This window comes from Hordeum vulgare, chromosome 1H (assembly GCF_904849725.1).
Source record: "Hordeum vulgare subsp. vulgare chromosome 1H, MorexV3_pseudomolecules_assembly, whole genome shotgun sequence".
NCBI lineage: Eukaryota > Viridiplantae > Streptophyta > Magnoliopsida > Poales > Poaceae > Hordeum > Hordeum vulgare.
Window position 1 is genome coordinate 6,665,327 of NC_058518.1, and position 72,089 is coordinate 6,737,415.

A 72,089-nucleotide genomic window follows, 5' to 3' on the forward strand; every position below is an offset into this window, starting at 1 on the left:
TTCAACACTTTTTTTTTGAAACGAACAAAAAAGCTTTTGCCTTATATTGATATAGGAGAAGCAAACCGAGGAATGGCAAGAGCCATAAAAAAAAGAGAAGAGGAAGGGGGCGAACACCGCCCCCGACAAAGGGGTAAATAGGATCAACCTAAAAGTTCCGCCAGATTTTTAGCACCGGCGAGGATCGACTCCTTCCCCACTTCCCTAATCTTATGCATGACAACCGATGACAGGGAGGACTTATTGTTGAAAACTCATTCATTCCTCTCTTCCCCGATCTCCCAAGTGATGAGCGTGATAGCTGTAAGCCTTTTGGGGAGGAGGTGGTGGACTTCGAAACGGTCAACCAATATTCCACGAGTTTAGGCCTACCCTCCCCGAGGCTGCTGATGAGGTCTAGACAAGACAGCCAAGAGGCCGCGGCCGTCCAGATACATCTAGAGAAGCCGCACTCGAGAAGAATGTGTCGTGCCGTCTCAGGGTAGGTTGGTGTGACCATCCGCGTTTCGCCAAGCGATCAGCGGTCCATAAGCGGTTGTGGACAACGAGCCAGCCGAAGAAACGACACTTTGGAGGGGCCCAGGTCTTCCACACGATGTTCCCAAACTGGCAGGGCAAAGAGGCATGGAACTGGAACTTGTAGGCGGATCTGGCCGGGTAGCTCCCATTAGGGGTCAAGGACCAGGTAATGGAGTCCACAGTGTCAGGATGAAGTTGGATATCCGACAGGAGCTCCTAGAGGCAGACGTATTGTTCCATGTTTTCGACCGTGAACGCATCCACCGCAATGTCCGAGATCCAGTTGTTATCAGCGAGAGCATCCTGGACCGTCCGATTCTTCCTCCTGGAAGCCTTGAAAATAAGGGGATCCAGGTCTTTTGGCGGGGCGCCGTGGAGCCATGAAGACGACCAGAAGGAGGCCTTGGCGCCGTTTCCGATGGTGACACGAATAGCCGCATTGAAGAGGGCAAGGTTGGAGGCATCGTTGGGGGTTTCAGAGCCCATCCATGGCTTCTCAGGAGCCTTCCACTCATACCATAACTAGCGAAGGCTCAGGGCCCGGGAGAACTTCTCCATGTCCAAAACCCCCAAACCACCGAGCTCCTTGGGACGGCAGACCTTTTGCTAGTTGACTTTTCATTTGCCTCCACTAACCTCCTCCTTACAGGCCCAGAGCAAGCCGCGACTGATCTTCGCAAAGGCCTTGAGGATGCCTTTGTCAGCCTTTAAATCCATCAGCAAGAAGATTTGCATGGAGGATAGCATGGACTTAACCAGAGCAGTGCACCCGACACGATTCAAGAACTTTTCTTTGCACGGGCTAAGACGAGCCACCGCCTTGTCGATGTAGGGTTGAAGGTCCACACGCCTACGTCTTTCGAGGGACAGAGGTAACCCCAGGTACTTAATGGGGAAGGGGTCGTAGTCGCTGGGAAGTTCGCCAGAATCTCCACCAAGTTGATGTTCGCGCATCGGATGGGGGCGATGGAGCTCCTGCTCATATTTTTCATGAGGCCAGAGACTACCCCAAAACTCTGAAGTATGCTAGCAAGGTCTTCCACATCATGTGTCGTGGGGGATAGAAAAATGGCAGCGTTGTCCGCATAGAGGGAGAACCTAGGGCCCTGAATACCTCCAGGCATAGTAGACAGCAGGCCGGATTCCATAGCCTTTTCAAGAAGTCTCTAAAGTGGGTCGATGGCGATGTCGAACAATAGGGGCGAGAGGGGATCGCCCTGACAAAGTCCGCGTCCATGCAGGATGTCCTTCCCAGGGATTTCGTTCAGGAAACCCTAGAGGAGGCTGTGGTGAAGAGAGTAGTCAGGAGGGCCCGCCATCTTTGAGGAAATCCTAGGCGTTGCAAAAGATCCAGCATGTAATCCCAGTGAACAGTGTCGAAGGCCTTGGCGATGTCCAATTTGATGAGAAGGGACGGAGTTTGGCTGCGGTGCAACCAGCGGGCGGTGTTCCTGACGTACAAGAAAATGTCGTGGATAGTTCTAGACTTGATGAAAGCGCTCTGACTGCGGGAAACAATGTCGTTCATCTTCGGGCTGAGACGTCGTGCCATAGCTTAGGCAATGATCTTCGGGACCTTATGGGTCAGACTCATGGGCCTGAAATCCGATATGGACTCCGCACCGTCCTTTTTAGGGAGAAGCACGACATTGGTTGTGTTGATGATGTGGAAATTGGATGCCGACAGCTCGGAGAAGGCATTAATGGTGGTCATAAGGTCATCCTTGATTATATCCCAGCAAGAGCGAAAGAAGGCAACAGTAAAACCGTCAGGTCCCGAAGCCTTGTCTGCGGGCATGTGATCAATAGTCTCCTTTATATCACCCTCAAAGAAAGGGAGGCAGGTCCTCCAGGGGATGGGTGGTGGGGTTCAGGGCATCCCAGTTGAAGTCCAGCATACGAGGAGGAGGCAGACCTAGAGCGCGGGAGAAGTGGTCGAAGATCAGTCCGGCTTTATCATCGTGAGTCACAGCCCAGCCACTGTTATGCTTGTGTCTCAGGATGTGATTTTTGCGCCTCCTCGCATTAACTCGTAGATGCAAAAAATTGGTGTTGGCGCCGCCCTCGCGGAGGTAGCGAATTCTGGAGGTTTGACGTGTGTGGAATCTTTTCAGAGCAGGGAGACCCTTAACCTGATGTTTCAGGTTAGTACGGAGCCATCTTTCTTCCTCGGAGAGTGCGTGGGACTCTTGAGCAACATCCAGCTGTAAATGATATCCACGGCCATGAGGAGTTGTAGTTTGCTGTCAGAGAAGAGGCCTTTGCTCCCAGATCTGAGCCCATGTGTTGTGGCCTTGAACTTGTGATTGATGACATGGACCGGCTGAGAGTATGAGGAGGGCGCAGACCAAGCTTGTTGGACCACCTCCTTGAACCCCAACATTTTGGTCGAGAAGGACTCGAAGCGAAAGAAAGGCGGTTTTCGTGGGCCAGTCTCACTACAGGAATCGGGCATTTTGCCGTCAGCACGCTACAGACGGCAAAGAAAGAATTACAGACGGCAAAAATTTTACCATCAACTCATGACGACAAAAAATGTCGTCAGACTATGTGCCCGCAAAGGGTATTTTTGCCGTCAGCATTTGTTCGGAAAGACGGCAAAATTGTTGCCGTTAGTACAAATACTTTGCCGTCATCTATTATAAGACAGACGGCAAAAAAATCACTCTGACACAACCTCCCACCAACGGACGGCGTCAATTGTTTGCTGTGAGCCGAACCAAAATGCCAGACGGCAAAGATGTTCTATTTTTTTAAAAATAACATGAGTGTTCTTGTTTATGTGCATGTTCGTTCGGTGGGTTTGCCATTATAATTCGATGAGCGCCACTAATACGCAACAAGGACCTCGTCGGAGAAGCATCACCGGTCCCGCTCGGCCAAGGCCATGGAAGGAGAGGTGGGTTTGTGAGTTGTGACGCGTCCCTCCTCGATCTGGTCGCTGCTCCTGGATCTGGATATGGGGTAGGGCACGAATGCCACCGAGCCAGCCATGGACGAGCAGAGACGGCCGAAGTTCGAGCCGGGGTGCGACGAACGACGAGGGATGTGCCGGGGTCGCCGGGGTGCGACGGGCGACGAGGCCGATGGCGCCGGGGCGAGGAGGACCGACGCGCGAGGTGGCCGTTGGCGCCGCGGCGAGGAGGCCTGCAGGGACGTGGGGATGTGCCGGGGTGCGACGGGCGACGAGGCCGGGCTCAGTGGTCGGCGGGGGCGACGGGGGAGGAGTCTAGGCCGGCGGCCAGCGGGGCCGACGGGGGAGGAGGCCTGGGAGTCTCGCTGGCGGCGTGGTCCGGCAAGAGGCGGAGAGGAGGATGTTGCGGATGCGCCTGGCACTCCTGTCCACGACATAGATCAGAGAAAGAGAATAATGCATGGCTGGTTGCCTGGTTCGTGCGATGCGTGGTGGGGGTGATGGTCCGTGCCACGTCATCGATCCAGGGGAGTTGCTTTCAACCAATAGCAATTCAATATCCTTTTTGTGTTTGTTGACCCTTGTAATTTTGAGAAAATAGACATGTTAAAAATTTGTAAATTTTCTCAAACTTTTTCTGCATCTTCTAGGACTTATGAACTAACATGAGACCAAATTTCATATTTTTCGGACTTTGTTTACATTTTCAAAAAAATTGAAAACTGGATAATATAATTTTGCCTACAGTTGTTTTGAAACTGACGGCAAAGACAAGAAAATTATCTTTGCCGACTGCATTTTTATTAAAGACGGCAAAATATAAGTTTGCCGTTTCATTTTTTTATAGACGGTAAAATATGTCTTTGCTATCTGCGTTTTTTATTACACACGGAAAAATAAAGCTTTGCCGTCATCCGTTTTGTTAAAGACGGTAAAATAGAAGTATGTGTGTCATCCCACGTTTGTCATCCGACGGGCGGGATCATGCCACGTCATCGATCCGCGTGATCGATCCGCGTGGTGTGTTTCTTTTTTGCCGACTACATTTTTTTATAGACGGCAAAAAATGTCTTTGCCGTCATCCGTTTTCTTTTACAGGCGGCAAATTTTTTTTGCCGTCATCAGTTTTTTTACAAACGGCAAAAAATGGCTTTGCCGTCATCTGTTTTCTTTTACAGACGGCAAAATATTTTTGCCGTCATCAGTTTTTTTTACAGACGGCAAACTTTGTCTACGCCGTCAGTCATTCTTTGCCGTCAGAAACTAACGGCAACTAACGGCAAAAGTGCTCTTTGCCGTCATCCATGAAGAAAAGCTAACGGCAAAGATCTTAACAGACGGTAAATTACCTGATTCCCGTAGTGGATCTGGTTGGAAAGGAGTAGGGGGAAGTGGTCCGAGAGGGACGAGGACAGGGCATGTAGCACATGATTCTCGTACATGAGGTCCCAAGCACTGTTGCAGAAAGCCCGGTCCATACGCACAAGAGTAGGGGTCTCCCTTTCGTTTCTCCAAGTAAACCTCCGGTTCTGCAGCTCTAGCTCCTGAACCTGACAGTTGGTGAGGGCTATTCCGAAGAGACCCATCAGGCAGAAGTCCAGGTTGTTGTTGTTCTTGTCGTCCGCTTTGTTGATAAGGCTGAAATCCCTAATGATGAGCCATTTTGAGTCTTGAGAAGGCTTGGCGGCAACAGCTTCTGTGAGAAAGGCTTCTTTCTTGGTGTGGCCTGTAGGGTCGTAGACGGTAGTGAGCTTGAAGGAGGTACCACATGCGCGAATGGAGACGCTAGCCGAGATCAAGTGAGTGCCGAGGTGCACGTTGGAGACCTCTACATGATCCTCATTCCAGAGTAAGAGGATGCCGCCCCAGGTGCCGATGGCCGGACGGTGAGCGAAGGAGCAAAGTCTAAGAACAAAAATGGCGCGCGGTAACCACTTGCCTGACAATGGTGTCATCACCGCAAGGCGCGCGGTAACCAAAAACTTAAAATCCCGGAAAATCCGGATCTGACACGGTGATCCGTCACATCCCTAGATCCTATTAGTCACTCGGATCTACAAGTTCACAGATACGTCCCAAACGTATCTATAATTTATGTTTGTTCCATGCTCTTTTGGGTGACATTGTTATATGTTTTGCTACAATTTTATAACTTTTTACACATATTTGGACTAACCTACTAACTTAGTGCACCCAGTACCAGTTTCTGTCTGCTGATGTCTTTTAATTGCAGGGACTTTACCCCAATTTCCAGAGCCCCCAAAATCCCGAGAAAATATATAAAAATCAGTGTGACGGAAGCTTCAGGATGCCCGACAGAGGGCCAAAGTAGGGTCACCAGGCCTCCAAGCGACCTGGTGGTGCGGCCTGCCCCCTGGCCGCACGACGAGGCCGCCTGGGTGGGGCCCACCCCCTCTGGTGCCCTACCTTGGCTCCATTTTACCCCCATGGAGGAAACCCTGATTCTGAAACCCTTTTCTCCAGAAGATATTCCGATCGCCGCCGCCATCGCCAACAAGTTTCGAGGGATCAGAATTCCTGTGCCGGCACCCTGCCGGGATGCGGAACTGCCCCGGATTCATCTCCATCGACGTTGCTTCCTCCCTCCATGAAGCGGGAGTAGTTCCTCCTCGTGGTTGAGGGCTTCTTGTTGGAAATATAATAATAACTATTTCCTATTTCAAGATAATCGTTTATTATCCATGCTATAATTGTATTGAATGAAAACATAAATGCATGTGTGGATATATAGACAAAACAATGTCCCTAGTAAGCCTCTAGTTGAATAGCAAGTTGATCAAGGATGGTTAAGGTTTTCTGACCATACGCAAGTGTTGTCACTTGATGACTGGATCACATCATTGGAAGAATGATGTGATGTACATGACCCAAACTATAAACGTAGCATGTGATCGTGTCATTTTGTTGCTATTGTTTGTTGTGTGTCAAGTATTCATTTCTATGAGCATGACATCATGTAACTCACTGACATCGGAGGAATACCTTGTGTGTATCAAACGTTGCAGCGTTACTCGGTGGCTGTAAAAGTGCTCTGCAGGTATCTCCGAAGGTGTCCGTTGAGTTGGCATGGATAAAGACTGAGATTTGTCACTCCGTGTGACGGAGAGGTATCTCGGGGCCCACTCGGTAATACAACATCACATATAAGCCTTGCAAACAATGTGACTAAAGTGTTAGTCACGGGATCTTGTATTACGGAACGAGTAAACAGACTTGTCGTGGCTCCACCCGGGACTAAAGCCCCTCCTCGCCTGCATGATAAGTTTAGTCCCACCTCGCCCAGCGAGGGGGACTAACACTTGTTTATAAGCCCAGTCGCAGCTACTCCATCGAGCTCCTCTCTAAAGCAGGCTTACGGGCCTAAACTGACTTAAAAAATTGAAACTATATTTGAAATTGTGGAGAAACTTAAACCTGAATTCAAAGTGAGCTCACTTTGAATTTAGGTTTAAGTTTCTTTACAAATTCTCATATAGTTTCAATTTTTTTCTATTTTCAATTAAAAACTATGTTTTATTAAAATTATTTTTGCATATTTGAGAATTTGACAAAACTATGATAATGAAAAGTGTTTGAAATTGAATAAATAATTCAAAACTATTTTCTATTTTCAAAAGTAATTATTTTGACTATCCAAACTATTAACTATTTTGTTATTTTCAATCAAAAACTATGTTTATTAAAATTCTTTTTGCATATTTGAGAATTTGAAAAAACTATGATAATGAAAACTGTTTGAAATTGAATAAATAATGCAAAACTTTTTTCTATTTTCAAAAGTAATTATTTTGACTATCCAAACTATTAACTTTTTTTTTGAGCTAGTTGACCCTGAAATTGAAAAGCACTACAAATGAACTCTGAAAATGTTGAAAGTTGGCATGCTATCATCATTTCACCCACATAGCATGTGTTAAAAAGTTGAGAGGGCTACGACAAAAACTGGATGCACTTCGTGTACAAAACGGACAATCTCCCTCAAAGTATCAGGGTTTCGAACGAGAACTCATCTCTTACGAAGGGATTTCATTTTTTGAACTTATTTGAACTCCATACTTTTTGTGTGTTCAAGATGCACCATTCAAAGGCACATCACAAAACTTCAACAATTTCTGACTTCATATGGTATTCTTCGTGCATTTACTTATTTTTTTTTTGAGCTAGTTGACTCTGAAATTGAAAAGCACTACAAATGAACTCTGAAAATGTTGAAAGTTGGAATGCTATCATCATTTCACCCACATATCATGTGTTAAAAAGTTGAGAGGGCTACGACAAAAACTGGATGCACTTCGTGTACAAAACGGACAATATCTCTCGAAGTATCAGGGTTTCGAACGAGAACTCATCTCTTACAAAGGGATTTCTTTTTTTGAACTTATTTGAACTCCATACTTTTTGTGTGTTCAAAATGCACCATTCAAAGGCACATCACAAAAATTCAACAATTTCTGACTTCATTTGGTATTCTTCGTGCATTTACTTTTTTTTTGAGCTAGTTGACTCTGAAATTGAAAAGCACTACAAATGAACTCTGAAAATGTTGAAAGTTGGCATGCTATCATCATTTCACCCACATAGCATGTGTTAAAAAGTTGAGAGGGCTATGACAAAAATTGGATGCACTTCGTGTACAAAACGGATAAGCTCTCTCGAAGTATCAGGGTTTAGAACGAGAACCCGTCTCTTACAAAGGGATTTCATTTTTTGAACTTATTTGAACTCCATACTTTTTGTGTGTTCAAAATGCACCATTCAAAGGCACATCACAAAATTTCAACAATTTCTGACTTCATTTGGTATTCTTCGTGCATTTACTTATTTATTTTTTGAGCTAGTTGACCCTGAAATAGAAAAGCACTACAAATGAACTCTGAAAATGTTGAAAGTTGGCATGCTATCATCATTTCACCCACATAGCATGTGCTAAAAAGTTGAGAGGGCTACGACAAAAACTGGATGCACTTCGTGTAGAAAACGGACAATCTCTCTCGAAGTATCAGGGTTTCAAACGAGAACTCATCTCTTACAAAGGGATTTCATTTTTTTGAACTTATTTGAACTCCATATTTTTTGTGTGTTCAAAATGCACCATTCAAAGGCACATCACAAAATTTCAACAATTTCTGACTTCATGTGGTATTCTTCGTGCATTTACTTATTATTTTTTGAGCTAGTTGACCCTGAAATTGAAAAGCACTACAAATGAACTCTGAAAATGTTGAAAGTTGGCATGCTATCATCATTTCACCCACATACCATGTGTTAAAAAGTTGAGAGGGCTACGACAAAAACTGAATGCACTTCGTGTACAAAACGGACAATATCTCTCGAAGTATCAGGGTTTCGAACGAGAACTCATCTCTTACAAAGGGATTTCATTTTTTTGAACTTATTTGAACTCCATACTTTTTGTGTGTTCAAAATGCACCATTCAAAGGCACATCACAAAATTTCAACAATTTCTGACTTCATTTGGTATTCTTCGTGCATTTACTTATTATTATTTTTTTGAGCTAGTTGACCCTGAAATTGAAAAGCACTATAAATGAACTCTGAAAATGTTGAAAGTTGGCATGCTATCATCATTTCACCCACATAGCATGTGTTAAAAAGTTGAGAGGGCTACGACAAAAACTGGATGCACTTCGTGTACAAAACGGACAATCTCTCTCGAAGTATCAGGGTTTCGAACGAGAATTCATCTCTTACAAAGGGATTTCATTTTTTTGAACTTATTTGAACTCCATACTTTTTGTGTGTTCAAAATGCAACATTCAAAGGCACATCACAAAATTTCAAAAATTTCTGACTTCATTTGGTATTCTTCGTGCATTTACTTTTTTTTTGAGCTAGTTGACCCTAAAATTGAAAAGCACTACAAATGAACTCTGAAAATGTTGAAAGTTGGCATGCTATCATCATTTCACCCACATAGCATGTGTTAAAAAGTTGAGAGGGCTATGACAAAAACTGGATGCACTTCGTGTACAAAACGGACAATCTCTCTCGAAGTATCAGGGTTTCGAACGAGAACTCATCTCTTACAAAGGTTTATTAAAATTCTTTTTGCGTATTTGAGAATTTGACAAAACTATGAAAATGAAAAGTGTTTGAAATTTAGTACATTCCATACATGCATTACATATAAGGTTTAATACATTATTACATTATTGCACCAATATTCCTATCTATTATTTATGTTTTCTTCTGGGTCGTAGCCATGGAGAATCTTCATCATTCAATAGGATGCTTGGGTCAGTTTTCACTTTGAAGGGCGGAATTTCATGAAACTTATTATAATCTGCTGACATGTCTGTCTTGTCATCTACTCCCACGATGTTTCTTTTCCTTGAAAAAACTATGTGGCGTTTTGGCTCATCGGACGATATCTTCTTTTGCTGATTTCTTTTTCTCGTTTTTGTAGACATGTCCTTCACATAGAAAACCTGAGCGTCATCATTGGCTAGGACAAATGGTTCGTCCATGTACGCAAGATTGTTGAGATCCACTGTTGTCATGTCGTACTTTTGGTCTACAACTACCCCGCCTCCTGTCAGCTTCACCCATTTGCACCGAAACAAAGGGATCTTAAAAGTAGGTCCATAGTCAAGTTCCCATATCTCCTCTATGTACCCGTAATATGTTTCCAAACAGTGTCCATTCTCCTTTGTTGCATCAAAGCGGACACCACTATTTTGGTTGGTGCTCTTTTTATCTTGGGCAACCGTGTAAAATGTATTCCCATTTATCTCATACCCTTGGAAAGTACATATAGTCGAAGATGGTGGCCTGGCCAAACAGTACAACTGATCTCCAACGGTGTCGTCATTCATGAGATGTGTCTGCAACCAACTGCCGAAAGTCTTCTCATGTTCCACTTTAATCCAAGAGTCAGCCTTCCCCGGGTTTTCGGAGCGTAGAATATTCTTGTGTCTCACGATATACGGAGCCACCACGGTGGAATTGTGTAGAACTGTGTAGTGTGCTTGAGAGAAAGAATGCCCGTCCATACATACTTTTTCTTTCCTTCCGAGTGTGCCTTTTCCTGTCAGCCTACCCTCATACCGAGATTCAGGAACACCAATTGGCTTAAGGTCAGGAAGAAAGTCCAGACAAAACTCAATGACCTCCTCTGTTCCATAGCCCTTGGAGATGCTTCCTTCTGGCCTAGCATGGTTACGAACATATTTCTTTAAGACTCCCATGAACCTCTCGAAGGGGAACATATTGTGTAGAAACACAGGATCGAGAATTCTAATCTCTTCGACTAGGTGAACTAGGAGGTGTGTCATTATATTGAAGAAGGATGGCGGGAACAACAACTCAAAGCTGACCAGACATTGGACCACATCAATCTGTAACCCTGATAGACTTTCTCGATCGATTACCTTCTCAGAAATTGCATTGAGGAATGCACATACCTTCACAATTGCCAGGCGAACATTTTCCGGTAGAATTCCCCTCAATGCAACCGGAAGCAATTGCGTCATAAGCACGTGGCAGTCATGAGACTTTAGGTTTTGGAATTTTTTGTCTTTCATATTTACGATTCCCTTTGTATTCGACGAGAAGCCAGTCGGGACCTTGATACTGAAAAGGACTTCAAAGAAGATTTCCTTCTCTTCCTTAGTAAGAGCGTAGCTGGCACGCCCTTGAAACTGCCCTGGATGCATGCCATCTCTTCCTTTATGACGTTCCTGGTCCTCCCGTGCTTCCGGTGTATCTTTTGACTTCCCATACAAGCCCAGGAAGCCTAGAATATTCACGCAGAGATTCTTCGTCAGGTGCATCACGTCGATTGCCGAGCGGACCTCATGGACTTCCCAGTAGGGTAGCTCCCAAAATATAGATTTCTTCTTCCACATGGGTACGCGCTTATCAGGCCGTTAGGAACAGGTTGGCTGCCAGGACCCTTTCCAAAGATTACTTTTAAATCTTTGACCATATCAAATACTTCAGCACCAGTACGGATGACAGGCTTCCCCCGGGGTTCTGCCTTGCCATTGAAATGCTTGCCTTTTTTATTTAAGGGATGCTTGGGCGGAAGAAAACGACGATTGTACGGGTACACATTCTTCCTACATTTGTCCAGATATATACTTTCTGTCTGATCCAAACAGTGCGTGCATGCATTGTATCCCTTTTTTGACTGTCCTGAAATGTTACTAAGAGCAGGCCAATCATTGATGGTTACGAAAAGCAACGCTCGAAGGTCAAATTCCTCTTGTTTGTGCTCGTCCCACACACGTACACCTGGTTCGGCCCACAGCTATAAAATTTTATCAACTAATGGCCTTAGGTACACATCAATATCGTTGCCGGGTTGCTTTGGACCTTGGATAAGCACTGGCATCATAATGAACTTCCGCTTCATGCACAACCAAGGAGGAAGGTTGTAGATACATAGAGTAACGGGCCAGGTGTTGTGACTGCAACTCTGCTCCCCAAAAGGATTCATGCCATCTGTACTTAGACCTAACCATAAGTTCCTTGCGTCAGCTGCAAATCTCGGGAACTCTCTCTCGATTTTTCTCCACTGCCGACCATCAGCGGTGTGCCTCAACTTATCGTCTTTCATACGATCTTCCATGTGCCATCGCAACAACTTCGCATGATCTTTATTTCTGAACAGACGTTTCAACCGTGGTATTATAGGAGCATACCACATCACCTTGGCAGGAACCCTCTTCCTGGATGGCTCGCCCTCAATATCACCAGGGTCATCTTTTCTGATCTTATACCGCAATGCAGTGCATACCGGGCATTTATCCATATTCTCGTACTTCTCACCACGGTAGAGGATGCAGTCATTAGGGCATGCATGTATCTTCTGCACGTCTAATCCTAGAGGGCAGACAAGCTTCTTTGCTTCGTACGTGCTGGCGGGCAATTCGTTCTTTCTTGGAAGCATCTTCTTCATCAGTACCAACAACTTTTCGAATGACGAGTCAGTCACACCGGTCTATGCCTTCCACTTCAGGAATTCCAGTGTGCTACCCAGCTTCTTCTGGCCATCTTCACAAGTTGGGTACAACAATTTGTTGTGGTCCTGTAACATCTGCTCGAACTGCAACCTCTCCTTTTCTATGTCGCAACCTCACCGTGCATCAGAAATGACCCGGCCAAGATCATCAGCGGGCTCATCTGGTTCCCGTTCTTCATCCTGATCTTCTTCTTCATTATCTTCCATTGCGGTATCAGCATACTCAGGGAACATAGATCGGTAGTTGTCATCATCGTTCTCTTCTTCTTCATCGTCGTCTTCCATCATAACCCATCTTTCTCCGTGCTTGGTCCAAACATTATAGCCCGACATAAAACCGGACCGAAGCAGGTGGCTCTGAATGACTCTTGAGGAAGTGTAATCCTTCTCATTCCGACATTCAACACATGGACAAAACATAAAGCCACCACCATGCTTGTTTGCATCGGCTGCATCTCGAAAAGAATGCACGCCTTCTCTGTAAGCGGTTGTGCGTCGATCACCGTACATCCATGGATGGCTCATCTGTGTTATACGACAATATATCAAATACAATCACGATCCTAAAAATTAGTATCGCACGGTCTAAACGAGGAAATATAGTTGCTAACCTTTTAGAATAAGTAGAAATAAAGAGGAAGAGGTTTAAGCGTGGCTCATGCATCTCATATCGTAGTTGTGTTCGGTGAACTGAAGCGGCATCGCTCTAACACATTTTTCAACAAACACCTCTAGTGCATCAAAAAAAGTGGAGAGCTAGCACACACCCACAATCCTCCATCCAAGAAAAATGCAAGGAAGAGGGGAGAGGGGGGATGTGCTATATATAGGCAGAGGACTTTAGTCCCGGTTTGAGCGCACATGCGGGCTGCCCACCGCGTAGCCCTTTAGTCCCGGTTTGGGACACGAACCGGGACTAAAGGCTCCTTACGGACCGGGACTAAAGCCTCGAGGGAGGCATTGAGAATTGGGGCGACGTGGCCGGGCCTTTAGTCCCGGCCCAGAGGCAGGCCGGGACTAAAGGGTCCCGGCCAAAGGCCCGTTTTCCACTAGTGTTATTACCTCACCTCGTCCTCAACGGTGCCGTGGCCAAGAGGAGCTTCCCATATGCACCCTGTATGGATAGGCTAAACAACGTTAGAACTGACACCCTCCACAGGCAAACACCACACTGTATTTACCTAATCAAAAGACTGGCGTGGGTGATGTTAAAACGATCACTGCATAGGGGATGGTCGTGCATTGTATTTCACCGACCAATTTTGTATACCGTGTGTTGGCAGCCAATTGTATAATCAATAGATGATTTTCGTCCTCTGCATTAAAATCTCGTTTTTCTCAAATTTGCCGCTGGGTGTAACCCACTGCATTCTATTCATCATCTGCAACACACACACAGATAGAGAGAGAGGCTAATGGCACCACCAGAAAGAGGCCAGGACCTATCCGCATCGCCAAATTTTGTATAACATGTGGAGGCAGCAAATTTCACGATGTTCATCACCTGCATGCAGATCTCGCTTTTCTGATATTTGCCCTGGATCTAACTTGTTATCATTTCAACACACGCAAATAGAGAGAGAGGGTGGCTAATAGCACCAGGACGAAGAGGCCAAGGCCTATCCGCAACGAACTGGTGGAATTAGATTTAGTCTAGAGATGTGATTTGCTGCCGGATCTAACACGTCGTAGATGAAACGAAAGGCATGAGAAAGACAATTTACGGAGCTAGGTTAGGCGATGAGACCACGACCAGGACCATGTCGAGCCAGCGCCAGGAGGTGACATTGCATGGAAGGGGCTATGGAGACCTCAACCAAGAGCTCTCGATCAGGGTTTAGGCTGAGACCTTTCCTTAAGCAGACGATCGTGGAGGCTAGGGCAAATAGATCCCGATTCTGATTTAGTTTTGAAAGAGATCGTGGAGAATATTTATTTGTTTTGGTCGAAGGACGTGAAGCCTTTTTAGTACAGTTGAGATTGGATTTTTTACTCTCTTTTTTGTGGAAGGACGTGCAACTTTTAGGTACAATTCGGATTGCGTTTTTTTCTTTACTTTTACCAACCTGAGAAAGGACGTGCTACTTTTAGGTACAACTGAGATTGGATTTTTTTCTTTAGTTTTTACAACTGAGAAAATTGTTTTTTTCTGGATGAGAATTTTATTAGATCTAAATCGTTATAACTCGGTCCCACCAAATGAACGGCTCGTAAAATCTAATTAACGGTGTAATTTTGTGGGAGTCTCTAATTAATAACTCGGTCCCACCAAATGAACGGCTCGTAAAATCTAATTAACGTGGTAATTTTGTGGGAGTCTTTAATTAGTATAGACTAGTCGTCAACCCGTGCATTCGCACGGGCTAGTTTATTGACAATGTTACTTTGTACAAATTTAGTCAAATAATACAATTAAGTTGTTGTTAGTTGGCGATGACTTTGCGGTTACTTAATCGTTTTATTGTGTGGTAAACATAAATATTCATGTAAAGCATGGCATGTTATTTCATGTCCGCGTTCATGTCAATATACATAGCAATGAATTTGGAGCCATTCTTAAAGTATACTTTCTAATGTAGAAAATTGGTGTCTTGATATATTTGACATAGAGAAAATTGTATAAAACAATTCTCTTTAGTGCATTATTTAAATGTGAAGAACATGTTTTCGGTGGAAATGGGCAGAGCTATACATGTATGCAGGGTACTAACTTTGTGGAGATTGCTAGTTTTTTTAAAATGTTTTTTCATATATTAGTTTTCTCTCGGCCAAAGGAAATTAGTGATTTGAAATATGTATTTAATAAGCAGTATTGTGTTTGTGTACTTTCCATTAGGTTGATTTCATATATTTGTATTCTGGTTTTGTGCTTTTAGGATTATAAATTGCACAGCCTCAACACATAATAGATGCTTGATTTCTCGCAACACTAAGTGTAGTTGTATGCTCCGTAAATAACATGGTGTAAACACATAATGGTTCTTTGTTTTTTTATATGATAAGTGCAGTTTCATTATCTTCCTGACGTGCAGTTTCCCTTAACCATAAGTAGATGTTTTACTTGCGGAATTATTTGTCTACCTAACTCAGCCAAAATTGTTGTGCTTCTCCGCAAAAGCCAGCTCAACCATCACGTCACACTATTTTTGTGGCCCGCCCACGACCTTCATTAGCTATGCAAAAAGAAAAACTAGCAAGATGGATCCATGCTCGCTCTCCTCTGCTCATCTCAAGTAGCGCCACAACGTTAGTCCAGACGTCCCAACCAGAATTGATTAGGCGAAATGGCAGGCATAGCTAATAAAAAAAAAATCAAAAACAGTAGTGTGCAAGAAAACAAACCTAATCCACACATGTGGAAAACAATTTTGATGTAATAAGATCCTTGAGCACGCTGAATATATGTCACCCCACATTAACTGCTTACTTCAGCCTGAGAGCAACGATGGATTTGTTTTCCATGCCGCGGGATTGTTTCGGGAGAGGAAGACAATGGAGCATAGTACATGATTATAATGATCGATTATAATAAGTGTATGTTCCGCCTATTCTCCAATAAAGTCCAGTATATTATATGATTCATTCGTTCACTACAGTTGGAGAGGACGACATTTCCAAACTAATCTTATGTTTCATGGGTAACAATGACATACATGTGTGTGGGAGGTAGTATGTCAGTTATGCATTCAGCTGAGTTCTAGATACTACACGCTAAGAAAATGTTAAACGTACGAACGGCAAAAACATCTTACATTAGTGTACAGATGGACTGTTAAATGAGTGAAATAGTATAATTAACGGAATTAGTACCCTTGGATTTCACAGATAGAAAAGTTTGTAACCTATATGCACAGGCAGTTGATACTTGAATTCTATTAATATGTGGTTATTCAGAAAAGAATGAAAACAATTTTGGTCTTGGTCATTCATCTACACATATAGAAAATCAGTATGGATGTGGGATTCCCTAATAGAAGCTCTTGGCTTGTTGTGTCAGTATGAAAATAGTCCAACCACCAAAACTCACGGCATGAACGGATCAGTGCTCATAATTTTACTAACCACGTATACCATGATTCTATTAAAATGGAGCCTAGTGAAAGTGTACAAAAGCGCCATTGAAATTCAATGGTGTTCAGGTGCTTATTATATGAACTTCTCCTGATGACTCCAACACATGGAAATTAGCTCGAGTAGTGTCTTATTCGTTAATATTGAGAGAACCGTAATAATTGTTTATGCAAATACCACAGCACAGATATATATATATACACATAGTGGCATATTACTTTTATAATATTGTTCAAATAAGTCATTTTTAGGATACAGTCCTACAAATAACATTAACATGCATGTCTACTAAATCTTTGGTTGATATTTATTAGGAACTTATATAATGTGAGGTATTTTATATTCTCGTGCACATGCATTAGACATTCACACACCTCAAGTCAGAGGTCATCACCAGCTAGCCGGATTACAGAGTGAATCAGTTAACTGCTTAGTATGCTATATACAGTAAGTATACGCCATCATGGTATGAAAAATCAATCACCGATAATTAAGGCTAGGGTATCAATGCAAGAGGCATCAGGTGAGACAATTAATAAATGAATAGTGTGGTCGCTTAACTGAAAGAGGAAAGCTTAGAATTTTCCCTACCGCTGTCAAACAGTGCAACTGATTCCCTGGGTGGTGCAAAGGTTTTGATGTCGAAGAGGCGTATGACATGCATCTTGCATATGCATCCACAGATTCACGGGCATGCACTTCAGGGAGTACGCATGGCTGTCAGATCGCTCTCCACCACAGAAGATCAAGACAACAATGTGAATTTTGAGGACATAATCAAGCAAAGATAAATTTGAATCCCTGCCGTAAAGCTCACATATGCCATGTCGATTCAATAATCAAAAAACCAATTCTAAGAGAACTGTTCAGCACAACACTAACTGAGATACTTGAGTAGCTAGCCAATGCATCTCCATCGCGTGGAAAGCCTAGACGGGCAAGAAATACGATGATGAACGGCAGGTCCGATGGATGACGACGGCGGCTTGTTGGAGTTCATGCGGATGGTTGAATCAATCGATATATATAATTATGGACAGCTTCGACGTCCAGCCAGTAGTAATTCCATCGAGAAGAAAAGTAAGAGAGAGGAGGGAGGGACGTGGAGGGAGGGACATGGAGATAAAAATCGAAGTTTATTTGCTTGTTTGATGGCCTTCGTAGTTGCAATCCTTTGTCCTGAAGTTACCATAGCTGCATTCAAGGCTGCTCACGAACAGTAATCCACACGTACGTCAACCAATTGCATGTGGTTAGCATCGAGAGGACAATTGGTTAGAGATTGCATCAGGTTGTTTTTTCTAGTGATAAGAGAAAGAGCCCGTGGATCTATAGATATATATTGAGACGGAATTTTAGAACCAAGAAAAGAGATCGTGGACTTATAAAATTGATTTTTTTCCCAGGGATTTAAAAAAAGAAAAAGATAGGATTTTTTTTCTCGAGGATTTTATGGATTGATCTACACCGTAATAATTCGATCCCACCAAATGAACGGTTGATAATTTCTAATTAATGTGAGAATTTTCTGGGAGTCACAAATTAGTATAAGTATAGATATAGATATAGATATAGATATAGACTAGCAAAAGAGCTCGTTCGTTGCAACGGAAGCAAACCATACAACACATCTTAACCTAATAATCATGACTTCATATCTTTATTTAAACTTACTGCATAAATAGAATTTAAAAAATGTTAGATAAGTAAAATAACATCATATTTAGATTATACACATCACTATAGATTCAAATTACATTATAAATAGAAATCTAAAAATTAAATAGGTAACATACATTAGATTTCGATTCAACATATTTTTTGAATGAAAGTTCATATGTAATAATTTAAAATTAGAGTTACAGTTTTAAAAGATATAATTGTTTACAGTATTTGTTAATTATAATTGAACCGCGGATTAATTAACAACATGGATCGGCCTCGTTATGAAAAATGGATTGTACGCTATTGATTAAAATTATAGCATAAATATTATTTAAAAATTATTAAATAAATAAAATAATATTATATTTAGATTATGCGCATCACTATTGATTTAAATTACATTATAAGCGGAATTTTAAAAAATTAAATAGATAAACTAACATTATATTCAGATTTTACATATTTTTCTAATAAAATTTCATATATAATAATGTAAAATTGGAGTTACTGTTTAAAAGATATAATTTTTAAAAATATTTTGCACTTATAATTGAACTACAGATTAATTAATTAAAAACTGTAGGAGTGTTTTCGAAAACATACGGAAAATGATTGTTTTTTTACTCAAGTATGTACTGCGGGTTTATTTTATAAAAACTGAAGGAGGTTTGTACAAAAAATCCAGAAAACCATTCGTTTTCTCACTGTGTTATATACTGCGGATTGATTTCGGGAAAGCACAGGGGTTTCTTGTAAAAACGAAAAAATGATTCGCCCGTCACTTAAATCTGGACTACGGGTTGATTTTGAGAAACTTCAGGGTTTTTTTTGCAAAACGACCACGACGGACGGAAGAAGCACTGCGTGCTTTATTATTAGGAGAAGATATAGATGTGATCATGCTGCTATCCCAGACACATTCCAGATACATACATGATGAACCGTCCGACGCAACCTACGCATAATTACGGGTCATATGCGACTAAAACGAATCCTTGACCAGTACGAATGGAAATATCAACGATTTATTTATCATAGATGAACTTCCAACAGAAAAAGGAAGAAAGAAAAACTGCACGTAGATACTGCACAGCGCACACAAATGAAAATACGACAGTACGCCTAGCTTGCCTTGGATTGTTGGGCGTGATTGACCTCTGAAGCTTTAAAAGACCCACTTCACCACGGGTAGATTTGGGTTCTTGGTGAGCTCGGTCCTCAGGTATTCCAATTCGGAACCAAAGTAGCCATGTTGTAGCACAACTTCCTTTAAGCTAGCTAGAGAGAATAGCCCTGAAAGGAAACCACTGTCGATGTATGCAGTCTGACGAAACTGGAGCACCTCAAGCCTCGGGGTTGTTTTTTGTTCAAACTTGACGGACTTGAGTCTTGTTCCGTATCCCATGCTCAGCTCCAACACCACCAGGCTCGGGAACATCCCCTTCTGGAAACTGAGACGGACCTCTTCACCCACGAGTGACTTCTCCAACAGATGCAGGAACACCAGATTGGATAGATTCCCAAGGATTTGTATGGCAGCATCGTGCTCTGTTATCCTGGAGCTCCGCAGCTTCAGCGTAACCAGATTCTTGAGCCCCTGGATCCATTCCGGCAGTTTGGCCAGGTTGCCATACAGCTTGAGGCTCTGAAGTGTCTCCGGAAACGAGAAGTCTCCATCCAAGCAGCCACATAAACCTGGCTCCCCCTCTGACCGGATTGACAAAGATTCCAGGCGGCTCAGGCCAACAATTGCCGAACACAACTCTTGGCCATTTACCTTATTGACGCCAGTCACTCCCAACTTGCGCAGTTGGGTGAGTCCTTCTATGTCCTTTAGTATGAGCTTCCCTTGCCGTCCGATGTTCACAACAGCCAGTGTGTGCAGGTTTTTAAGTTTTCTCATCCCTCTGGGCACTAGCACACCATACAAGTCGAGCCGCATAGCCACAGCAGGAAAGCCATAGCAGCAAAAGGTAGTGCATATGTCATAACTGTTTAAATCAATATCAGCAATACACTGAACTGCACAACACCCTAAACAACATATCCCCATAATGACACACAACTCGCATGGGCGGTTATTTATTTCCTCGGGTAAGCCCACAACTTCTTCGATATCATCATTAGCCGGTTTTCTGCTAGTTCGAAGATAGTTTAGCTTCCGAAGCTTGATGATGCTCTTTGGCAACTGGACAATCCAAGTATCTCTGACATCTAGCGTCTCGAGTTGCCTCAGGTTGCCCAGTAAATCTGGCAGGTAAGAAATATCACCACATCCTCTTAGAGAAAGATATCTTAGGTGAAGAAGCTTCCCAATATCCTTAAGGTTATGAGGATATAGACCTGCCGTGTCTTCCAGGTCTAGCACTCGTAGCAACCTCATCTTGTCAAAAACAAAAAATGACTTCCACTTTCCAAAACATGTAATTGACCGTAGACGGGACATGTCCACTGTGCTCTCAAACTCATTCTTATCTCCCTCCCAGTTGCTGCTTATAGCCAGGTGGCGCACCATGGCCTGGCTATTTGAGCTGCAACCTTCCTCCAGTGTAAAAACAAGATTTTCTTCCATCGACTTGGAGACACCAATTTCACGGATAAGATCATGGACTTGGCAGGAACCAATTCCATTTCTACCAAGAATTGATTGTTGAGATGGTAGGATCATACTCCTACTTATAAGTTCCATGAAGTAGCCATCCGCTATTTCCTCCGCGGACTTACCACGCACCCCCCTTGAGTAACCCTCTGCACTCCACCGACGTGCCAAGCGTCCCCTTCCAACCTTGTAATCTTCAGGAAAGATGGGCATATATAGGAAACAAGACTTGAGGTGATAAGGTAATCCATCATAGCTTCTCATAAGGACGGTCCTTATATACCCAAGTTCTGGATTCATCTCCAACTCAGTGCTCATACGCTCATTCAATCTCCTCCATTCCAGAGAGGATTTAGTCTGGTTCGACAAGAATCCACCTATGGTGACTATTGCAAGTGGAAGTCCGCTGCATTTTTTTAGGATCAGATTTGCTGGTTCAGACAATTCAGGATATTGCTCATAGAAATTGGTAGTCTTCCCAAATACCTGAAATTTATACGAGTTCAGATTTTCTTAGTACTTAGAAAATGAAATGCGATAAAAACTAGTCATTCTAACTTAAATAGTAATAATTGGATGGTTTACAGGTTTTCTGCTACCTTTAAAAGGTGCATGATACTATTAAAATAATTAATTAGTGAATGTTATAGAATTTCCGAAAATGAAATGACCAAAGTGCACCATCGATCCTCATTTGTTTTGATAGACAGGTGAGGTCCTCTAAGTACCGGTACAAGGAGATTCGTTAAGCAAAAAAATTGCTTGAAACTCAAGAATTTCTTTGCATTTGAATCAGAGCTTCAGATATACGTAGCCATTGGATATACAGTCAAATTTTTACTACCTGATCGATTCTTTAACTCTAACTATTTCCATGGCTATAAAATAAAATAGAGATAGCCACATTACATTCCTTAGTGAAAGATATCTTATTTATTTCGAACCTAATTCCTGTGTAAAAATATATTTCTATTAGTGATATCTGTACATGTAGTGCATAACGAGAGCTATTTTTTCTCTATACGACAAATGTTAAGATCCTCCATGTAATTATTTCAATCTCTCAGTCGTCCGATTAGGGGATATGCACGTGTGGATGTATGATCACCACAACATATATTTTTCAAAGAGAGCCTTGGCTCAGTCATTGGGCATGCGGTTGTGCAGCCCAACGACCCGAATTCGATTTTTAGAATTGACAGGTGATGAACAAGGATTTTCTCTCATTTATTAAAGAACAAGTTTGGTGCGTGATGAAACCAATCATTAAAAAATATCTTGATACTCATTTAAAAAAAAATTAAGGATCATGTTTATCTCGGTACTCATACTAATTAAAATGGCCTCTTCCCCTCCCTCGCCGGCGCCATGGGGCTCGGCCGGGCCCTTCGTTCCCCTGCGTACTGAGGGTCGACGCAGCGCCGCCCTCTCTGGCGTGGGAGTGGCGCGGACGCCGTGCGTCGCGACGCGGCGGCGAGATGGTGCTGGTGGGCGCCGGCGCGCTGGCCGGGCTTCAGGCAGCGGGCTGAATGAAGGTGTGTGCGGGGGGTGCCGGTGGTGGCGGGGGGCGCGGCCAGATCTATCCTGCGGGCGCTCCTAGCGGCGAGGGCCGGGGGTTGCGTGGGTTGGTTGCTTCTCCTTTGTTCCGTAATGGAGGAGGCTCCGACGTGGTGGTCGCTCCGGCGTGCTGGCTCGTGGTCGCTTGGTCCGATGTGGTTGCTTGGATGCGGGTGGACAGGGGCTGCTGCTCTGGCGGCCGGCGATGTCTGAACCGGTCGCTGTTTTTTGGCCTTCATTGGTGTGCTTCTCTCCTGCGGGTTCTTGGCAGTGCCGGTGTGGTCACGGATGAAGCTGGTGGAGGAAGATCCAGATTGGGGGAACCCCTTGGACAGCCACGGCCGACCACGCCGACAACGACGCTCAAGGGCGCTGCTGTTCTTCTTGGAGACGCCGGTCTACGTCTGCTCCTCCACTTCCCACCTCCCTGCCTCTTGGGTGAAAACCCTAACTCCGGTGGGAGGAGGCGACGTCCTTGACGCTGTGACCTTCCTCAAGGCGTCGCCTTGAGGGCTGAGTGGCGGTGGGCACTGTATGGGTCCTTGACTGTTGTTGGTGGTGGGCACTCCTTCGGGGGAAACCCTATGATCTTGTCTTCCAGATCGGACCATGGCGGTACCGTGGTGCCGTTTCTCTCTTGGGAGAATCGTTTGTGGAGCAGCACTGAATGACAAAGGCTGGAGGTGGAGCGGCTTCGTCTTGCACGGAATTTTGGTGGAGTTGTCAAGTCATGCCTGGCCGACATGTGCTACGGTGAGTCGTGCCTGATTGGCGGGTGCTATGCATGACGGTTCTTCCAGATTCTTCCCGTCTGAACGGATGAGCGCAAGGCGGTGGCGCCGTTGGGCGCCATGGTGGCGTCGATGGATGTTCGTACTCGCAAAGATGACGCGAATCTCTCTCCTGAAGATGGGTCAGTGGGCCGATGATGATGGCGGCTTCTAAAACTTGTGTGTGCGTTTTAGGTCTGCCGCACCGGCTGTTGGTCCTGATACGTTATGTGGATAGATTGATGACAACACCAGTTTTAGATATGGGGAGTGAGAGCACTCCATATTATCGAGTTTGTAGGTATGAGTTGTGGCTTCGAATAGATTGATGTATGTTCTTGTCAAACCTTGGTGGAATAATTAATAAAGATGACTGCATGCATCGATTGATGCAGAGGCCAGGGTTTAACCCCCTTTTCTAAAAAAAAACAGCATATATTTTTCCGGCAGCTATTAACATTAGTGATATAGGCATGTATTTATATCAGTTATGATCAATCATGTGCATATTCTGTCCAAATCTAGTCGGTCCATCTGTATTTACATGACATAATTGCATTTCTTGTTTAACTTTGATTATCAATTTGATACACGAATCAAATGTTATGAACTAAATTAGATTAATGACAACTTAATTTTCAATACAAGTTTAATGGTATAATTTAGTCGCACTTAACCATGTTTTGTTCATCAAATTGATTGTCAAACTGAACCTCAAAATACGTAGGTGTCACATAATGTTGTACAGTGGAAGTATAGATTTCCATAAAAGAAATATCCAAACAAATGGTTAAGACACTATGTGTACCTTTTCGGTGAAGAGGTCAAGTGCACTGCTATGTCCTAGACTTTGCAGCTCGTACACATTTTCATGTTTCCTTGAACAGTGTATAGCAATACCCTTTACCCTTGTGGTGACTATGATCCGGCTTGATGTTTCCATCGCAGGAAAATGTGGTATTATAATGTCCCATTCGGCATTGGACGATAGATCATCAAGAACAATCAAGTATTTATGTCCTGCTAATTTTGTATCCATTTCTGAGACACCGTTGTAGCCAAACTGTGTAGCTAAATCCTTGAGGAGAGCGTCAAGATCGAAAGGACGCAAAACTGTCACACAAGCACGCTTCTCAAACTCCCTGCTGAGGTCTTGACTTTGGTAGACATCTCTGACTAGTGTGGTTTTTCCAAGACCACCCATTCCCCACACACTGATCACTTCAAGTTGTCGGCTGTCTACATTTGTAACCAATTTAACAATTTCTCTTTTTTCAGTCTCTCGCCCAATAAGCTTGGATTCCTTGAAAGCTGCGAGCAAGGTCGGTGTGCGATTGAGTGTCTTCATATTGGCGGAGCTGTCACCACTGGCAGTATCCGCATTTGAAGTAGACACGGCCTCCATTGAATCTGTGCCATCTTGGGAACCCTAGACACAAGGAAAGATTTAGGTGTTAATTGCTTTATTTTGTCAAAGATGATGTTTAATCTGAGTTTCAAATCTTACGAATTTTACATGATAAAATTCATTCTTAAACAATAATTAAATATCTGAAAAAATATTTTCTTTTTTAATTTAGTCCATTATACTATACTCCCTCCGTCCTTGTGTATTAGGCCCGTGTGCAACTTAAGCACGTCCTTTCCTATTAGGCCCCATAATTAAATTTGTATAGATCGCATTGGAAACACAGATTTTCTCTCGGTTTCCCTCCCATTTGTGCGTTGGATGGATATAATTAAGAGGAGAGAAATCCTAGGTGATAGGATGTATATATATATATATATATATATATATATATATATGTGTGTGTGTGTGTGTTGAAAAGGAGAGAAATCCTAGGTGATAGGATATATATATGCACCGTTGGCCTCTGCATCTGGGAGATGCATGCAGCCATAACCCCTAAGTTTCATGGGAATGGATGCCCTTACTCCCCTTGCTTGCTTGCGGTGGATATGGCAGCACACCGCAAACATGATTTTTCTAGCATTACTGCCAGGTAATGGTAATGAATTCACTGTGCTTTGACATGTGTGATGTAATCAATAAATCTCGTAGGCGGTGTTCAATGGTTATGCAATTATTCTGAAAATACAGTTTGCGAAGAGTAGTTCTCTAATTATTTTGAAATTAAGTGAAAATACTGGGGTATTGATCTAAATGGTTATGTGGAGTTAGTTCCTAAATACTCCCTCCGTAAACTAATATAAGAGCGTTTAGATCACTACTTTAGTGATCTAAACGCTCTTATATTTGTTTACGGAGGGAGTATATGTATGAGTTAAATGGTTCTGAAATGCAATTCACGTGGACTGAAACTATCTTACTTAAAATGCAGTTTTTGCATTTTATATTTAGTGAATCATGACTGAAATTAGACGATTTTTTACTGATATTGTTGTTTGTTTATTTTATTTCTCATGTTTCGTTTCTTCGCATGAACCTTAATCAATATGCAACTTGAAGTGGGATTCATTTAACTAGGAAATTGAACTGAAATAACAATGTAATAGATTTAGAAAAACAATTTTCAGGATCTCAATTTACCTTTTCGTAGAAAGCGTAAATATTCTCATCGGCAAAAAACCGCATATACTCTGGCGCTGCATCATCTGGTCCAACACATAAGCTTGCAACTCCAACTTGCTCTGCGGACACTATGATGCGGCTTCCTTTCTTGCTATCCCGGAAGCATGGCTTAAGGTGAGCCCAGTCTTTAATGGTGTTTATGCCATTAAGTACAATCAGATACTTCTTCTCACTCAAATATTTCGTGAACTCATCAACCAAATCATCTTCATTCATCATCCCCATCCTCCTCAGTACTGGTATCTCTAACGTTGTTTTTCCTTTGTCCCCTGTTCCCTGAAGAAAATTTACATGAAACTGTTCTATAATTCTTCGCAGGAACTCAGATAAACTGAAAGGACACATGAACCCAGTGATCCAGGCTCGGCACTCAAACTTCATGTGTACATTTCGATCTTCATAGGCACTTTTAATGACGGACATCTTCTCAAGATGGCCAGTACTTGTCCCAGACACAGCGATGACTCTAAGGTTGTCATCCTTCTTGTTGATCAAACGAATCAGATCTACTTTAGCTTTATCATGTTGCCGCTTCCCTTCATCCATGGCAGACATCTTTGCACTAGTGATGCCAGAGTTGTCACCAAAAGTGGCAGCCTTTGAGCCAGGGCCCTTGATGAGGTTGTAGCGCATGTTCCTCTGGCTGACATCCTCCACATTGGCTCTGAGATCCTTCATCTGCTTGGCCACACGACGCCGATCTTGAAGTGTGCGACAGATACGCCACCAAGACTGCTTTTTGAGGCGGACTGCGAATTCCTGGAGGGTGTCCTCGACGTCATAGGCCACGTCCCGGACTTGCTTCACCCACACCTTGACGACCCTGTCGTCATCGAATCTCTCTTCGTGGGCGGCCATAAGGAAAGCCTGCATCATCTCGAGCTCGTTGGTGATGAAGACTTGATCTTGCCGGACTCCAAGTTGCAGAGCCACCTCCTCCGCGAGAGCGGATTTGGCATAGCCAAGCGCTCCATCCAGCACGGACTTTCCAATGCTGAGCGCCGTGGCCTCCATTAGCGCGGGCAGTACTGTTAAGGGTTTAAGCTGGGTGTTAGTGCTGGAGCTTCAGCAGATATTAGAGTCAAGGAACAAAGAACAATAGAGGTGAAGGAAGCAAACCTTTGCGGTAACAACGTCCTAGACGGCTATCAGGACGCCCTCGAGTTGGAAAAACAGTACTCTCCGAAACGAGTAAGCACGTACAATCTGCAGCGCAAAGAAAATGAAAATAAGAACTACTTCAATTGACGATCCAGTTGCTAGAATGCAAGAGAAAGACAAGAATTACCAGCAGCGAAGAGGAATGGATGACTCTGGCTGCATCATGCTCCAACCTAACAGAAGAGCACTGAAGAAGAGGAATGGATTGAGATTCTTTGCTTCAGGTTGTTGCCATTGATTCCAGTTCCATCCTCACAAGCAAAGGTAAATGGAGAGCAGGCGTAAAAGAAGCTTCTTTGCTTCTCTGTGAAGCATACGCATCCATACGTACATGCATGGTGCCTTTACACTTTAGTTTCCTTTCTTTTGATAAAGATGGATTCCATTCTTCCTGTCTGGTTTACATGTGATGATTCTTGGAGTAGGCTTGCTGTACTGGATAAAGGCTACAGTATGAGTTCCTTTGAAACCTCTTGTTCTCATTGTGGACACACAGATATGCAACGTTACCCTTGGCCATACTCAAATGCATGGGAGTGGATATGGGCACACTCATCAGGGGAGCGGGGTAAAAACACCCCATCAGCATCGCGAGACGACACAGCCCTAGGGCGGACTCCCGTGTCGCTCCCAGCAGCGGCCTCGGAGAACCGTAAATCGCCGCCGCAGCCACCCCACACCACCCCCCCCCCCCCCCCCCGCCGCCGCCGGATGGCGCCGCCGGGCTAAGCCCGTGCAGCGGCAGCGACGGCGGGGCCTTCTCCATCTCGCGAAGAGCTCGGGCAGCGCGGTGGTGGCCCACTTTTCGGAGATGCAGGGCGCGGTCTGTCTTCGGCGACTCGCCGTCGGTGCGCACGGAGGAGGGGGCGGGCTGTCGGCTGCTGGTGGTGCGTGAGCAAGCGCGGCACGGGACTGCGTGTGGGCGGGCGCGGATCTGGTGCCGTCGCCGGCGTGGGGCTCACGCGGATCTCGTCGGTGCGTGCGGCAGAGGGGAGGTGTTGTGCTGCCAGGCACGGCAAGGAGAGGGGCTGGTGCTCGGGCGCGGTGGGCTGGGGCCGAAGCCGATCTGGCCCGTTGCGGTGGCGGGCAGTCCGCTTCCCCGATGTAGATTTGTCGGGGTAGTTTTGGCTGGCGACCTACTGGGCGCGGCCCGAGGGCGTGATATGAAAAAGTGCTTCTGCCGCTATGGATTTGGTTTGTAGGAAGGCTGGTCCGGTCTCTGGTTTGGCTGTGGCCGGAGCAGTCGATGGCGGTGCCTTCGGGCACCTTCCCTTTGTTAGAGACATCGACGTTGCAGCCCCTCCCCTCCCATGCCCGACATTCTTAGGGGGAAACCCTAGATCTGCTCTTGCGGATTGGGCGATGATGACGCTATCGGCTTTGCTCGGCGTCGTATCTCCTCTTCAGGACATCGTCTTGATGGTAGACTCGGCTAGAGGGACCCGGTGCTCATGTTGGTGGTTGGCGACGGCTTGTGTAGCATCACCGTGAGAACAGCAGAAGGACCCTTTACATGCAAGTTCGTCACGCAAGTCATGGTCGCCAACCTCTCGAGATTGAAGTGGCATATGTTTGCTCTATCGGATATAGTGTTCCTCTTGGATGTAGTCGAGTTCGCGGATATGCTTGTGGCAGCTCGGATTGATACAACGGTTTTTGGTTTGCACTTTTGTAGCGGCGAAAGCGTTCGAGTGCCTGCCCGGGTGTGTTGTGGGGTGTTGGTCTTCTGAGGTTATGTATTTGTTGTGGTGCTCTAGCCTAGTTGTTAGGTGTTGTTTTACGTTTTCGGCTGGTTTTCCTTATAAAGGTGGCATCCCTTTTTCATTCTTCTTCTTTTGGCACTCGCCTTATGCGGTACATTCCTCCTCTGAAGGTGTTATTTGTAATACTTCTTCTGATCAACGAATTTGGCAGCTTTCTTACCAACATAAAAAAATGCATGGAGCAGTTCTAATTTGGCAGAGCTGGATGCAGCGAGACAAAATTACCCATAGGGTCGTACCTAATATAAAGTGCAAACACTACACCATTGCATCAAAAGCAACCCTGATCAGTAAATTCGGCTTTGACCGTGCAGCCGCCTCCAGTCTCCCCTTCCTCCGGCCACCGCCACCACCACCTCCCCGAGAAGCAAGGCCGGGGCTCCCTGTGCCCGGACGCTCGCCCGTACCACCTGCTCCGGCGGCCGTGTCGAGGGCCCAAATGGCTTAGCGAGGAATGAATCTGAGACCAAGGCCGCCTCCTTCATGTGGTGGCTGCCTGCTACCTGCTGCCAGCGACCACGCGGCAGATCTCCTCGGCCGGTCCTCCTCGGGATCCATGGCGCCCTGATGCGCGCGGCGGAGCTCCTGCTTATTCCTACCTGACTCCTTCGTTTGCTATAATTTGTCCATTTAAAAAGTTGCATTCACGTTTGGTTTCAACCCGAGTTCGTCGATTTTTTTCGCTACAACCGGCATTTGATTTTTGCTGCATGACAGATCTGACGGTGAAATTAAATTCGATCTGGCAGATCGGACCGCTCGTGTGCAGCCGGCCGTAAGTTTCGGCGGGGGCGCAGAGCAATGCCCATCATTGTTTCTTATATGCTCCATTTCTAAGTCGTCGGTAGCCAAGAAGCCGTTGGACAATAGAGAGAAGACCAAAATGGTTGCTGAATTTCAGGGCGTCCAATGTCTGTTAAGCATACATTCCCCATATTCAACGCCCCCTAAGTAGTCTACTCTGATTTAAGCCTACGTATGAACAAGTTTATGTAGTAGCACGTCAATATATATGTATATGCATGCATCAATCAACATGATCCCTAAAATTCAAGAAGATGCACCTCGATCTGATTTCAATCCGTGGAATTCCAGAAACTTGATGTGATGATGGATTACTTTTAGTCGCCCTTCACGGACACCTATGAAACACATTGCAATGCATCTCCAACATATCTAGGCATGTATGTAAACTGCTATCTGAGCAAGGTCAGACTATAATAGAATCATCAAATACCTTGTATGAAGTAAAGAGTAATCATCAAATACCAAGTAAAGAGTATTACCGAGAATCATGCCTTGCTTTGTAATTAGACACGGTTAGCAAATTAAATTTATTATAAGAAAGAATGGATGAGTAGTGCAGTTAAGGGTTCTAACTAGACGCGGTTATCAATGATTAATACCACCGGCAAAACTTGGAAAACGCGTGGCGGAGTAAGCAAAACAGGCTGAACTAATTAAAAGGAATGCTTGGGTGGGTTGCTTCAGTAGACTCTTTCTTCAATAGGATATGTTGCTTCAAAAAATGTGCAATGCCCTGTTGAAACTTGCTAGACGTCGCTTCGATTTTGACTCAAGTTTCTTATATACTCCACTTTTAAATCATCGGGAGTGAAGAAGCCATTTGAGAATGCACTAGAGAGAAGACCAAAATGGTTACTGGATTTCTGGGCCTCCAAGGTCTTCTTAGGATATACCCTGCGTACGTACCCTCAATTTATTCAAGCATACGCATGAACAGATGTAGGAGAACCATGTCAATATATATATGTATGTATATATATATATATATATATATATATATGTGGACGCATCGATCTACAGAAGTCAGTTGCGTGTAAGTGTAAAGGTAAAATTAGTGGTCAACCGTTGGCTAGGTATTTAAGTAGCTACTATAAGCAGTGGCAAGCTCAAGCCAAGGTGAGAACAGCCATGGCGAAACCGTGGGGCATCCTCCTCCTCGTTTCCATGGCCTTTGCGCTCGGCATCGCGTCCAACTTTCTCCTCCGCTTCCTCCCCGCAACCGCGACCATGATCCAGCTCATTGCCGCCGACCTCTCCGTGCCAGCACTTGTGCTGCGGCCGCCTTCGCTGCGGCTGCTCGGCGACGACAATGCCAAAGAGAGTGGAAGCAATGGTGGCAACGAAAGCTGGCGCATGGTGATGCTGCACAACATGACGGACGACGAGTTGCTGCTGGCGGCATCCATGGCTCCACGGATCAGCTCCCTGGTGCAAGGCGCGCCCAAGGTTGCGTTCATGTTCCTCGTGCGTGGTGAGCTTCCACTGGCGCCACTGTGGGAGAGGTTCTTCCACGGGCACACAGGACTATTTTCGGTTTACGTGCACCCTGATCCGTCCTACCTCGGCTCGCCGGAGAAGGGGTCAGTCTTCTACGGCCGCCGGGTGCCCAGCAAGGTGAGCTATATCACTATATATGTGCCTATTTACACCCATCTCCTAGAATCAAATATAGGATTTGGTCGTTTACAATGCAATTCCAATCTAGCAGCAGGGTTCAGTTTGTTGGAATATAGGATGTTCTAACCCATTAACGCGTGCACATAACCTGCTCGGTTCGGTTTGTTGGAAACTTGTGAGCACTCTTTAACATACATTACCATAAATATCTACCCCCCCCCCCCCTCGTAATCAAAATATAACATGGTTTTACAGTTTAAATTGAACTGCAAAAACTTTATATTTTGTTACCACTAAAAAACTTTAAGATTGTGGGAGTATACCCTGGTTTACGTGCACACACCCTGTCTATGTCATCCACCTTTGAATCAATATCTTTGATTTTTTTTCATATTTATGATGTTGAGCTGCAAAGTTTCAGTTTAAGCATTGTTTTGACTTGGATAAATAAAAAGGATGAAGTTGTGTAAGATAGCGGTGTAGGTATACCCATGTTCATCCACATGACTTTAAAGTCTATGGTTATAAGAGGATGGAGTTTAATTGCTGATTTTGGTCCGCAGGAAGCTCGTTGGGGGCAATCAAGCATAGTGGAGGCCGAGCGCCGGCTACTCGCAAACGCTCTACTCGACACCACGAACGAACACTTCGTCTTACTATCTGAGACATGCATCCCTCTCTACAACTTCACCACGGTCTACTCCTACCTCATGCATTCCACTGGTGCCACCTCCTTCATCGACCTCTTTGACAACGCGAGTTCTCGCGGACGCTATAAAAGAGCCATGGCCCCAGCCATCACGCCTGCTCAGTGGCGTAAGGGCTCCCAGTGGTTTGCTGTCGACCGGAGCCTCGCACTCCGGGTCATTGAAGACGTGACCTACTTCCCGGTTTTCCAACGCCACTGCAGTGCACCTTGCATCATGGATGAGCATTATCTGCCAACATTTGTCGCCGCCTCTAGGTGCAATGGGAATGCAAATCGTACACTAACATACACCCGATGGACGAGGGGACCACATCCTGATAGCTATAACGAAGTAAGTGTTGGTCTTCTTGAGGGAATGAGGATCAACAAGAACTGCACCGATGGTGGAGGGAACACATCGGTTTGCTACCTCTTTGCCAGGAAGTTTCCATCACGCGCGTTGCCGGAGCTGCTCAGGCTGGCGCCCAGAGTCATGCGATTTGGGTGAGAGCAAAAAAAACTGTAGTACATTCTCAAATTGAAGGACATGTGATCTTTTGTTGTGAATTAGTGTGTGATTTATTGTACAACTAGATAAAAATTTGCCATTGCATTTGGTGTGTCGGGGATACAAAAGTGATAAATTAGGGGGCAAAAGGCGGAATTCACTCTAAATTTAACCAGAAAGAAATATGTCTGTTTTTTACAAATCTCAGCGTCTTTTCTTTAATATATAAATCCCAGACCTGTGCAATATATAGGTTTCTTCCTAGTTTCCTTCTCTTTATAAGGAGAGTAGAAAAGCAGAGCAAAATACCCACAATACATGCATCATATAGTGAAATGGGTCTTCACAAATAAAATCAGCGATCGATGCTGGTAGGAGTACAACACACTTGAGTCAAGTACAGCATCTGAATGAAATAAATACTCAAACCACTTAAAGTCACAAAGCCACACTTGATATTTATACATATACCATGCTAAACACCAGTATTCATTACTTATTTACTTACAATAAAATAGTGGATACTCCAACAAAATGTGTTCAACTGATTCCACAGGAGATAAAGTGGTTGGACAACAATAACCAGAGAAATTGGACTTTATTTGGAAAAGAAATCTAAAATCATATGGATGACATGAGGCTGTATACGGAGGCAGGGATGTGTATGTAGGTTGCATGTATGCATGGATGGAGACTGCAGGGACAACGGGGTCGACGGACACATGGGTGGTTCACATTATAGTATGGATAAATGGTGGAACACTCTTAATAAGGTAGTGTTGATAAAAGTACTCTCTGGTGTATGGTGGAACACTTAAGGTAGGAGTGGGAGGAGTCGGAGGCTCCAGCACCCTCGGACGTGGAGTTCCTTCAACAACGGCGTTGTCATGGTGATGTCGTTGTCGTGGAAGTGCTGGAGCAATGGAAACTTCTGGAGACGTAACCATATATACAGCACGGACGTATGGTGGAACACTGTTAACAAGGTAGTGTTTAAGAAGGAATTCGGTGGTAAATGCATGGTTTATGAACGAATGATAAATATGCTGAGTGAAATCACATACCGACTGATGGACGGAAGGATGTGTTGATGGAGCATGGGTTGATTCATCTGAGGTAGCTGCTCATCTCGGCGCGCTCGTCGAAGGAGGCGAACTCCGGGGGAAGCTTGGGGTCGTAGTTGTCGCGGTGCAGGGGTGAGCCCCACTGGAGCTTGCTCCACCAGCTCCTTTCCCCGTTCACCTTCACTATCTCCGGCTGGAGTCCTTCTAGGAGTGGGAGGCGTCGGAGGCTCCAGCACCCCCGAACATGGAGATCCTTCCACACAGGTGTTGTGATGGTAGCGTCCTTGGTGTGGAAGTGTTGTAGGAGTGGCAACTCCTGGAGACGTATCCTTTGGAGGCATGGCAGCTGATAAGTATCATCTTCCGTATAACTGCTGATGAAAATTGTCTTGAGGTTGTAGCAGAACAGGATGTCAAGTGTCTTGAGGCATGGCAGAGTTGCTATATGTGGCACCACATGCTCCAATCTTGGGCAGTCCTCCAAGTGCAGGTGCTCCAGTGAACTGAAGGTATAATGGTAGTATTGTGCACATAACGAGTCTAGACTTTTGAGGTCACAAACATGCAGATTCAATAGATTTTTTAAGCCATTGGTTTCATAGAAAACCTTTGTCATTTTATGGCACCGATGTAGCTCGCATTCTTCCAGCTCTTGAAAATCGATCTCCCGAGAAAAATAGTCGATAGAAGAAGCACATGTCACCGTTATTGATTTGGTGGTAATTAGAAGATACCTTAAACCATCAAGTGTGGACTGCTTCCCAGTGATCTCCATGTGGCGCTCACTTCGGCGAAGGGGAATCGTAACCGGTGGCACCATTGCAATTTCGTCTGCATAAAAGCTTCCGTACACATCCACATAAGTTGATTCCTTCTTCACTAACTCCTGCAACATGCTACTGAGCATGCCTTCTTCATCTTGCAGATGCATGCTGTTTGTAATGCATGGTGCGACACGAACATAGAATGATTGGAGAAACCGTCCTTCTCTTACTAAATCGACAACAGTGTTACGGAAGCTATGGAAGAACTTGGGGTCAGTAACACACACATGGGAAATCTGATTAGAATGATTGCCATTTTCTTCTGAAGAATGATCCAAGTAAAACACAGCCGGGAGTCGGTCCAGCCTATGCCAAGGAAATCGCCTCAAGGAAGGAACACCAAGCAAGAGCAATCGCCTAAGCTGGGGAATATTAGGGATGTCAGCAGGGAGCTCCTTGATAGCTGTACCAGACAAATCTAGCTCCTCCAAAGCACCAAGATTCTTGATCTCGATCGACTCAAGTTTTTTACATCCTCGCAAAGACAAGTGCCTTATGTGAGGTGCGCCAATTAGCATGAAGGATATAAGGCTAGGATGCCCTTCCAATTTCATTCTTTGGACCCTAGAGGTTTGTCTTGTGAGTGACACCAAGTTCTTGTTGTCAATGAGCTTGAGCGACTGCAGCTTCTGCATTTCTTCAAATATCTTTTTCGGAAAATATTTTATTTGAGTCCCAATGACCACAAGGGTCGTTAAGCTGGATAGAGAAGCCATGGAAGGAGGTAGCTCCACAAGGTTGGAGCAACTGGTCAGGATAAGCTCTTCAAGGTTTGACATGTCCTCGAAGAAATCGGGGGGGAAAGTAGTTATTTCTGAATAGGACATGTCCAGATGTATTAAATTCCACTTTTGGTTGGCTACATCTTGTGTCAGATGGGAAAAAGGAACTCCATTCATATCAAGAATTTCAAGCAGGTATAGAGTCGATAATGGTGAGTTTGAAGTAGTATTTGTTGATGTGTTCGTGGGACTAATTGTGGATGAATAAGAAAGAGTTTTTAAACCATGACAGCCTCTGAGGGAAAGCAGCCGAAGGTTTGTTAGGCAACCTATGGATGAAGGGAGTGATTTTATTGGAGTATAGGAGATATCAAGAACACGAAGAAAACAAAGCTTGGGCAAGAAACTGTCCAGCTTGGAAAGTATGAGTGATTGATGTGAGCAGCCTCTTAGAATAAGTGTAGTTGGGCCCCTTGTTTCCTCTGGTCTCAACCATTCTCGGCTTACATGCCATCCATGGTCACCATTGAAGGAAATCCATTTCTTCTTGTTATCAAAGAGTTCATCAGGTGTGATGCTTTCTGCAATGAGGCCGTGGTATAGAAAGAATTGTGCGCCGGTATTGGAGGCTTCATAAGCTTCAGTAGCAGGAGAAAAAGGTAGCTGCAACAAGGAGTACTTGTGAAATGCTTCAAGGATGACCCTTCCAACTCGATGCATATGGGAACATTTGCTGCTGATGGTATTGGTTTCTTCGTCTTCCTTGATGGTCATATGAGGCTGCGGGATGACGCCTTGGGTGGCCCACTGGTGGATGAGCTCCTCCGAGGTAACATCCACCACTTGTGAATGTCCAACAAACAGCGTCATGGCATAGTGGAAGCAGTCGAGGGATATGCGATGCCAGTACTCCTTGCTTCCTTGATGCATCACACTGTGTATGTGCTCCGCTGATTGATGCATTGCATAGATGATAAGCACGACAACCAGGTCATCTGATAGAATGGATATAACTCGATCATCTTGTGACTTGCTCTTATTGTAGACATCACGAGAAGTCGTCGAGATGAGCCACTGAGAATATGCCCAGCTAGGTGGAGGAAGCCCGACATCTTCTAGTGCTAAACTGCCAGGCTCAATGGGCCACTCGAGGTTCTCAACCACTAGCAAGTACCTCTTGGTTAAGAGTTGTTGGATGATCTGAGGAACTATAGTTTGCCGCACGTGCCATTCCAAATCTTCAGAGGTACCACCGTCATCGCACCCGTAGGTGTAGTACTGTAGGTCGTCGTGCTTTTCTTTGAGCCTGTTGTATGGTTGGCCGAGCTGACCGAGCTCCTTTGCTGCAGCGATGGCCAATTGATACTTTGTGCTCATGATGCCTCTTCCTTGGGCTTCCTCTGCCGTCGGCGTGGGCTTCAGACCCACCTTTATCACGGGATTGAATCCTCGTTGATTCTTACGCATTTTCTTCACGGCCAGACCTGATATGGCTCGTGTGAATGAAGCCATGGGCCCCACCCCGACATTCCAACGCACATAAAAAGGTCTCAGTAGTTTATTCACCAAGCGAGAATATGCGTACGTTTCATAGTATCCATTAAACCTGACCACATAAGCAAATACATTAATTATTAGCACTTACGTAATAGAAAAAACAGTATGCGTCCGTTAAATAGTATCCGGCTGGCGAACATCGATCTGTCAAGCTTGATCGTGCTCATGCGTGCATGAAAACTCAAGCTTTTTTATTACTTCCAGACTATCTCTCGTACTTGTAAAATTGAAAAAAAAAATCAATATGCATACTATGAGCAACGGACACGGAAACAAGCCGTTCTATTTTATATGCCAACAATCGAAACTAAGCGGAATACACAAACACAATGCAGATGCACAATCTGATTACTTCCTTCACGTATGAGGAGTGCTTCTTTAGATTTCTCCTTTTGGCAAAGTCTGAATAGAGCAATTCGTTATATTTTATATGTGAACAATATAAACTAGCAAAATCAACAATGCACGATCACAGATTACTAAGCATGGGGAGTACTTTCTAGATTTTTCTTTCTGATAGTTGAATTATAAGCATATTAAAACTGATCTTTTTAATCGTGTCACACCAAAAAAAACAAAGACAATATTACATAAATGCAAATACAAGAACTGTGAAACTAGTGAACCTCGAAAAACAAAATATTATTTTAATAGATAATTGATTACACATTTTTAATTAGGGCATCTTCTCAACCAACAATTTTAGTGTAAAAATGTGCAATAGTAATCGACTATTTTTTAAGAAGCAGATAAACACCCGCTAAATTAGAAGGATTGATCAACAATGATTTGCAGCTTTTCACAACTAATTTAGCGAAAACGATGTTACCAAATGCAAATGCAATAATTGTAAAACTAGTGAACCGGCAGAAAAAAAACAACATTTTAATAAATATACGGTTTAAACAATTTAAACTGGCAGGTTTTACAGATTTCAACAGAAATGACATTTTAAATATGCGGATAATTGAAGTGTAAGAGTAGCACTAGTATAATCTACTGTTTCTTCAAAATAACATGATTGATCACAAATTCTCATGGAACATTTTTGTGTTTAAGATTTGCATTGTCAACAACAAATTCCAGCTTTTGATTATAAAATCTGAAGTTTTTAAACACGGGAAATCAATATCCAAACCAATAAATTGAACTTTTACGTTGTGCATGGTATATATTTTCAATGAGAAATGAATGATAGGTGATGTGAGTGAAATGAGTGATAGGTGATGTTGCTAAGCGGACGCATCCAGAAGACATCGTCTTAATCTTAGGATCCAATGGATGTCCGCCCTTTGTCCCTTGCACAGAGACTTCCCGACTGTCATTGACAAGCTAGGGCCGGCTCCGATACGGCTCATTCTGACGGCGGCACATTGACGGCTCATTCTGACGGTGGCACATTGACGGCTCATTCTGACGTCGTCAATGGTCATTCGTTGGTCCAGAGACCTCGAAATAATGTTTATTATGTTGGATGCTTTATACTTCTAGTGAACTTTTCTAATAAATGTGAGCCCTTTTAAAAAAAAAACTACTTTTAGAACCCAGAGATACCGAGAAGAAACTGCATTTAGAACCCAAAGGTACGCAGAAGTGTTTAGCGACACAACACACCCTAATAGCATCTCCAATAGTTCCCGCACCATTTAGGGAAAATTGGTGCAAAAAAAAGTTCTCTAGCTGTGGCAAATAAACGAAATAAACTTTGGGAAAGATTTTTAGGGAACCAAGACCTCACCTGACAACTTCCCTTAAATTGTATGAACACACCGTTAAACGACTTTTATAACAATTTTCTAATAGGAACTGTTGTTGATGCTCTAGTCGGGCATCTTCCTCCTAGTGCAACGCCAAAGGTGGCCAATTGGCCGGTCCTGATGTGCTGGCTTCATAGCCCACCTACCCGGCCTCTAGTGGGCCTGGCCTGACATATTTATAATTAGGTTATGTCGTCACATGGCCCGCCTAGGGCCAAGGCTCGGCCGCGAACCTTGGCACGCGTGTGGCACGGCCATATAGCCGCGAACCTTGCACGCGTGTGGCACGGCCCATATAGCTTTTTATATTTATATATACAACCCAATACACTGAATTTAAGCCCAAAACAGACCAATAGGATGAATCCTATAGGGACAGCATGTTAAACGTGATGTGGGTGGCCCGTCTACTAAGGGGGGGGCGTGCCCAAGCACGCGAGTGTAACATATGGGTCGGCATGGCACGCTCATAGGTGCCCCCCCCCCCCTCATGGATTGTTTAAAAAAATATACTCGCGATATGGTGGTGGCCTGCTCTCCTTCGCCTAGGTGTCCTCTCCATGCACGAGTAGGATTCCAAACAATGGGACTCATGGTCTCTCACCAAGCTACCTGCAAGACATTCTTTTGGGAACCCGAAGCATGTACGAACTAGGCGGGTGATCTCCCTGTGGGCCTCCAAGGTTATGCATATACCTATGCCCATATGGCATGCATAGTGGGTACTCCCTCCGTTTCTAAATATAAGTCTTTTTAGAGATTTCACTAGGAGACTACATACGAAGCAAAATGAGTGAATCTACAGTCTAAAGTGTGTCTATATACATTAATATGTAGTCTCCTAGTGAAATCTTTAAAAAAACCTATATTTAGAAATGGAGGAAGTACATAGTATATGATACGATAGTATGACTACCCAGCATCGGTAGTTGTGTTTTCATCTAGGCCCAGACTAATGAACCCATGCAGGATGGCCAGCGGAATGACCAAAGAGGTGCTGAAGTAGACAAGTAGTGATGAAATCTTTGTTGGAAGCTAACGTCCACTGGCATTTTTACAGTCAAGACTTTCTACTTGAGTCTCATTGATACATCAACTTTGTCAAAATCCAACTATATTTGGAAGGTGAAAGTACCATTGTGTATCATAATCTTTATGTGGTTTGTCCACAAGAAGGTGAACCTTACAAGAGATAATTTGGCAAAGAGAAATTGGGAGGGAAGTAAAATATGTTCTTTTTGTGACCAGGCCGAAACTATCAAACACCTCTTTCTCTAATGTCCGCTTGCAAAAATATTATGGCAAAGAGTCTGTATAGCATTTGATATCACACCTCCAGATAGCATAAACACGTTGTTTGGGACGTGGCTAAATGGGGTTGACTTAATTATTGCCAGACATATTCATATAGGAGTATGTGCATTATTTTGGTCTATATGGAACTGCAGGAATGATGTCACCTTTAACAGATTATCAAATATAAATTTCTTGCAGGTACTGTATAGCGCATCTGAGTTGATCCGTACATGGTCATTACTCACTCCTGCGGAAATCAGGGAGCCTTTGGTTACTGGGTCTATCTGGCGGGAGACGGTAGCTCGGGATATCTTAAACCGGTTTGGATGGCGGTCCAATAATAGGATAGATGGTTAGGCATCTGGGCCTATGTATGCTAGTTTTGGCTCTTTTTTGTATTACTTTTTATATTTTAGCTGCCTGCGTGCAGCCTTGTTGGATCCTTTCGACATTTTGTGGATTTATTTAATAAAGTGGGCGCATGCATCATTTTGATGCAGAGACCGGAGGTAATCCTCCTTTTCTAAAAAAAGTAGTGATGAAATGACGGACTTAACCAGCATCGTGCGTCCAATGGTGGTAATGCTCTGGCCCTCATTGGTAAACAGCTTGTTCGCAGCCTTATCCTTGAGGAACTGGAAGTCCACTGTCTTCAGCTTCCTGACGGATAGAGGGAGGCCCAGGTATCTGAGGGGGAAGGCCGTCTTCTTTGCCGGAAGGCTCTGCCGAGTGCACTCAAGGTTCAGGTGATGGCATCTGATGGGAACAACCGAGCTCTTGTGAAAGTTGGTGAACAACCCGGTGATCTCCCTCAAACTGTGCAAGATTGCAGCCCGGTCAATCAAGCAGTTATGTGGGTTTTGATCTAGTTTTCCTTATAAGTCGGGCCAACAGTATTCTTCTTCTTTATGAAATCGTAGGAGCAACCAGCCCTCTTGACAAGGTTTCGTAAAAAAAGTCACATTTTAAATGGTTTGCCGGTTAGTAGTTGATCTGATGTCTCGTTGAATTCTGAGTGTTTTGTTATGGATAAAACAGGATACATTCAGTAAACAAATATGTCCCAAAAATGGGGGAAAGGTACTTTCCAAAATACACCACATAATCAAATTGAACCACGTTTAATTTAATTTATTCATCGACATGTGGGTCCAAATCTATTTGAAAATATTTCTGTTGACTTTTGTTGCATGTACTCCCTTCGTCCCATAATATAAGAGCGTTTCTTATATTATGGGACGAAGGGAGTAACATCTAACTCTATTGAGGGCCAGGGGCTGAGCAACCTCAGCATAGGATTTCTGCCCCCTGCTTCTATGGTAGAGGTATTGGGATAGGCAGGGTATTATGTCATACACGTGCGCGCGCGCACACACACACACACACAAATAGAGACATGGGTAACAAATAAAATGCACTTTCTAGATTAACAAAGGAATGTATAAGTTTGGAAGTTACAAAATCATACCAAAAATCTATATTTCTGAGATAATCACGCCATTTATCCCTCTCATGATTTGGCCAATTTTCCCATGATGATGGTGCCATGACCTGCGGTCAGGAGTATACCGAACTTGCTAGTTTGCACAAATTGACCTGCAAGGAAAAGATTATGTGAATCAGTTATTCATAACGAATCACATTATCACTGGCATATGCATAAAAAAAAATTCTATATAATCTGCGCAAAGTGGATAGTACTCTAATTAGTAGAAATCCGACACTTACTAAACAAAGAACCTAGGCAAGATAACAAAGTACAGTTTGGTCTGAGACATACTAAGCAAAGTAAAGATTGAAACAGAGAGTAATTGCAGCCCTAGTTCTTGAGCAATGAGCATTGAGCAGTGTGTTTTACTTGGACGGTGGTGGCTGCCATTTAAGGAGGCGGAAGAAAGGAGAAAAAAGATACCCTCCATGGCAAAAATGTTGGATGACTAGAACCCTGATTTGAAACCTCCCGGGTCGCCCCCGCACGGCGACGCGCGGGGGGGGGGGGGGGGGGGGGGCAGGTCCCCCACCCCCTTCCCCTCCCTCGGCGGCGCCACGGGGCTCGGCCAGGCAAAGCCTGACCGGAGTTGGTGCCGGCGGGGATTTCTTCGTTCCACCACGTACTGAGGGTTGGCGGGGCATCGCCCCCTCTGGCGTGGGTGCGGCGCGGCGGCGAGCTGGTGCTCGTGGGCGTCGGCGCGCTGGCCGGTCTTCGGGCGTCGGGCTGGATGGAGGCACGTGCGGGGGTGCCGGTGGTGGCGGGGGGCGCAGCCAGATCTGTCCTGCGGGCGCCCCTCTCGGCGAGGGCCATGGGCGGCGTGGGTTGGTTGCTTCTGCTCCGTTTCGGCGTGGTGGAGGCTCCGGCGTGGTGCTGGTGCCGGCGTGCTGGCTCGTAGTGGCTTGGTCCGATGTGGTTGGGTGGCTGCGGGTGGAGAGGGGCAACTCTGGCGGCTGGCGTCGTCTCATTCGGTCGCTGTTCTTTGGCCTTCATTGGTGTTCTTCTTGGAGACGTTGGCCTACATCTGCTCCTCCACTTCTCACCACCCTGCCTCTCGGGTGAAAACCCTAACTCCGGTGGGCGGCGGCGGCGTCCTTGATGTCGTGACCTTCTTGAAGGCGTCACCTTGAGGGCTGAGTGTTTGTGGGAACTATATGGGTCCTTGACGGTTGCTGGTGTTGTGCACTGCTTCGGGGGAAACCCTATGATCTAGATCGGGCAATGGCGGTACCGCGGTGCCCTTTCTCTCTTGGGAGCATCGTTTGTGGAGAAGCATTGGATGACACAGGCAGGAGGTGGAGCGGCTTCGTCTTGCACGGAGTTTTGGTGGAGTTGTCAAGTCATGCCTAGTCGACAAGTGCTACGTTGAGTCATGCCTGATTGGCGGGTTCTACGCACGACAATTCTTCCAGATTCTTCGCGTATGATCGGATGAGCGCAGGGAGGTGGCATCCTTGGGCGCCGTGGTGACGTCGACGGATGTTCGGACTGGCAAGGATAGTGCGGATCTCTCTCTTAAAGATGGGTCAGTGGGCCGATGATGATGGCGGCTTCTAAAATGTGTGTATGTGTTTTAGGTCTGCTGCACTGGCTGTTGGTCCTGATACGGTATGTGGATGGATTGGCGACGAAACCGGTTTTAGATATGGGGAGTGAGAGCACTCTACATTATCGAGTTTGTATGTGTGAGTGGTGGCTTTGGATAGATTATGTTTTTGTCAGACCTTTATGAAATAATTAATAAAGATGGTTGCATGCATTGATTGATGCAGAGGCCTGGGGTTTAACTTCCTTTTCTAAAGAAAAAATGGCAAAAATGTGTACATATTTTTTTTTCAAATTAGTCTCTTAAAACACATGTAATTTTCCTAGTATAGGGATTGTTTTTTAATAGAAAACACCGAAGACATCAAGATTGTTAGGCGGTTGAATTCAGTAGAAATTCAATTAACTGCATATTTACTTCCCAAATCTTACCTTCTAGATCACCAGGAAACAATATTCAGCGACACCTAACATGAAGGGTGCAAAATAAATATTTATTCTCTTTGATTTGGCTTGAAAGCTGCACACTAATTCCCCTGTACATTCCTGAGATAACAGAAGCAGGAGACATTTTTAGGTGTTATACCGCCAACAAAATAAATAAGAAAGAGATAAAAAATACCTGATTGTAGAATGGAGCACTTTATGTCTGCAATACGAATGTCAAGAGATGATTTTTTTTCTTTGCCAGGAGGATGTCAAGAGAGGATTGATCTGATCAACTAGATTTACTTGTAAAATCTCAATATTGGGAAAAGTCAATGATCTTTTTGGTGTTTTCGTTGGAACTGATAGCTAGAAAAGCAAGAAAATTAAACGTGAAGAAAAAACAAACAGGGAAGCAATGATATTTTGTATTGATCAGTGGCAAAAGAACATTAAGTCAAGTCTAGATAGGTCAAGAACACCATAGCCAAAATGAAAAAAACAGTGATTTTTTATACATTTCATAACCGGAAGCTAGATAAAAAGGAGAATATGTTTCTTCTTAAAACCAAATCAATAGCTTCCGTCTAAGGTACTGAGAATACACAAGCAAATTGGCCCAGCTATTATATGGCCCAGAAGTTAGTACAAAATTAAAAAGGAGAATATATAAAGTAGTACCTGGTGGTTGAGTTAGGCACCGTAATATGGATATCAAGAAATGGTCTGATCAATCAGATTTACTTCAAATATCTCAGTAATAGGACAAACCAAACAGTCTTTGTGTGTTTTTGGTGGGGCTGGTAACAAGAAAAGCAAGCAATGGAAAAAGTGGAGAAAAAAAGGGCTAAAACCAATGATATATTTTTTTGTTTTTTCAGTATTTATCAATGGAAAAGAGAATGAACTCTGGATATGAGAATAAAAGGATAGTAACGATGGAAAGCCAGTGATTTTTGTTTTTGGATGTGTTTATTAATTGAAATCTAGAGCTAGATAAAAGGAGTAGTAGCAGATCTGAAAAAACGACGGTAGAGGGAACACAAATGATATTTTTGCAATGTTTATCACTAGGAAAAGGAATTGTAGTGTAGATGTGGAACAGCAATGGCGAAGTGGAGCATGCAATCAAAAAAATTGTATTGTTCACAAGAAACAAATAATACTTTGATATGTGAAAGGAAAGAATGAATGGGGAAACCAGGAATAGGTTTTTTTTTCCTCTTGTAACAGTGACTGGAAAAGGGGATTAAAAGTGGAACATGTCCATTTTGTTTTTGTTTTTTGTTGATCACTGGAAAGAAAGACTATTTTTCATGTGCGAGAGAAGAAGTATCGATAGAGGAAAACACCAACTATTTTTTGGTTTTTGGTTTTGCATTGATGACTAGAGAAAAATCCTAGAGTGGATGTGAAACCACAAAAGCGCGTGAAAACACCATGAGAAGTTGAAATCGAAATGACGCTTCTAGCTATTAGAAGACAAAAGAATTAGAGGAAGAGCGTCGAACATTGGTGGTAGGAGAAACAAATGGCCAGGACAGGAGAGGGCGAGGTGTTTTATCACCTGAACTCACCACTTATATATACACAAAACTTAAACATCAACCGAAGGAAGAATATGTGATGCTTGATTACAGCAGCAAGTAAAGAATAAAGTCTCTGGCAGATAAAGAGTTAAAGGAAGGAAGCAAATCATGAATGTCCAAAGAATAAAGGGGATAACCTGCCATGTGCACCAAAGCCAAAGGGGCATCATGTAAAGTTAAAGTTGCATAATGTTTACGGTTTAGCCTTCAGGATTAATTCAGTTCTGTGATTCATGGTCCTAGATCCCCACGGTCCTGCCACTATGTACTCGCGGTGGATGGTGGTACTTTTATCTGGTATGTCAAATAGATAGGCCTTAGATATTTTGCCGTGTGGCTGGTGTGTTCCAGAACATATACATGAGGCAATAATAACACAACTTCAAGTGATTTCTGCTTTACTGGCAAGTTTTAAGTAAAAATAGGAGATGAAATAGACTTAAGTCTGTGATCTGTCTGTTGATTCTAACATCCATCTTTCACAAATGCATAGCACATCAGACAAAGCAAAGCAAAAGAAGAAGGGCATGGCAGCCACAACCCACAAGCTTGTAAGACGAAATAAGTTGGCCATCATGGCCTTGTCTCTTATAATCTTTATCTTTATCTTTACCTATTAATAAAGCACCTATTGCTTCTGTGATACGTCATTAAAATTGTCCTCGAAGTTGGCTTAAATTACCCACTATGCCACCCATAATTAAAAAAAACGTTTCAGATTTTTTTTCCTGTCAACGCTATCCTTCTTAAAGACTGAGACCCTAATCTACCACTACCAGCCGTTTGACGTAGTGGCCGGAGCACCTCTTGTGCACCCAGGAGTGTTGGATTCGATCCCCCTTTCTTCTCCCCCTTTTTTTCTCTTTTTAATAGCAGCATGCACCTCCTTTGTCCTAGCACCAGTTCATGAGCCCGCCCATATTTTATTTTTTTAATTTGATTTTTCTTTATAAATTAAATAGGGAATTTTCAGAAACCCAAATTTTAAAAGTTGCCAAATTTGAAAACAAAATTCATGAAATCGTAAATTGTTCTATAATTCAAAAAATGCTTTGGGAAATCATTAAATGTTTACGGATTCAAAAAAATGTGGATGATTTTAAAAAATTGTTCGCATATTATAAAATAATTCATGATTTTCAAAAATATATTTAGCAAATATAAAACATTGATAATTCGGAAAATGATCATGCATTAAAAACATATTCATGAGTTCGAAGAAAATGTCTATGAAATTCTTAAAAAAATGTTCACATAAAATAAAAAAATCATTAATTTCAACATTTTTTCTTTAATTTCAAAAAAGTTCGTCGATTCAAAACATATTTGCTAAGTAAAAAACTGTCCATGCATTTCATACAAAAAATAACTAAAAATAACTAAAATTTGTATTCCCCGTTGCAACGCACGGGTCCTTGTGATATCATAGTATAAGTGAAGGTGCTTTGGTGAACCAAAAGTACCGGCCAGCATCGTCTTTCCTTTGGCTATGGAAGTGCACCGCAGACATCTCACACTACTAGGAAAAATCCTACCAGCAACGCTGGATATTTAGTGACCAGTAACGCCGGTAGGCGCATTAATGCTACGATGCTATAGTTATTTTTTAGCAATAGTGCGCTTCATAACCAGTGCTACTTGTACGGTCACATATCAGTAGCGTCATGAACCACCACGCGCTACTGATATGGGTCTTTACCTGTAGCGCTGTTTTTTTAACCCACGCCACTACTAATGCCGCAAATTTCTTTCTTTGTATTTATTTTGTATTTGCACATGGTTATACATATTAATATACAACACTAATAATAATTTTGCAAAAAAAACAACATTTAGATAAAAGTGGATGGGTGCAAGTGATCAAGTTTGGTTAGAGAGAAAATATGATGTTACAAATTGCAACATCATATTTTCCTCAAATTCTACTTGATCACTTGCATCCATCTACTTTAATCAAATTTCTGTCATATAAATTATTATCCTCTTAATCATCTAACAACTCATCATCTTCTTAATCATATAAGAACTCAACATCTTCTTAATCATCTAACAACTTATTATCATCTTAATTATATCAAGTTAAAATGTCATAAAACAGAAAAACACCATAATAATCATAAACTAAAAAAGGTCATCTCTCTTGGCTAGCACATATTATTCCCTCCTAGGTAGAACCTACTACTCTCTACTGGGTAAAATAGCGTAAAAAAGGTAAGTTCCACTCTCTCCATTGTGAAGAATAGAGATCCACCTATATCCGACATGTGGCATGCGTAAATCCCTCGCGTCTCCACCAAGTAGTTGTCGACAGCTTTTCATTAAATTGCCAAATCCTTTAAGTTTCCGGCTTCCATCCCTTCTAGAAAGCGAGTATGCATTGCTGAAACATATAGGCCACTGTGGCCGTAAGGTGATAACATTCAAATGACGACCTTCTATAGTCGTCATATCAGGCACAACCTTTCATGGGAATTTATGTTGAAGAACATAATAATAACATAGTTCGCAATTTGGTTTTGCTTAAAAAAATTATGTATGCAAAAAGTGGACTAATTAATGACACAATAGTAAAAAAATAATCTTACCATGCTATCTACATGGAAATTATTAGGGTTCAACTCGTGCACTAGTGGCACGTATTAAGAATAACTTTTGTCAATATCTTCATAATTGTTGTTATAATCATCAATAAATAAGATCAGATGTGTTTTCTCCAACCAAACTAGACCGGGGCCATGACTATATATAGTAGGCCATGTCTAATGTCTTTTGAGTTTTTTTTTAAGAAGAGAAATAAGTTGTTAATTAAAAATAAACAAATTAAGTAGGGATTAACACCAACTATTTTTAAATAAACTATGCAAATCACTTAGGTGACCTCAATGCAAATCACATTGAGGTAAAATTGGAAGCATGTCAACATCCACCCAAATGTCGATATTACATTCAATATCATCTTCAGGACGAATATCGAAGGTTATTTCCATATCTTCCTGAAATCAATATGCCTTGCCTAGAGCTTCCCAAGTTGAGCAACGAAAATGCGAGTGATTAATTGCATTGTATAGTGTAACCAGAAATATGAAACCATGTTTAGTCCTTAATTGAGCTCTCTTCGTCTCCATATTTTCCATTTCTTGAAAACCTAGCTTCTTCAAGGCATACGTGTCACGCCCAAGATGCGATCCTATCCTCAATTTGGCACGAGGGCCTCGTCAGGGATAGAAGCGCATCTCGTCGTGTCGCAAGAATGGATATCGTTACAAGTACATGTACTGAAAAGAAGAGATAATATAGAATTGGCTTACACTCGCCACAAGCTACATCAGAGTCACATCAGTACATTACATAATCATCAAGAGTAAGAGCAGGGTCCGACTACGGACGAAAATAAACGACAAAAGAAGAACGACGTCCATCCTTGCTATCCCAGGCTGCCGGCCTGGAACCCATCCTAGATCCAAGAAGAAGAAGAAGAAGAAGAGGCAACTCAAAATGAACAATCAACGCGCTCGCGTCATGTAACCTTTACCTGTACCTGCAACTGGTGTTGTAGTAATCTGTGAGCCACAGGGGACTCAGCAATCTCATTTCCAAAGGTATCAAGACTAGCAAAGCTTAATGGGTGAGGCAAGGTTAAGTGGTGAGGTTGCAGCAGCGGCTAAGCACATATTTGGTGGCTAACTTACGAGTACCAGAATTAAGAGGGGGGAGATCTACACATAACGGACGTGAACTACAGAAGATCAAATGAATGATCCTGAACACCTACCTACGTCAGACATAACCCCATCGTGTCCTCGATCGGAGAAAGAACTCACGAAAGAGACAGTCACGGTTACGCACACAGTTGGCATGTTTTAATTAATTAACTTCAAGTTATCTAGAACCAGTGTTAAACAAAGCTTCCACGTTGCCACATAACCGCGGGCACGGCTTTCCGAAAGATTTAACCCTGCAGGGGTGCTCCAACTAGTCCATCACAAATTACCACAAGCCGCATAGAAATCCTCAATCACGAAGCTCGCGATCTCGTCGGATTCCCTAGTGGAAAACCTCAACTCTGAGATTACCCAAAGCATCACCGGAGTCCCGATGCACAAGATATCTCGTCAAAGGTAAAACTAATCCAGCAAGGCCGCCCGACGTGTCGACGATCCCGATAGGAGTCGCGTACCTCGTTCTCAGGACACGACGAATAAGCACAGCGTACGGTGGCCTGATAGAAATCTCCCGAGTTGCCCCGGGTTGGCCCCGCAAACGGCTCTAGTTTGGACCAACACTCATGAGGAGCACTGGCCCGGGGGTTGATTAAATTATCCTCGGGGTCCGGAAAGTCCCTATGCAATTTTATTAGGTGTTTAGGCAAATGTAGAACCAAAGTTGGGCCTTGCCAGACCAGCCTTAATCTAAAACGAATTATCAAGGGGGTCCCCATAACAACCCCGATCGTGTTAGGAGCGCTCATTTATGGAACATAACACCGGTAACCGAAACTAAGGGGGCAAAGGTGGAACAAAACACCAGGCTAGAAAGGCCGAGCCTTTGTGACAGCCCGAGACCGACGTTCCAGAAGATTCCCCTCTCTTTCCGTTTTCGTCGTGTGTCTATTTTTATTTGTCGCATCATCATCGCATCATGCGCATCATCTGCATTGCATCGGCATCTCCGTTGCCGCCAGTTTTCAAAACTTGCATTCGTTGTTAGTTGCCGTTTCTCTTCGCGTTCGTCGTTGTTCGTTCCGAGTCCGACCGCACACGCACGCGCCCGCGGCACCGTCGAAACCCTGTTTTTATAGTGCGTTTAAAACTCTCTCTGATCGAGGTGAAACTTGGCACGCGGTCGCGATCTGTGATAGCTAGGCCGCCTGTCGAATTTCGTCGCGATCGGAGACCGTCTGGTACCCGAACGGACGCCCGTAGCGGTACCGTCTTCGGTATATCGTCGGACGTGTGTCGGTGTTTTAAAAACTCGTGCCGCGCCGCCCGCTCTCCCCCTCGTCTCCGGATGTCTACACAACACGGCCACGTAGCACGCCCCGCGTTCGGAATCGTCCGAATCCGACCCCGCGGTTGGATCCGGATCGCGATTCCGGTTAACCGAGCCCCCTTTTCTTTATAAATACCCCCCCTCCTCCTTATTTTTCGGACAACCTCTCTCTCTCTTCCTCGTTTTCCGCGCAAACCCTAGCCGCCGCCCCACCTCTCTCTCCCCTGCCGCGCCGCCGGGCCCGCGAAGCCCATCCGGGGCCCGCCAGGCCCGAGCCGCCGCCGCCGCCTCCCGAGCCGCCTTCAGCGCCCGAGGTGCCCCGCGCCTCCAGCCACCTTCGTCGCCGCCTGCTCCTCCCGCCGCCGCGCCTCCTCCCACCGGCCGCCGCCGGCGAGCCGCCCCTTGCAGGTCCTGTCGACCGGCGCGGACCTCGTCGTCCCTCTCCTCCCGGTTTCTCTCTCTCTCTCATCTCCCCGCCTCTCTTTCCCTGCAGGATGGCCATGGCGCCATGGGGGGTTTGCCCGAGCGCGCTCCTGTGGGCTGCCGACCCCATCGCCGGCCGGATCCGGCTCGGAGGACCTCGTCCCTGGCCTCCTCGCCGCAGGCAGGCTGCTGCCGCCGCCGCCAGCCTGCGCCTCGAGCAGGAGGACGACAGGGCCAGCGCCGCTCGCTCCCTGCCCCAACCGGCGCGTGGGCCGGCCAGCACCGGTGCCACATGGCCCAGCTCCCGCTGCGGCCCAGCGCGTCCAACCGGCCAGGCCCAAGTGGCCAAGGTAGCTATCCCTCGCCCCCTGCGCACCTTACCTGTGTGAATCCGTTCGGTCCATTTGTGATTTTAGATTGATTTGGAATTAATATAAATTCCAGTTTTTAGCCGAATATTAAAACGCCCGTAACTTTTGTTCCGTTAGTCGGATCGAGATGATCTTTATATCGTTTTGGGGTAGCTCCGCGAGTAGAACACGATTATCCAACATGCATATTTGTTTAACGCTGTTTAGAGTGCCTAATGCCTCGTTTTACGTGTTGATTAGCTAGGATCCATTCCGTAGTTAATTTTCGTGCTTATCCGGACTGCCCGTATGCCATAGAATTAATGTCCATGTTTTAGGGACCATATTTCTACGTATTTTAGAGCGGTCACTCGTATTTTTCCGTGTAGGGTTTTGTCGGTAGTTATTTTCCCGTATAGAGGTATTTTCCCGCATTAATGTGTGGTTTTATTTTGAGTTGCAAACCCCACATATTATATATGTTTCCGGGGTAGAAAAATCTCATGGATTTTTCTGTGCAATTAGTTTTAGCTTTTGAGGAAGTTAGTTCGCGAGATATTTTGTCGTGATGCTCTTTTGTTTAATCCGTAGGTTTTATTCCGGGCCTCGTATGAATTAGATGTCAACTAGAGAGTTGATCACGGATGTTTTGTTTAGCCCCTGGTATTTTTGGTTACAATAGAAATGCATGTCTAGGTGTTGTTTGCTTGCTCTCAAGTTGCTTGAATAGTGCTGTTTCAGAGGAGCTGAAATATTTCTAAGTCTGGAATCTGTTATTATTTTGTTGCTGTCTTGTCTTGCTTGCATCTTGTGTTCTGTAGCTCTTTTGAGGTTGGTCCAATGGAGTTAGCTGATCCCCTTATGTTTCTCTAGCATGTTGTTAAGTTTCATGCCATTTGGACTCCTGTAGCTATGGGTTTTGCTGCTGTCAATATGCCTTCAGGTGGAAAAGTGCACTTTCAGGAGGTGTTATTTTCACTAAGTCTGAAATAGTGCGTGAGGTGCCATTTTGTGTCTTCTTTTCCTAGTGCTCCTTGCTGCCATGCTAGTAGTTGTTAGATGTTTGTAGTAGTGCGTCTTGCCCTCTTTAATGCCATGCTTTGCTTGAGCTCATCGGAGTCGTGTAGCCGAAGTTGTGAGGCGTAGAAGTTGCTATGTAGCTGTTTTTGGCAGATTGTGGCGTTTTCTTGTTTTGCTCGTAGTTTTTGAACCATAGCTCCGTTGTGATCGCGTCCTACATGAAACTTGCTTAGAATATCGTGTAGTTTCTTTTTCTCTTGCTGTTTGTAGGTGTTGAAGTGCTCGTAGCCGCCGTTGCACACATTTTGCATTCATGCCATCATATCTTGCGGTGCTTGTAACTTTTGATCCGTAGCTCCGTTGGAGGTGTTCTCTACGTGTAGGTTGCTTGCCTTGACGCGTAGAATCACGTGAACCTATTTGTTTTGCTGTTTAACAACCAATTAAAGGTGTTAATTCAGATCTGGACAGAATTGTAAATTAACACGTGAGGTCGAATCGGAGGTGCTATATGTCATTTCCGACCTCATTTAAAATGCCTAGATAGGTAGTTTAATTTCCGCTTCACCTCTTGCATGTTTGACAACATTAATATTGTCGGGTATCTAATCGGGATAGAACTAACTAATAAACGTGGAGTTTCGTCAATATGCAACTCGTGCACATTGAACTTCACTTAATGTGTAGTTTTGATTGTGCGGAACTGTCATGCCGTGACTTGCATGTATTCAGTAGCTCATGCATCATTTGTGTTGTGCATCGTGTGGTGAATTTCGTGTGTTGATGCTTGTTTCCGGTTTGCTTCGTCTCGATAGAGTTCCGCAGCGTGCCGGATTGTGAGGACCCGTTCGACTACGTTGGTTCGTCTGCTTCACGGAGGCATTCTTCTTCCAAGCGGGATCTCAGGCAAGATGATCATTTCCCCAGTTACCATTACTATCATTGCCATGCTAGTTTTACCGTTGCTATCGTTTACGTCTCGTTGCCTACCACCTGTTAAATATCAGCCTCTCAACAATGCCATGTTAACCCTCAACCTGTTCAACCTAGCAAACCACTGATTGGCTATGTTACTGCTTGCTTAACCCTGTTGTTAGCGTTGCTAGTTGCAGGTGCAGTTGCTTCCATGTGAAACATGGTTTCCTTGTCATATCACCATATCAATGCTATTTAATTTAACAGACCTATATACTTGGTAAAAGGTGGAAGGCTCGGCTTTTCTAGCCTGGTGTTTTGTTCCACCTTTGCCCCTTTTTAGTTACCGGCTACCGGTGTTATGTTCCATAAATGAGCGCTCCTAACACGATCGGGGTCGTTATGGGGACCCCCTTGATAATTCGTTTTAGATTAAGGCTGGTCTGGCAAGGCCCAACCTTGGTTCTACATTTGCCTAAACACCTAATAAAATTGCATAGGGACTTTCCGGACCCCGAGGATAATTTAATCAACCCCCGGGCCAGTGCTCCTCATGAGTGTTGGTCCACCCACCTAGCAGTCGGCGGTGCCACCACGGGGCAACTCGAGGTTTGGCTACCGTCCACTTTGCATAGACGGTGTGTCCTGAGAACGAGATACGCGGCTCCTATCGGGTTCGTCGACACACCGGGTGGCCTTGCTGGATTAGTTTTACCTTTGACGAGATATCTTGTGCATCGGGACTCCGGTGATGCTTTGGGTAATCTCAGAGTTGAGGTTTTCCACTAGGGAATCCGACGAGATCGCGAGCTTCGTGATTGAGGATTTCTATGCGGCTTGTGGTAATTTGTGATGGACTACTTGGAGCACCCCTGCAGGGTTAAATCTTTCGGAAAGCCGTGCCCGCGGTTATGTGGCAACGTGGAAACTTTGTTTAACACTGGTTATAGATAACTTGAAGTAACTTAATTAAAATATGCCAACTGAGTGCGTAGTCGTGACTGTCTCTTTCGTGAGTTCCTTCTCCGATCGAGGACACGGTGGGGTTATGTCTGACGTAGGTAGGTGTTCAGGATCATTCTTTTGATCATCTGTAGTGACGTCCATTATGCGTAGATTTCCCCCCTCTTATTTCTTGTACTCGTAAGTTAGCCACCATATATATGCTTAGCCGCTGCTGCAACCTCACCACTTAACCATGCCTCACCCAATAAGCTTTGCTAGTCTTGATACCTTTGGAAATGAGATTGCTGAGTCCCCTGTGGCTCACAGACTACTACAACACCAGTTGCAGGTACAGGTAAAGGTTACTCGACGCGAGCGCGTTGATTGTTCATTTGGAGTTGCTTCTTCTTCTTCTTCTTCTTCATCGATCTAGGATGGGTTACAGGCCGGCAGCCTGGGATAGCAAGGATGGACGTCGTTCTTCTTTTGTCGTTTATCTTCGTCCGTAGTCGGACCCTGCTCTTACTCTTGATGATTATGTAATGTACTGATGTGACTCTGATGTAGCTTGTGGCGAGTGTAAGCCAATTCTATATAACTCTTCTTTTCAGTACATGTACTTGTAACGATATCCATTCTTGCGACACGACGAGATGCGCTTCTATCCCTGACGAGGCCCTCGTGCTAAATTGAGGATAGGGTCGCATCTTGGGCGTAACAAGTTGGTATCAGAGCAAGGACCGACCTAGGAGCCCCCTTGATTGATCGAACTTGGCCGAGTCGAGTCTAGTGAAAAATACTTTGAGTCTAGTTATATATCGGAGAGTAGGATTCTTTTTTTCTCCTCTTCTATGCTCTGGTGAGGAATCTTGACGTAATAATTTACTCTACTCCTCTTCTCACTCAAATTTTAGGATCACGCGGATATTTTTGAGATCTATATGATGCCGATGTGACGGAGTTCTGTCTTGGTGCCTCCTGTCTGACTTGATCTTCTTCCGGGGAGTTGAGCTCCAGGGGATTCTCGAGCACATCGTTATCATTCAGATTTCTTAGTATCTCAGGACGAAGGATGTTCGTAATTGCTTCAATAATAGTAGTGGCGAGATAACCCCGATGTCCCCAGTATTGGTGCAGATTGTTCGGGAGTACTGCCATACTTTGTATCGTTGTGGTTACGAGGGTCTGTTGTAGATGAAGGTCCGAGATTCTGGTCGTGTGTTGACGGATGTGATACAAGTGACGGGTTAGTATATGGAGTTGTGTGATATTACTCCTTGTATCCGTGTACCAGATTGCATGACCAGATACTTCGGGAATTCATAGGTGGGAATTCCAGTAGTTGCTTATAGGACAATCTTCCAACAAATAAATGATGTTAGGTTGGGGTTCGACATCTAGTGGATTCGTTTGTTCACGGTCGACTTACAGCGGTACACGTTGTGTCTTAAAGAGTCCTTGTAGCTTGCTACGACTCGGGGACGCTTCGTATGTCTGGTGCACTGCCTTGCACTTGATGACTACTGTAAATCGTGCCCGTGCGATCCTGTCCACGAAAATATCGAACGGAAATCTTTCTCATGAGATTGTTCTGGCTTGTTTCATAAGCTTCATCCTTTGTTTTGTTGGATATGGTAATTCAGTCGCTTCGATGTCAAGTGGTGATTTCAGATCCTTCCTAATTTGTGTTCTCATATTTTTATGTGAGCGCTAATTCGTTTGTTCAATCAGTTGTCTTATCAATTCTTGTCAACCCGAGTCATCGTATCAAGTCTTTTCAACCGATGTGTTTCTCTCCAAGTGGATTCAACCCTCTCCAATTTGCAAGTTCTTTCTCTCGTTTACTCCGGAGTTCATCTCGTCTAGACCAAGTGTCTTTGTTTTTCCCCACCCTCCCGCCCTTTTTCTTCGGCGATTGGGTTTCATCCAGCTGCATTCATTTCATTGTGCTTTCGCTGTCTGTTCTTTTCTCTCCTACCCGGTGATTCGTTGTGAAGATTCTCAGGAGCTTCGTGTTCATCTTTATTCAGTCTTGTTATCTTTTTCGGTGAATTCAATTCAGTTGTCCGTGTTCATCATATCCTATTCATTCTTGTAATTCTTTCCTATGTTGGGAATTGTTATGAGTCTATCTTGCTATTCATTCCTCTTTTTCCTATCCGGAGTGCTGAAGATATCTCTGATTTCGAGTTTTCAATTCTTTCTTTATTTCGAGGTTCTCAACCTCATCTAGTTTTTCTTATTCCGGTGCAATATCTCTCCTTATAATCAGTTGTTTCAACGGTGATTTCTTTGAGTGGGCCCATAACCCACAGGTTCTTTCCCAGGATCTTACCTGACTCTTTAATCTTTTCCGGAGATCCTTAATTCTTTTCAACTATGACGTAAGTATGGATTTCATCAGTCATATTCTTTCTTCAAGATCCATTTAATTAACTCTCAAATTTGGCTCAAACTTGCATTCTTCATTAGTCCGGAGTGTCTCAGCTATTCTTGGTGTTGTTTCTCGTCGTCATTCTCACCTTCCAAATCCAAAGGAGTGTTTCTCCCAATCTTGGTCCGTTCTTTTGAAGACTATCATCTCAGCTTCGTGTATCCTCTCATTTGTTGTCAATCATGAGTAATCCCTTTCTTGCTATCCGGTGCATTTCTGAATTGTTTTTATTTCTCGTCCTCCGAAGGCCATCATTTTAGAAGATTCTTCGTTCTCAGCTTTCAGCTTTCATCTTCAATTCTTCTCAATTGTTGTCTCTTCGTTGTCTCTCGTTTATCCGGTGCCTTGTTCTAGTTGTCTCTAAGGTGGCTCATGATCTCTTCTTTCTCATGTATCTCCAGTCATTCAGGGTTGGCTCATTCATTTCAATTCTCACCGGTGCCTCTTTCAAGATTTATTCTAGTTTGTGCTCATATCTCTCCTCAATCTTTTTAGAAGAATAAGTGATATGCTAAATCCGTTGATTGTCATCAGTTTAACTTGATGAAGGATAAGCATAACATAATTCTTATTCTTGTTCATAGTAATCTGAATTCTTCTTCCGGAGTGCCTAATGATATCAATTCATTTGCTCTAGTGTTCTTATCTTTCTTTTCCGGAGTTCCAAGTTTTCTGAAGTGTCTCTTCGTGTTGCTTCACCTAAATCTTGGTGCGGCTTCAATCTTATTCTTTCATCCTTCTTATCTTTGCATCGTCCTTTTCATACGGTGGTTCATCAAGGTTTCAATTCATTCTCAAAGTGTTCTTCAAGATTTTGTTGCAGAACCTTAAGTATCCGTTCTCTTGCATTTCTAAGTGCATTTGTTCTTTCTTTATCCTTTGAGGTGGTATTATAGCCTTCTTGTTAGTGTAGGAGTCTCGAAGAGTTTTCCTCTCAAGAAGGAGATAATTAAACCCACCAATTCCTTGATCATGAGATATCTGCAACCCATGATTTCTTCATTGAGCTATCTTGGTTTGGATTTCACCTAAAGCTTTTCCTATGGATTGTTGCTATCATGGTGCTTGTCATTAATACCAGTTCTCAATGCACCCTCTTGGTGTAAGAAGTTTGATATCTTTGCCTTCAGCTAATCCTTGTTCCTTTTAGTGGTTGTTTGTCACCTCATATATGTTGAGTTGGTCTTCGTAAGCCCACTTCTATCTTGTTCTTTTCATTGTTGTTTTTCCATCAACTTCGTCCAATTCTTCTTGCAAGAATGTTTGTCAAGTTCATTGGAGTTAGTAGTTGTCATTCTTTTCTTCATACTCTTCTTCTGTATGAGCTAGTTTCTATTCTCTTGTTCCGGAGGCATTGTGATGTTGCTCTTTTGGGTCTGTCTTGTTGTTCTATCAAGATCATGGTGTTCCCTTGCTCTATTTAGTTCTTTGTTATGAATATTGTCTATTTCTTCCACCTTTTCGAATTTTTGTCCCTTTTTCCTACCGAAGTGCTGCCGAAATTTTCCGTGAATTCTGGCTTCTTTCTCATGTCAGTCCTCATCTCTTTGCAACCTTCAAGGATCGTTGGTTTCACTCGTTTGTCAAAGAAGCGACTAAGTTTTTACCTCTTGTTCTTTCTCTTCCCCTCCCCCTTTCATTCTTGGATCTCGGGGCGAGATCCTCTTGTAGTGTAGGAGAGTTGTGACAGCCCGAGACCGACGTTCCAGAAGATTCCCCTCTCTTTCCGTTTTCGTCGTGTGTCTATTTTTATTTGTCGCATCATCATCGCATCATGCGCATCATCTGCATTGCATCGGCATCTCCGTTGCCGCCAGTTTTCAAAACTTGCATTCGTTGTTAGTTGCCGTTTCTCTTCGCGTTCGTCGTTGTTCGTTCCGAGTCCGACCGCACACGCACGCGCCCGCGGCACCGTCGAAACCCTGTTTTTATAGTGCGTTTAAAACTCTCTCTGATCGAGGTGAAACTTGGCACGCGGTCGCGATCTGTGATAGCTAGGCCGCCTGTCGAATTTCGTCGCGATCGGAGACCGTCTGGTACCCTAACGGACGCCCGTAGTGGTACCGTCTTCGGTATATCGTCGGACGTCTGTCGGTGTTTTAAAAACTCGTGCCGCGCCGCCCGCTCTCCCCCCTCGTCTCCGGATGTCTACACAACACGGCCACGTAGCACGCCCCGCGTTCGGAATCGTCCGAATCCGACCCCGCGGTTGGATCCGGATCGCGATTCCGGTTAACCGAGCCCCCTATTCTTTATAAATACCCCCCCTCCTCCTTATTTTTCGGACAACCTCTCTCTCTCTTCCTCGTTTTCCGCGCAAACCCTAGCCGCCGCCCCACCTCTCTCTCCCCTGCCGCGCCGCCGGGCCCGCGAAGCCCATCCGGGGCCCGCCAGGCCCGAACCGCCGCCGCCGCCTCCCGAGCCGCCTTCAGCGCCCGAGGTGCCCCGCGCCTCCAGCCATCTTCGCCGCCGCCTGCTCCTCCCGCCGCCGCGCCTCCTCCCACCGGCCGCCGCCGGCGAGCCGCCCCTTGCAGGTCCTGTCGACCGGCGTGGACCTCGTCGTCCCTCTCCTCCCGGTTTCTCTCTCTCTCTCATCTCCCCGCCTCTCTTTCCCTGCAGGATGGCCATGGCGCCATGGGGGGTTTGCCCGAGCGCGCTCCTGTGGGCTGCCGACCCCATCGCCGGCCGGATCCGGCTCGGAGGACCTCGTCCCTGGCCTCCTCGCCGCAGGCAGGCTGCTGCCGCCGCCGCCAGCCTGCGCCTCGAGCAGGAGGACGACAGGGCCAGCGCCGCTCGCTCCCTGCCCCAACCGGCGCGTGGGCCGGCCAGCACCGGTGCCACATGGCCCAGCTCCCGCTGCGGCCCAGCGCGTCCAACCGGCCAGGCCCAAGTGGCCAAGGTAGCTATCCCTCGCCCCCTGCGCACCTTACCTGTGTGAACCCGTTCGGCCCATTTGTGATTTTAGATTGATTTGGAATTAATATAAATTCCAGTTTTTAGCCGAATATTAAAACGCCCGTAACTTTTGTTCCGTTAGTCGGATCGAGATGATCTTTATATCGTTTTGGGGTAGCTCCGCGAGTAGAACACGATTATCCAACATGCATATTTGTTTAACGCTGTTTAGAGTGCCTAATGCCTCGTTTTACGTGTTGATTAGCTAGGATCCATTCCGTAGTTAATTTTCGTGCTTATCCGGACTGCCCGTATGCCATAGAATTAATGTCCATGTTTTAGGGACCATATTTCTACGTATTTTAGAGCGGTCACTCGTATTTTTCCGTGTAGGGTTTTGTCGGTAGTTATTTTCCCGTATAGAGGTATTTTCCCGCATTAATGTGTGGTTTTATTTTGAGTTGCAAACCCCACATATTATATATGTTTCCGGGGTAGAAAAATCCCATGGATTTTTCTGTGCAATTAGTTTTAGCTTTTGAGGAAGTTAGTTCGCGAGATATTTTGTCGTGATGCTCTTTTGTTTAATCCGTAGGTTTTATTCCGGGCCTCGTATGAATTAGATGTCAACTAGAGAGTTGATCACGGATGTTTTGTTTAGCCCCTGGTATTTTTGGTTACAATAGAAATGCATGTCTAGGTGTTGTTTGCTTGCTCTCAAGTTGCTTGAATAGTGTTGTTTCAGAGGAGCTGAAATATTTCTAAGTCTGGAATCTGTTATTATTTTGTTGCTGTCTTGTCTTGCTTGCATCTTGTGTTCTGTAGCTCTTTTGAGGTTGGTCCAATGGAGTTAGCTGATCCCCTTATGTTTCTCTAGCATGTTGTTAAGTTTCATGCCATTTGGACTCCTGTAGCTATGGGTTTTGCTGCTGTCAATATGCCTTCAGGTGGAAAAGTGCACTTTCAGGAGGTGTTATTTTCACTAAGTCTGAAATAGTGCGTGAGGTGCCATTTTGTGTCTTCTTTTCCTAGTGCTCCTTGCTGCCATGCTAGTAGTTGTTAGATGTTTGTAGTAGTGCGTCTTGCCCTCTTTAATGCCATGCTTTGCTTGAGCTCATCGGAGTCGTGTAGCCGAAGTTGTGAGGCGTAGAAGTTGCTATGTAGCTGTTTTTGGCAGATTGTGGCGTTTTCTTGTTTTGCTCGTAGTTTTTGAACCATAGCTCCGTTGTGATCGCGTCCTACATGAAACTTGCTTAGAATATCGTGTAGTTTCTTTTTCTCTTGCTGTTTGTAGGTGTTGAAGTGCTCGTAGCCGCCGTTGCACACATTTTGCATTCATGCCATCATATCTTGCGGTGCTTGTAACTTTTGATCCGTAGCTCCGTTGGAGGTGTTCTCTACGTGTAGGTTGCTTGCCTTGACGCGTAGAATCACGTGAACCTATTTGTTTTGCTGTTTAACAACCAATTAAAGGTGTTAATTCAGATCTGGACAGAATTGTAAATTAACACGTGAGGTCGAATCGGAGGTGCTATATGTCATTTCCGACCTCATTTAAAATGCCTAGATAGGTAGTTTAATTTCCGCTTCACCTCTTGCATGTTTGACAACATTAATATTTCCGGGTATCTAATCGGGATAGAACTAACTAATAAACGTGGAGTTTCGTCAATATGCAACTCGTGCACCTTGAACTTCACTTAATGTGTAGTTTTGATTGTGCGGAACTGTCATGCCGTGACTTGCATGTATTCAGTAGCTCATGCATCATTTGTGTTGTGCATCGTGTGGTGAATTTCGTGTGTTGATGCTTGTTTCCGGTTTGCTTCGTCTCGATAGAGTTCCGCAGCGTGCCGGATTGTGAGGACCCGTTCGACTACGTTGGTTCGTCTGCTTCACGGAGGCATTCTTCTTCCAAGCGGGATCTCAGGCAAGATGATCATTTCCCCAGTTACCATTACTATCATTGCCATGCTAGTTTTACCGTTGCTATCGTTTACGTCTCGTTGCCTACCACCTGTTAAATATCAGCCTCTCAACAATGCCATGTTAACCCTCAACCTGTTCAACCTAGCAAACCACTGATTGGCTATGTTACTGCTTGCTTAACCCTGTTGTTAGCGTTGCTAGTTGCAGGTGCAGTTGCTTCCATGTGAAACATGGTTTCCTTGTCATATCACCATATCAATGCTATTTAATTTAACAGACCTATATACTTGGTAAAAGGTGGAAGGCTCGGCTTTTCTAGCCTGGTGTTTTGTTCCACCTTTGCCCCTTTTTAGTTACCGGCTACCGGTGTTATGTTCCATAAATGAGCGCTCCTAACACGATCGGGGTCGTTATGGGGACCCCCTTGATAATTCGTTTTAGATTAAGGCTGGTCTGGCAAGGCCCAACCTTGGTTCTACATTTGCCTAAACACCTAATAAAATTGCATAGGGACTTTCCGGACCCCGAGGATAATTTAATCAACCCCCGGGCCAGTGCTCCTCATGAGTGTTGGTCCACCCACCTAGCAGTCGGCGGTGCCACCACGGGGCAACTCGAGGTTTGGCTACCGTCCACTTTGCATAGACGGTGTGTCCTGAGAACGAGATACGCGGCTCCTATCGGGTTCGTCGACACACCGGGTGGCCTTGCTGGATTAGTTTTACCTTTGACGAGATATCTTGTGCATCGGGACTCCGGTGATGCTTTGGGTAATCTCATAGTTGAGGTTTTCCACTAGGGAATCCGACGAGATCGCGAGCTTCGTGATTGAGGATTTCTATGCGGCTTGTGGTAATTTGTGATGGACTACTTGGAGCACCCCTGCAGGGTTAAATCTTTCGGAAAGCCGTGCCCGCGGTTATGTGGCAACGTGGAAACTTTGTTTAACACTGGTTATAGATAACTTGAAGTAACTTAATTAAAATATGCCAACTGAGTGCGTAGCCGTGACTGTCTCTTTCGTGAGTTCCTTCTCCGATCGAGGACACGGTGGGGTTATGTCTGACGTAGGTAGGTGTTCAGGATCATTCTTTTGATCATCTGTAGTGACGTCCGTTATGCGTAGATTTCCCCCCTCTTATTTCTTGTACTCGTAAGTTAGCCACCATATATATGCTTAGCCGCTGCTGCAACCTCACCACTTAACCATGCCTCACCCAATAAGCTTTGCTAGTCTTGATACCTTTGGAAATGAGATTGCTGAGTCCCCTGTGGCTCACAGACTACTACAACACCAGTTGCAGGTACAGGTAAAGGTTACTCGACGCGAGCGCGTTGATTGTTCATTTGGAGTTGCTTCTTCTTCTTCTTCTTCTTCATCGATCTAGGATGGGTTCCAGGCCGGCAGCCTGGGATAGCAAGGATGGACGTCGTTCTTCTTTTGTCGTTTATCTTCGTCCGTAGTCGGACCCTGCTCTTACTCTTGATGATTATGTAATGTACTGATGTGACTCTGATGTAGCTTGTGGCGAGTGTAAGCCAATTCTATATAACTCTTCTTTTCAGTAGATGTACTTGTAACGATATCCATTCTTGCGACACGACGAGATGCGCTTCTATCCCTGACGAGGCCCTCGTGCCAAATTGAGGATAGGGTCGCATCTTGGGCGTGACAGCCTTCCACCTTTTACCAAGTATATAGGTGCATTAAATTAAATAGCATTAAATATGGTGATTAAATAGCAACCTACACGTAGAGAACATCTCCAACGGAGCTACGGATCAAAAGTTACGAGCACCGCAAGATATGATGACATGAATGCGATATGTGTGCAACGACGGCTACGAGCGCTTCAAAACAACCAACCCACAAGAGAAAATGAAACTACACAAGATTCTAAGCAAGTTTCTTGTAGGACACGATCAAAACGGAGCTACGGTTCGAAAACTACGAGCAAAACAAGAAATGACTACAAACTGCCAAAACCAGCCACCTAGCAACTTATACGCCTCACAACTTCGGCTACACAACTCCGATAAACTCAAGCAAGGCATGGCATGAAAGAGGGCAAGACGCACTACTACAAACAACTAACAACAACTAGCATGGCACCAAGGAGCACTAGGAAAAGAAGACACAAAATGGCATCTCAAACACTATTCCAGACTTAGTGAAAATTACACCTCGTGAAAGTGCAGTTTTCAGCCTGAAGCTATATTGACAGCAGCAAAAACCTAATATACAGGACTCCAAATGGCATGAAACTTAACAGCATGCTTGAGAAACATAAGGGGTACAACTAACTCCATTGGAGCAACTCCAAAAGATCTACAGACCACAAGCTAGAAGCAAACCAAAACAGCAACAAAATAATAACAGAATCCAGACTTAGAAATATTTCAGCTCCTCTAAAACAGCACTATTCAAGCAACTTGAGAGCAAGCAAACAACACCTAAACATGCATTTCTATTGCAACTAAAATTACCAGGGCCTAAACAAAACACCCAAGATCAACTCCCTAGTTGACAACTAATTCAAACGAGGCACGGAATAAATTCTATGAATTAAACAAAAGAGCATCACGGCAAAATATATCGCGAACTAACTTCCTCAAAAGCTAAAACTAATTGCACAGAAAAATCCATGGAATTTTTCTACCCCGAAAACATATATAACATGTGGGGTTTGCAACACAAAATAACGCCACACAATAATGCGGGAGGAAACCTATATACGGGAAAAACAACTACCGTCAATCCCCTACATGCAAAAATACCCTTGACCGCTCTAAACTACATGGAAAATAACTCCCTAGAGCATGGACATTAAATCTACGACGTACGAGCAAAACAAACACGCGAGGAAAAATAAATGCGGGCACCTACTCATGGAGACAGCACGTAAATCCACGCATTAGGCACTCTAAACGGCGTCAAATAAATATGCATGTTGGATAATCGCGTTCTACTCGCGAAGCTACCCCAAAACGATATATAACTCGTCCCGAACCGGCTTACGGTTTAAAAGTTACGGGGGTTTAAACAAATAGCTAAAACCTGAAATTAACTAAACCGAAAAGAAAGAAATTAAAACTAAATAACTAACGGGCCGAAAGTGGCAGGCGCTAAATATCTAAATTGCGCACGCGTATATAAAAAAAAAAGAAGGATCGGGGCAGTCTCACCTAGGGCCTGGCCCAGGTCGGTCGAACTGGAGAGGAGGAGCAGCTGGGGGCGATGCCGCCTGGGCCTGGAGCCGGCCCAAGAGAGGAAGAGGGGGAGGCCGGCTCGGGCGACTGGTGGGCCGGCCTGGGCCCAGCCGAGCGATGCGAGCGACTGGCCTGCTGGGAGGCGCGACGAGCGGGGGCGCTCCCGATCTGGATCCCGATCCAGATCGAGCGAGGGGGTCGCGGCGGCGCCGGGATTGGACGGCGCGGGGAGGCGGCACGGTGCCGGCGGCGGGGGCCGGCGCAAGTCGACGGGGCAGGCACTCGAGGTGCAGGCGGCGAGGGGAGGCAGCATGGCGGCGGGTGACGGAGGGGCAGCACGGGCGACGATGGGAGGCGACCGCGGTTCCGGTGGCAAGGCGCGGTACCGAGGGGCTGTCTCTCCGGCGGTTCGCCGGCGATGGCGGGCGGCGCTCCGGCCAGCAAGACTCCGGCGGCGTGCTGCTGCGCGGTGAGGCGGGCAGCTCGGGCACGGGAAGCCCGGAGTCACGGGGCACCAGCAGAACGGACGGCGGCGCGGATCCGGGCCCGGTGCGGGCCTGCTGTGGGCCTCGCGGGCCGGCGGCGGCTGCGAGACAGAGAGAGGCTGGCTGGTGTGGCGGCTAGGGTTTGGTAGGTGGGGCGCGGAAAACGAGGCAGGGAAGAGGGGCTGTCTAATTAATGGCATGGGGCTTAAATAGGGAAATGGGCTAGGGTGCAGGGTTTCTGGGGGTTTTTCGACCCTCCGGACGCGTTCGTGCGGTCCGATCGGAGAGGCGGGTTAGGGTTTGGTGTGTAGAGTGGCATTGGCTAAGATGAGAGGGAAGTGGTGCGGCGCGGCATTGACTTTTAAAACACCGACAGTCGTCCGACGAATAACCGAAGACGGTGCCGCTACGGGCGACCGTTCGGGTACCAGACGGTCTCTGATCGCGACGAAATTCGACGGGCGGCCTCGCCATAATTAATCACGACCGCGTGCCAAGTTTCACCTCGAACAGAGAGAGTTTTAAACGCGTTTTTAAAAACAGGGTTTCGACGGTGCCGCGGGCGCGTGCGAGTGCGGTCTGGCTCGGAACGGACAACTACGGATACCGGCAACTACTAACAGATGCAAGTTTTGAAAACGGGCGGCAACGGAGATGCCGATGCAATGCTGATGATGCGCATGATGCGATGATGACACGACAATTATAATAAGGCACACGACGAAAACGGAAAGAGAGGGGAAGCTTCTAGAACGTCGGCATCGGGCTGTCACAACTCTCCTACACTACAAGAAGATCTCGCCCCGAGATCCAATAATGAAAGGGGAAGAGGATGAGAAAGAACAAGAGGTAAAATTTAGTCGCTTCTTTGACAAACGAGTGAAACCAACGATCCCCGAAGGTTGCAAAGAGACGGGGAATTATATGAGAAAGAAACAAGAATTCACGGAAATTTTCGGCAGCACTTCGGTAGGAAAATGGGACAAGAAATTCGATAAGATGAAAGAAATAGAAAATAAACACAACAAACAAGTAAATAGAATAAGGGAACACCATGATCTTGATAGAACAACATAATAGACCCAAAAGAGCAATACCACAATGCCTCCGGAACAAGAGAATAGAAACTAGCTCATACGGAAGAAGAGAATGAAGAGAGAATGACAACTACTAACTCCAATGAACTTGACAAGCATCCTTGCAAGAAGAATTGGACGAAGTTTTTGGTAAAAACAACAATGAAATGAACAAGATAGTAGTGGGCTTATGAAAATCATCTCAACAAATATGAGGTGACAACCAACCACTAAAAGAAACAAGGATAGATTGGGAGAAACAAGATATGAACAATTTCTTACACCAAGAGGGTACATTGAGAACTGGGATTAATGACAGCACCATGATAGCAACATCCATAGGAAAAGCTTCAGGTGAAAACTAAGCCCAGCTAGCTCAAAGGAGAAATCATGGGTTGAAATATCTCATGATCATGAAATTGGTGGATTTAATTATCTCATTCTTGAGAGGAAAACTCTTCAAGTCTCCTACACTAACAAGAAGGCTATAATACCACCTCAAAGGATAAAGGAAGAACAAATGCACTTAGAAACGCAAGAGACCGGATACTTGAGGTTCTGCAACAAAATCTTGAAGAACACTTGAGAAAGGATTGAAACCTTGATGAACCACCATGAAGAACCTCCGTATACAAATGAATGATGCAACGATATGAAGGTAGAAAAGAATAAGATTATGACCTTGCCAAGATTTAGATGAAGCTTCACAAAGAGATACTTAAAAGAACTTGGAACTCCGGAAAACAAAGATAGTACACGAGAAAAGAATTGAAACCATGAGCCACTCCGGAAGAAGAATTCAGATTACTTATGAACAAGAATGAGAATTATGTTATGCTTATCCTTCATCAAGTTAAACTGATGACAATCAACGGATTTAGCATATCACTTATTCTACTAGAAATGAATCTTGAAGAGACGGAGAGCTAAGCACCACTTGAAGCAAAATTGAAGGAAGCACGGGTAAGAATTCACAATTGAATGGGAACACCACGAATTACTGGAGATACAAGAGAATGAAGAGATCATAAGCCACCCGAGAGAAAACTTGAACAAGGCACCGGATAATCAAGAGACGAACGAAGAGGCAACAATTAGGAAGATTTGAGGATGAAAGCTGAAAGCTGAGAACGAAGAATCTACTAACATGATGGCCTTCGGAGGAACGAGAGTGAAACAACTCAGAAATGCACCGGATAGCAAGAAAGGGATTACTCATTGTTGGAAATAATGAGAGGGTAACACGAAGTTGAGATGACAATCTTCACAAGAACGGAGCAAGATTTACGAGGAACACTCCTTCGAATCTTCACAGGAGAGAATGACGAGAAGAACATCTCCAAGAATACTGAGACACTCCAGAATAAAAGAAAAAAATGAAAGGTTGAGCCAACTATGAGAATTAACTCCAATTGATCTTGAATAATGAATATGACTGATGAAATTCATACTTACGTCATTGATGAAAAGAATTTAAAGATCTCCGGAGATGATTAAAAGAGCCAGGTAAGATCCTGGGAAAGAACCTGTGGGTTATGGGCCCACTCAAGAAACCACCGTGAGAAAAGATAACTCGAAAGATTGACATTGCACCGGTATGAAGAGGACTAGATGAGGTTGAGAACCTCGAAATAATTAAAAGAATTGGAACTCGAAACTCAGAGATATCTTCAGCACTCCGGATGAAAAGAGAGGAATGAATAACCAAGATAGCCTAAAAGAATCTCCAACATGAAAGAATTACAGGGATGAATGGATATGATGACACAGACAACTAAATTGAATTCACCGGAAAAGATGACAAAAATGAATAAAGATGAACATGAAGCTCCTGAGAATCTTCACAACGAATCACCGGGTAGGAGAGAAAAGAACAGACAGCCAAAGCACAATGAAATGAATGCACTTGGATGAAAACCAATCACCAAAGAAAAAGGGCGGGAGGGTGGGGAAAAACAAAGACGACATGGGACAGATGAGATGAACTCCGGATGAAATGAGGGAACGATCTTGCAAATTGGAGAGGGTTGAATCCACTTGGAGAGAAACACATCGATTGAAAAGACTTGACACGATGACTCTGGTTAAAAGGAATTGATAAGACAACTGATTAAGCAAAAGGATTTTCATTCCCACATAAAAATATGAGAACACCTCTTAAAAAGATCTGAAATCACCACTTGACATCGAAGCAACTGAATTACCATATTTCAACAAAACAAAGGGTGTGGCTTACGAAACAAGCCAGAACAAACTCATGAGAAAGATTTCCGTTCGATATTTTTGTGGATAGGATCGCACGGGCACGATTTACAGAAGCCATCAAGTGCAAGGCAGTGCACCTGACATACGAAGCGTCCCCGAGTCGTAGCAAGCTACAAGGACTCTTTAAGACACAACGTGTACTGCTGTAAGTCGACCGTGAACAAACGAATCCACTAGATGTCGAACCCAACCTAACATCATGCATTTGTTGGAAGAATGTCCTATAAGTAACTACTTGAATTCCCACCTACGAATTCCCGAAATATCTGGTCATGCAATCTGGTACACGGATACAAGGAGTAATATCACACAACTCCTATACTAAACCGTCACTTGTATCACATCCGTCAACACACGACCAGAATCTCGGACCTTCATCTACAACAGACCCTCGTGATCACAACGATACAAAGTATGGCAGTACCCCCGAACAATCTGCACCAGTACTGGGGACGTCGGGGTTATCTCGCCACTACTAGTATTGAAGCAATTACGAACATCCTTCGTTCTGAGATACTAAGAAATCTGAATGATAACGATGTGCTCGAGAATCCCCTGGAGCTCAACTCCCCGAAAGAAGATCAAGTCAGACAGGAGGCACCAAGACAGAACTCCGTCACATCGGCATCATATAGATCTCAAAAATATCCGCGTGATCCTAAAAAAATTTTGAGTGAGAAGAGGAGTAGAATAAATTATTACGTCAAGATTCCTCACCGGAGCATAGAAGAGGAGAAAAAAGAATCCTACTCTCCAATATATAACTAAGACTCAAATAGTTTTTCACTAGACTCGACTCGGCCAAGTTCGATCAATCAAGGGGGCTCCTAGGTCGGTCCTTGCTCTGATACCAACTTGTCACGCCCAAGATGCGATCCTATCCTCAATTTGGCACGAGGGCCTCGTCAGGGATAGAAGCGCATCTCGTCGTGTCGCAAGAATGGATATCGTTACAAGTACATGTACTGAAAAGAAGAGATAATATAGAATTGGCTTACACTCGCCACAAGCTACATCAGAGTCACATCAGTACATTACATAATCATCAAGAGTAAGAGCAGGGTCCGACTACGGACGAAAATAAACGACAAAAGAAGAACGACGTCCATCCTTGCTATCCCAGGCTGCCGGCCTGGAACCCATCCTAGATCCAAGAAGAAGAAGAAGAAGAGGCAACTCAAAATGAACAATCAACGCGCTCGCGTCATGTAACCTTTACCTGTACCTGCAACTGGTGTTGTAGTAATCTGTGAGCCACAGGGGACTCAGCAATCTCATTTCCAAAGGTATCAAGACTAGCAAAGCTTAATGGGTGAGGCAAGGTTAAGTGGTGAGGTTGCAGCAGCGGCTAAGCACATATTTGGTGGCTAACTTACGAGTACCAGAATTAAGAGGGGGGAGATCTACACATAACGGACGTGAACTACAGAAGATCAAATGAATGATCCTGAACACCTACCTACGTCAGACATAACCCCACCGTGTCCTCGATCGGAGAAAGAACTCACGAAAGAGACAGTCACGGTTACGCACACAGTTGGCATGTTTTAATTAATTAACTTCAAGTTATCTAGAACCAGTGTTAAACAAAGCTTCCACGTTGCCACATAACCGCGGGCACGGCTTTCCGAAAGATTTAACCCTGCAGGGGTGCTCCAACTAGTCCATCACAAATTACCACAAGCCGCATAGAAATCCTCAATCACGAAGCTCGCGATCTCGTCGGATTCCCTAGTGGAAAACCTCAACTCTGAGATTACCCAAAGCATCACCGGAGTCCCGATGCACAAGATATCTCGTCAAAGGTAAAACTAATCCAGCAAGGCCGCCCGACGTGTCGACGATCCCGATAGGAGTCGCGTACCTCGTTCTCAGGACACGACGGATAAGCACAGCGTACGGTGGCCTGATAGAAATCTCCCGAGTTGCCCCGGGTTGGCCCCGCAAACGGCTCTAGTTTGGACCAACACTCATGAGGAGCACTGGCCCGGGGGTTGATTAAATTATCCTCGGGGTCCGGAAAGTCCCTATGCAATTTTATTAGGTGTTTAGGCAAATGTAGAACCAAGGTTGGGCCTTGCCAGACCAGCCTTAATCTAAAATGAATTATCAAGGGGGTCCCCATAACAACCCCGATCGTGTTAGGAGCGCTCATTTATGGAACATAACACCGGTAGCCGAAACTAAGGGGGCAAAGGTGGAACAAAACACCAGGCTAGAAAGGCCGAGCCTTCCACCTTTTACCAAGTATATAGGTGCATTAAATTAAATAGCATTAAATATGGTGATATAACAAGGAACCCATGCTTTGCATGGAAGCAACTGCCCTGCAACTAGCAACGCTATCAACAGGGTTAAGCAAGCAGTAACATAGCCAATCAGTGGTTTGCTAGGTTGAACAGGTTGAGGGTTAACATGGCATTGTTGAGAGGCTGATATTTAACATGTGGTAGGCAACGAGACATAGACGGTAGCAACGGTAAAACTAGCATGGCAATGATAGTAATGGTATCTGGGGAAATGATCCTCTTGCCTGAGATCCCGCTTGGAAGAAGAATGCCTCCGTGAAGCAGACGAACCGACGTAGTCGAACGGGTCCTCACAATCCGGCACGCTGCGGAACTCTATCGAGACGAAGGAAACCAGAAACACAATCAACACACGATATACACCACACGATGCACAACACATATGATGCATGAGCTACTGAATACATGCAAGTCACGGCATGACAATTCACACAATCAAACACTACACATTAAGTGAAGTTCAATATGCACGAGTTGCATATTGACGAAACTCCACGTCAATTATTTAATTCACTCCCGGTTATCTACACGGCAATATTAATGTTGTCAAACATGCAAGAGGTGAAGCGGAATTTAAACTACCTGTCTAGGCATTTTAAATGAGGTCGGAAATGATATATAGCATCTCCGAGACGACCTCCCAAGTTAATTTACAATTCTGTCCAGATCTGAACTTATGCATTTAATTGGTTGTTAAACAGCAAAACAAATAGGTTTACGTGATTCTACGCGTCAAGGCAAGCAACCTACACGTAGAGAACATCTCCAACGGAGCTACGGATCAAAAGTTACGAGCACCGCAAGATATGATGACATGAATGCGATATGTGTGCAACGACGGCTACGAGCGCTTCAAAACAACCAACCCACAAGAGAAAATGAAACTACACAAGATTCTAAGCAAGTTTCATGTAGGACACGATCAAAACGGAGCTACGGTTCGAAAACTACGAGCAAAACAAGAAATGACTACAAACTGCCAAAACCAGCCACCTAGCAACTTATACGCCTCACAACTTCGGCTACACAACTCCGATAAACTCAAGCAAGGCATGGCATGAAAGAGGGCAAGACGCACTACTACAAACAACTAACAACAACTAGCATGGCAGCAAGGAGCACTAGGAAAAGAAGACACAAAATGGCATCTCAAACACTATTCCAGACTTAGTGAAAATTACACCTCGTGAAAGTGCAGTTTTCAGCCTGAAGCTATATTGACAGCAGCAAAAACCTAATATACAGGACTCCAAATGGCATGAAACTTAACAGCATGCTCGAGAAACATAAGGGGTACAACTAACTCCATTGGAGCAACTCCAAAAGAGCTACAGACCACAAGCTAGAAGCAAACCAAAACAGCAACAAAATAATAACAGAATCCAGACTTAGAAATATTTCAGCTCCTCTAAAACAGCACTATTCAAGCAACTTGAGAGCAAGCAAACAACACCTAAACATGCATTTCTATTGCAACTAAAATTACCAGGGCCTAAACAAAACACCCAAGATCAACTCCCTAGTTGACAACTAATTCAAACGAGGCACGGAATAAATTCTATGAATTAAACAAAAGAGCATCACGGCAAAATATCTCGCGAACTAACTTCCTCAAAAGCTAAAACTAATTGCACAGAAAAATCCATGGAATTTTTCTACCCCGAAAACATATATAACATGTGGGGTTTGCAACACAAAATAACGCCACACAATAATGCGGGAGGAAACCTATATACGGGAAAAACAACTACCGTCAATCCCCTACATGCAAAAATACCCTTGACCGCTCTAAACTACATGGAAAATAACTCCCTAGAGCATGGACATTAAATCTACGACGTACGAGCAAAACAAACACGCGAGGAAAAATAAATGCGGGCACCTACTCATGGAGACAGCACGTAAATCCACGCATTAGGCACTCTAAACGGCGTCAAATAAATATGCATGTTGGATAATCGCGTTCTACTCGCGAAGCTACCCCAAAACGATATATAACTCGTCCCGAACCGGCTTACGGTTTAAAAGTTACGGGGGTTTAAACAAATAGCTAAAACCTGAAATTAACTAAACCGAAAAGAAAGAAATTAAAACTAAATAACTAACGGGCCGAAAGTGGCAGGCACTAAATATCTAAATTGCGCACGCGTATATAAAAAAAAAAAAGAAGGATCGGGGCAGTCTCACCTAGGGCCTGGCCCAGGTCGGTCGAACTGGAGAGGAGGAGCAGCTGGGGGCGATGCCGCCTGGGCCTGGAGCCGGCCCAAGAGAGGAAGAGGCGGAGGCCGGCTCGGGCGACTGGTGGGCCGGCCTGGGCCCAGCCGAGCGATGCGAGC

General features: G+C 44.5%; 3 protein-coding genes across 3 annotated transcripts; 1 reads left to right on the plus strand and 2 right to left on the minus strand.

The window, feature by feature from the left end:
* Window positions 1-19,196: 19,196 nt before the first annotated feature.
* Window positions 19,197-26,900, minus strand: LOC123403985 (disease resistance protein Pik-2-like). Its single transcript, XM_045097889.1, has 4 exons — window positions 26,815-26,900; window positions 25,654-26,723; window positions 23,911-24,531; window positions 19,197-21,261 (listed from the first exon to the last, which is right to left on the minus strand). Exons 2-4 carry the CDS (start codon window positions 26,707-26,709, stop codon window positions 19,342-19,344), a joined length of 3,597 nt encoding a protein of 1,198 aa, XP_044953824.1. The 5' UTR covers window positions 26,710-26,723; window positions 26,815-26,900; the 3' UTR covers window positions 19,197-19,341.
* A 3,664-nt stretch (window positions 26,901-30,564) lies between these two features.
* Window positions 30,565-32,354, plus strand: LOC123403996 (glycosyltransferase BC10-like). The gene is made up of 2 exons (XM_045097898.1): window positions 30,565-31,040; window positions 31,607-32,354. Exons 1-2 carry the CDS (start codon window positions 30,591-30,593, stop codon window positions 32,237-32,239), a joined length of 1,083 nt encoding a protein of 360 aa, XP_044953833.1. The 5' UTR covers window positions 30,565-30,590; the 3' UTR covers window positions 32,240-32,354.
* An 831-nt stretch (window positions 32,355-33,185) lies between these two features.
* On the minus strand, window positions 33,186-36,361 carry LOC123404005. The gene is made up of 2 exons (XM_045097907.1): window positions 33,304-36,361; window positions 33,186-33,214 (listed from the first exon to the last, which is right to left on the minus strand). The coding sequence occupies exon 1, from the start codon at window positions 36,359-36,361 to the stop codon at window positions 33,347-33,349; it is 3,015 nt and encodes a 1,004-aa protein (XP_044953842.1). The 3' UTR covers window positions 33,186-33,214; window positions 33,304-33,346.
* Window positions 36,362-72,089: the final 35,728 nt, after the last annotated feature.

Bases quoted from the DNA above. Each gene is read 5' to 3' on its own strand.
- LOC123403985 (XM_045097889.1), bottom strand. From the start codon at position 26,709: ATGGAGGCCACGGCGCTCAGCATTGGAAAGTCCGTGCTGGATGGAGCG. The intron at 24,532-25,653 runs GTAAATTGAGAT...CCTTGTGTCTAG, and splicing joins TTTACGCTTTCTACGAAAAG to GGTTCCCAAGATGGCACAGA. The intron at 21,262-23,910 runs GTACACATAGTG...TATAAATTTCAG, and splicing joins TTGACCTCTTCACCGAAAAG to GTATTTGGGAAGACTACCAA.
- LOC123403996 (XM_045097898.1), top strand. From the start codon at position 30,591: ATGGCCTTTGCGCTCGGCATCGCGTCCAACTTTCTCCTCCGCTTCCTC. The intron at 31,041-31,606 runs GTGAGCTATATC...TTTGGTCCGCAG, and splicing joins GCCGCCGGGTGCCCAGCAAG to GAAGCTCGTTGGGGGCAATC.
- LOC123404005 (XM_045097907.1), bottom strand. From the start codon at position 36,361: ATGGCTTCATTCACACGAGCCATATCAGGTCTGGCCGTGAAGAAAATG.